Source organism: Vipera berus (assembly GCF_964194415.1).
Source record: "Vipera berus genome assembly, chromosome: 3".
Taxonomy (NCBI): Eukaryota; Metazoa; Chordata; class Lepidosauria; order Squamata; family Viperidae; genus Vipera; species Vipera berus.
The window spans coordinates 160,510,821-160,582,909 of record NC_138204.1 but is presented as its reverse complement, the minus strand read 5'-3'; the positions used below and the strand labels follow the sequence as shown (position 1 = coordinate 160,582,909).

General features: G+C 38.9%; 1 protein-coding gene across 1 annotated transcript; it reads right to left on the bottom strand.

Annotated features, from left to right (window-relative positions):
* Window positions 1-18,394: 18,394 nt before the first annotated feature.
* TMX3 (thioredoxin related transmembrane protein 3) lies at window positions 18,395-46,010 on the bottom strand. Its single transcript, XM_081324043.1, has 16 exons — window positions 45,903-46,010; window positions 44,161-44,218; window positions 42,824-42,863; window positions 42,114-42,237; window positions 41,796-41,841; window positions 41,388-41,468; window positions 38,020-38,119; window positions 37,235-37,312; window positions 33,752-33,818; window positions 32,427-32,525; window positions 30,016-30,073; window positions 27,971-28,024; window positions 25,769-25,825; window positions 24,842-24,971; window positions 22,498-22,566; window positions 18,395-20,972 (listed from the first exon to the last, which is right to left on the bottom strand). The coding sequence occupies exons 1-16, from the start codon at window positions 45,946-45,948 to the stop codon at window positions 20,709-20,711; spliced, it is 1,371 nt and encodes a 456-aa protein (XP_081180169.1). The 5' UTR covers window positions 45,949-46,010; the 3' UTR covers window positions 18,395-20,708.
* Window positions 46,011-72,089: the final 26,079 nt, after the last annotated feature.

Here is a 72,089-nt window from a genome sequence, read left to right as displayed (position 1 = left end):
TGGGCGCCTCCCCAAACCTCCCCAAACGTCGGCAGGTCTCCGTTCCTCCTGCTGACGTTTGGGGAGGTTTGGGCGCCTCCCCAAACCTCCCCAGGTCTCCGTTCCTCCGCGCAGACCTGCCGACGTTTGGGGAGGTTTGGGCGCCTCCCCAAACCTCCCCAAACGTCGGCAGGTCTCCGTTCCTCCTGCTGACGTTTGGGGAGGTTTGGGCACCTCCCCAAACCTCCCCAGGTCTCCGTTCCTCCGCGCAGACCTGCCGACGTTTGGGGAGGTTTGGGCGCCTCCCCAAACCTCCCCAGGTCTCCGTTCCTCCTGCCGACGTTTGGGGAGGTTTGGGCACCTCCCCAAACCTCCCCAAACGTCCCCAGGTCTCCGTTCCTCCGCGCAGACCTGCCGACGTTTGGGGAGGTTTGGGCGCCTCCCCAAACCTCCCCAAACGTCCCCAGGTCTCCGTTCCTCCGCGCAGACCTGCCGACGTTTGGGGAGGTTTGGGCGCCTCCCCAAACCTCCCCAAACGTCGGCAGGTCTCCGTTCCTCCTGCCGACGTTTGGGGAGGTTTGGGCGCCTCCCCAAACCTCCCCAGGTCTCCGTTCCTCCGCGCAGACCTGCCGACGTTTGGGGAGGTTTGGGCGCCTCCCCAAACGTCGGCAGGTCTCCGTTCCTCCTGCCGACGTTTGGGGAGGTTTGGGCACCTCCCCAAACCTACCCAGGTCTCCGTTCCTCCGCGCAGACCTGCCGACGTTTGGGGAGGTTTGGGCGCCTCCCCAAACCTCCCCAGGTCTCCGTTCCTCCGCGCAGACCTGCCGACGTTTGGGGAGGTTTGGGCGCCTCCCCAAACCTCCCCAAACGTCGGCAGGTCTCCGTTCCTCCTGCCGACGTTTGGGGAGGTTTGGGCACCTCCCCAAACCTACCCAGGTCTCCGTTCCTCCGCGCAGACCTGCTGACGTTTGGGGAGGTTTGGGCGCCTCCCCAAACCTCCCCAAACGTCGGCAGGTCTCCATTCCTCCTGCCGACGTTTGGGGAGGTTTGGGCGCCTCCCCAAACCTCCCCAGGTCTCCGTTCCTCCGCGCAGACCTGCCGACGTTTGGGGAGGTTTGGGCGCCTCCCCAAACCTCCCCAGGTCTCCGTTCCTCCGCGCAGACCTGCCGACGTTTGGGGAGGTTTGGGCGCCTCCCCAAACCTCCCCAAACGTCGGCAGGTCTCCGTTCCTCCTGCCGACGTTTGGGGAGGTTTGGGCACCTCCCCAAACCTACCCAGGTCTCCGTTCCTCCGCGCAGACCTGCTGACGTTTGGGGAGGTTTGGGCGCCTCCCCAAACCTCCCCAAACGTCGGCAGGTCTCCGTTCCTCCTGCTGACGTTTGGGGAGGTTTGGGCGCCTCCCCAAACCTCCCCAGGTCTCCGTTCCTCCGCGCAGACCTGCCGACGTTTGGGGAGGTTTGGGCGCCTCCCCAAACCTCCCCAGGTCTCCGTTCCTCCGCGCAGACCTGCCGACGTTTGGGGAGGTTTGGGCGCCTCCCCAAACCTCCCCAAACGTCGGCAGGTCTCCGTTCCTCCTGCCGACGTTTGGGGAGGTTTGGGCACCTCCCCAAACCTACCCAGGTCTCCGTTCCTCCGCGCAGACCTGCCGACGTTTGGGGAGGTTTGGGCGCCTCCCCAAACCTCCCCAAACGTCGGCAGGTCTCCGTTCCTCCTGCTGACGTTTGGGGAGGTTTGGGCGCCTCCCCAAACCTCCCCAGGTCTCCGTTCCTCCGCGCAGACCTGCCGACGTTTGGGGAGGTTTGGGCGCCTCCCCAAACCTCCCCAGGTCTCCGTTCCTCCGCGCAGACCTGCCGACGTTTGGGGAGGTTTGGGCGCCTCCCCAAACCTCCCCAGGTCTCCGTTCCTCCTGCCGACGTTTGGGGAGGTTTGGGCACCTCCCCAAACCTCCCCAGGTCTCCGTTCCTCCGCGCAGACCTGCCGACGTTTGGGGAGGTTTGGGCGCCTCCCCAAACCTCCCCAAACGTCGGCAGGTCTCCGTTCCTCCTGCCGACGTTTGGGGAGGTTTGGGGAGGCGCCCAAACCTCCCCAAACGTCGGCAGGTCTGCGCGGAGGAACAGAGACCTGGGGAGGTTTGGGGAGGCGCCCAAACCTCCCCAAACGTCGGCAGGTCTGCGCGGAGGAACGGAGACCTGGGGAGGTTTGGGGAGGTGCCCAAACCTCCCCAAACGTCAGCAGGAGGAACGGAGACCTGCCGACGTTTGGGGAGGTTTGGGGAGGCGCCCAAACCGCCCCAAACGTCGGCAGTTCTGCGCGGAGGAACGGAGACCTGGGGAGGTTTGGGGAGGCGCCCAAACCTCCCCAAACGTCGGCAGGAGGAACGGAGACCTGGGGAGGTTTGGGGAGGCGCCCAAACCTCCCCAAACGTCGGCAGGTCTCCGTTCCTCCGCGCCCTGCCTGCCTGCTTCTTTCCGCTGCGGAAAGAAGCAGGCAGGCAGGGCGCGGAGGAACGGAGACCTGCCGTTTGGGGAGGTTTGGGGAGGTGCGCGCGCACCTCCCCAAACCTCCCCAAACTTCGGCAGGTCTCGGACGGCGGTGGCTTGGGAGAGGTGCGCGCGATCCCGGAAGCACCAAAGCCTCGGCCGCGCACAAGTCCTCGGTAAGTTTTTTTGTTGACTGGAGTATAAGCCGAAGTGGAATTTTTCAGCCCAAAAAGTGGGCTGAAAAATTCGGCTTATACTCAAGTATATACGGTATTTAAAATGGGTGGCCATATGGAAGGAAGGAAGGAAGGAAGGAAGGAAGGAAGGAAGGAAGGAAGGAAGGAAGGAAGGAAGGAAGGAAGGAAGGAACTTGGCTGAAGCTGGCTAAATAACTAAAAAAATGAAGACTGGAAGTTTGCAAGATGCTACATATCTCAGAAATTGTGTTGCTGGAAGACTTCAGTTCTGACCTGCTGATTTAAGATATTGCTCCCTATAGATGTTATATTTGTTCCAACTCAAAAAGCTTAAGACATTATAGTAGTGACTGGAACAGTTTAGAGATTTCTTAAAGTGGCTAGACAAGACATAGCAAAGTAAAGTATCTTCAGGGAATCCTATAATAAATGGAACAGTCCATTATCACTGCAAACACAGCAAGATTCATATAAAAGCATTCTGTGTGATGAAAAATGCACCACAAATAGAAAAACTAAAAAATACATTATCAGTAATGCCTCCAAGGATCTCTCTGTGTGTGTGTGTGTGTGTTGGGATTATACAGCAGAGAACAGTATGAAAGCAAAATCTTTTAACTAAAGAGTATTTAAAAACTATACATCCCAGAGTGACCTAAAAGGATGACAGTATAGACCTCAAACAAAGGGATTGGATTTTATTGCAGAATAACACAATGAAAGCATATCAGTGGGAAATGGCAAGGAAGGAGAAAGCAGCAATCATTGGAGAAATAAGATTCAGTGGGGAAATAACACTTAAAAAGTACTGAGATAATAACAATGAGCAACCAGATCACTAAGGGATAGTGATAGACCAGCAAATACAATGCAGGGTTTAAAGAACACAGGAAGTCAATACTAGTTCTAAACAAACCCTCTTCTTTGTCTTAAGAGAGATAGAGAATCCTGAAGAACAAGAGAAAGAAAGAAAAGTGGAAATAGAAAGGATATGGAAAAAGAGTTGAGAAGTCAGCCTGTATATAAAGAAGGATAATAGATAAAGCAGGCTGAAAGGAGAGAAGCAGACCTTTCCATAGCACAGTTCTGCTTTAGGGCTTAGTGATAGATACAACCTCCTGAAGTTCATGGAAGAAAAAGGGTTTTTATTAAGAGATGGTCACTGGTGTCTTTTAGGTGGATCAACTCAGCATTTGACCTACTGAACCTGTGACTGCCCTGGACTGCGAATGTAAAGTATGGAGAAAGGCTTAGATGCTCCTAGGGGAAATTCAAAGGGAATTCAAATTTATTGAACCTTTTAAGCATTTTTTGGGACTCAAGGGGAAAATTAGTCTATCCTCCATGTAGAAATATTACCAGTGAACATTCCCATCTTGCAGCAAAAAAAATGGAGAATGCAAAAAATCAATTCCAATTCTAATAGGAATTGGTATTCAACTTAATTGAGTAAATTGTTAGATGGAACAGGTAATATCATTACAGAAGTAATATCAGCAAAGTATTAAATCATCTAAATCTGGTGGTATTTTTATAGATTCTTTCTTTGAATACTATTGAACTCTATACTGTATATTATATATATTATTCTAGAATTGCATGGTTGACCATATACTGTAGATCACAGAGATGCCAAGGAGTAAATGGAATATGTATCCCATGATCAACAAAACCAGATGAATAAGACAATAGTCAAATTACTTCCTGATAACATACCATAGATAAAATGGGCATAACATTTCTCTAAGATCCCCATATTAGAAAAAAAAATTACAATTTCTCTTTTCAAGTAATTCCAGGGTCTGTTAGTCTAAACGTTTTGAGCACAATAGCACTTCTTCATATATGATCCTCTTTTATTTTTTAAAGTGGTTTCAGGAGTAACAGTGAGCAACAAAATCCTTCTATGAAAGTGATTGGAAAATCAAAACTAATTCTTATCTTCAGTCAGGTTTTGGGTTCACCAAATCTACAGTGCCCTTTATTTAGCCATTGCTCTTAAAATTTCATAGATATAGACTTTCACTCAGTACTATCTGCCAGATGAACTTGGGACTTTTCTACTTAAGACTAGAGAACAGGAGCCATAGTGGTTTTTTTCCAATTATGTGATAAGACTCTGGGTATACAATATGTATGTATCTTATTATTGCCCAAACACAAGCAATAAGTATTTGCTTACACATACAGTAGTACTTTATCTAGTGAATGTTTTCTACACAAAGCTGTGTGGTTGCTTTTGTGTTTCAGTTGATGTCTACCTTTCAACAATAAGCATTATTTTCCTTGGATATTATTCTGGTATATCTGTTGTTCAAACTTAGTTTACTGATTCTCATAAGAATAGATATAAGGAAGAATTGCAGATGTTGAGCTAGCAACAATTAGGATGGAGGGAGAGGAGGAGAGGGAGAAGGGAAATTAGAATGGAGGTTTGGCAACAAAAATGTAGTAGAAAGTAGACTGTTAATATTGCTTTTATAAAAAGAACTATCGTATGTGGGCCAGAAAACATTGGACAGTGCTTGCATGCTGAAGAAAGGAGAGAAAGTTGTTGTGTATAATCTGAAAAAGCATGCTGAAGGCCAGAAGAGAAACAAAAAGTGTGGGTCCACAATTACTAATCAATGAAGAGGGTTTGGTGGGATATCAGAAGATATCAGCCCCACTAGATAGACCAGACCAGATCAACTCCTCTGAAGGTAAAAATTAGTTTTATTGAAATTAAATATAATAAAAGAATCCTGTAAGTTTGATTGTGCTTTATCACCTCTTCTTCTTATAGTAATATAGTTCAATAAATTAAAGTGTCAGCCTGAGTCACTTCTTGATGTCATTTCACTGTTTTGGGCTTTAAAATGCTTCAGCCCTTTTGCTTAAATAACAATTCTGACATCTCATATCGAAAATAATCTTTCTTTGTTTCAGAAGAAACTAAGATAAAAAGTTGCACTCACCATCACCAAAGAAAAGGGGGCTGATATCTTGATTGGGAGAGAGAGAGAAAATGCTACTCTTCAATGTAGGTCCTAATTTACAAAGGAGAAATAAAGTAGCATGCACATACAGTGGATATAGAAAGTTTATGTAGCCCTGTTAAAATGCCAGGAGTTCCAAATATATATATATCTAAAATCAGATCTAGACTTCAAAATTATTTCCACCTTTAATATAATATATAAACTGTACAATTCAATTGAAAAACAAACTGAAAACTTTATGGGGAAAAAATAACAATAAAAACTAGAATAATGTGGCTGCAAAGGTGCTCATGCCCTCTTATAAGTAGGGGTGTGGCTGTGTTCAGAATTAACCAATCAATTTCAAACTGAGGGTTTTTTAAAAAAAAGAAAAAATAGCAATCAGTACACACCTGCCATCAATTAAAGTGATTCTGATCAATGAAGGGAGGTAGGTTGGGCTGAAAGAACTAATGAGTGAGTAGCCTAACATTGCCCAATAATGGCTGAGAATAGAACCTGGAATCCTTACAGCTAGCACACCTTAATCATTGTACTATACCAGCTGTCTAATATGAATCACCGTACTTCAGCTTGTCCTTTCTTAATTTAGGGAAAAATCAATCTCTATGTGACTTTCTTTTCTTGACCAGAAATTCCTGGTGGCAGAAATTATGGCTTCTGGTATCTCACACTATTGGGATTTGTGAAGTGTGGCAGGATATGCCGACCCCTTAAAAAGTCTGTGATTAATCCCGTACACTCCAATCCTGTTTCTGAAGGAGGGTAGGAGAGAAAAAAAATACTACAGGTAGTCCTCAACTTACAACAATTCATTTAGTGGGCTATTTGAAGTTACAACCGCACTGAAAAAAGTGACTTACGACCATTTTTCATAGTTACAACCATTGCCACATCCCCATGGTCATGTGATCAAAACTTGAGTACTTGGCAATTGACTCATATTTATAACAAATGTCTTACTTAGCAACAGAAATTTTAGGCTCAGTTGTGGTCATAAGTCAAGGACTATCTGTAAACAATTTACTGTAATGTAATCTATTTCGTTATTACTCTCTCTGTGTGTTTGTGTATGTAATTTTATTTAATGGAAAAGAAAATATTTGAGAATAACACAGATGTTTCAGGGGCCTAGGCAAACAAAGTTATAAAAATGAAATGAAACAAAAAATGCTTGGAATGTGCAAATTTAAATCAAAATAAATCCACACTACTATGCATGTCAAAATAATTTCCTATTTTCTTCATATTTGACCATATTTTGGTTTCACACATCTTACAAGTTTGTTTACTTGTGCTGAAATATATTTTTAGTTGCCAGATGTTTCACTGCATTCTAATTTTCTTGTTTATTATGCCTTGTGCAACATTTACATTGCATTATATGGAAGGTTTATTTTCAGGGTGATTTTTTGCTACAGTTTCTCAATTTATAGACATGATTTTCTCAACTTCCCATTCCAAATATTATTGTAAGCTGCAGTTAGAAATCAGAGAGCATTGCACAAACTAGGTAAAAAACCATACAATTTCCCAGGAGACAATTCTAAATTGCAGGGAATAAGATTGTTCAACTTTCTCTTGCAACCCACAGCTAAAACAAATATTAAGTGGTATTTAGGTCAAGTGACATAGTGTTGAAGAAAATTCCCCACAGCATTCAGAGTTATGTGAATACATGTTGGGGAAGAGGGTTGGGCTCCAAAATGCTTTACAATAAGCATTCTACAAAGAAGTAACCCATTTTGAAAAATCACTGCGTGAAGTTTAAACAAAACTATTGGAATATTGCTTCCTGTCTCTGATGGGAATTTAACAAGAAAGATGTTGAGCTCATAAAGAATACCAAATCTTAGAATAAGATACAGCAAAATTGTGGAAAAAAAACCAATATGTAATGATATAAAGTCAGATTTGTAACTTTCCCTTTGAAAATTTGCTGGAAACAAGTGATATTTTTGGAGGAGGTTTTAAGAGGGTTAAATCTCAGCCTCAGCTCTACTACAAATGCAGTCAAGGGCCAATCTTTTTGCTCTACCAAGTCTGGAAGAATTATAGGTACCCTGAAAGTGAAGTTGGTACTCACCTCCTTCTCATCTCTTGCACCCAACTCCATTTCTCCTGCTGTTTTAATGCCATGATTCCCAAACTTATTACCTCTAGTTATATGTAGAGTTTAATAGTAATGCAATTTTCTCTTGACTAAATCACGATCATTGCTAATGTGTCTCATATAAATATAAGAAAAACTGCTGACATGCTGAAAAGCTAAAAAAAATGCAGGTGTTTCATTCTTTGGTGATGACTTCAATCATTCAAGATTTCATAAGACTTTCCCTTCTGAAATAGAAAATCTGCTACAGATACTTTATGGCTCATCTTGGAAACATATGAAACATTAATCATTTCCTGCAAGAATTCCAAAACTATCCCCTTGTGACTACTTAACATAGCCAGTCCATCAACCTTTATGAAGCAAAGTTGACTCAGTTGTTATTTATTCCGCATTCTCTTCAGCTTTAAATTTTGTTATTGGGGTATGGAAAGACACAACATTTCCTAAGCATACATCTTATTATCTTTTTTTCACTGAGCTGGCAAAAGTGGCCCAGAGGATGACCTGTCCTGTGGTAACCAACCCCTTTCTTATTTAACTTTATGTTCCCCTGAAGCCAGATCAGTCCTCACCCTGCTAACCTAGAAAAGTGATAAACGCTATCCTTTTCCTCTTCCAGCATTTGGGATGAATGACCTTTAAGAATATATAGCACAGAGGTCCCCAAACTCTTCGGTTCATCAACTCCATTGGCCTGGATAAAAGACAAATTCAACATTATGTACAGTTGCTTTCTACAATTCCATACATTAGCTGGATTTTAATTTTGTTTTACAAGTACCACATTAATTTTTAAATTTGCCTTCTGAATAAACATACACAGATTTCCATAACAATTGTGTGAATTCATTCACGTTAATTTTCATATCATATGCTCAAATAGACCAGAGTACCTGATCTGAACTGCCAGAACTACAAACAATAGATGACAGCATCGAGAGAAAATTGCAGCTGTCTATCGATTATTCAGATTTTTGCACCCAGATATGGTACTTCTAAATATGGTTAATAGTTAGGGCTCAAGAACACATGCTGTTGCAGTTTTCCATCTTTCTTACAATGTGGTATTTAGTGATAGGTGGTAGTTTTTGACACTCTGGATGTTTTAATTTTTTAAAAAAATTATTATCTTCAACAGCGCTTAAAATAGTATGCATTACAGAAAGTTAGCTCTATGCAGCAGTTATTTTAATATAGCTGCAGCTTTTGTTCAGTAGAATAAGTCATCTGCCATCAACAAATGATTTTCCCCTTTAATTTAGAGAGATCCAAATATCTTATATTAACTATGCAATTTTGAGGAGGAAAAGTTGAAAACCTTCTTGCTTTTTTTGAAAAAAACAACACCTCCTGTTTAATCCATTTATAGAAATATAAAGATGCAATGTTTTTGTGATTAATATTAATAGCTTTTCAGTTTCTTGCATTCATGAATAGATGGCAACATTGGAAAAGCATAGTTAGCAATGCATTTTAATGATATAGCTTATGTTTTATTCAGGGTGTATAGAAACAGAAATACCCTTTCTTAGCAAATAGAAAACCACTGGATACATTTTTAGCACTAATGGCTAATCAAGATTTTCAACCACAGTAAGAGTTCTATATTTATTGTCATTACAATGCACCACACATCTTTGATGAAAGCCACAGGTGTCAAATCAGAAGTATAGATCATCATCATTTGAGGCTATAAAATGTAGGCCTAATTATCAACTTTGTAGGCAAAACATCAACAACTTTCAGAACTCAAATCAAGGTTTTCAAACAGAACAGTTAAACCAATTTGTCAAAATTTAAAGCTGCCTGGCAGTCTTCTGCTAGATGGTAGATGCACTCTGCAGTCAACTGCTCAAGTTAGCTGTCATGATTTAGGCCACACTGATTTATTTCTGTGATACCTCACATTTCTCATTTAAAGGTTTAAAGATTGTTAAGCTAACTTTAAAAATAGAGCTACTGACTTGGGCTGCAAAAATTTCAAATAACTGCTAAGTGGCTCAAAAGAAGGAGGAATTTTCTGTGACTTTTCCCTTCTACCTAGTGACACTCTAGATATTTGTAACCTAGATAGAATGATTCATTCTTAGCTCTCTGATATGTATGCAGAAGCTGGATCCTTTTCTCTATTATTACAAAAAGGGTGCCAGATTTATTTCCAGATTCTGAATAGTTAATACAATTTAGTTAGCTCCATTATTAAAAGCAAACCTCACCATCATAGACACGAAGATTCAGTGGACCTTTTTTTTCATTCTGAAAAACATATGCCTTGTGTTCCAATTAGAAATCTGGTAATTACTTACATGCATGATCAGTATAGTACTTGCAAAAATGATAACTGAGTGTGTGCAGTGGTTTAATCAGAGAAATTAGCATTTGTCTAATGACAAAATAGTAATTTGCTGGAATATGTTTAACACTGAAGGTCAAGATGAACTATTTACTCATGGTTTATCTGCCCTGATATACAACAAATAAACGTAGCTAGAATTCTTAAAGCCAGATCTACTTTATGTAACTTGAGTGCTTGTCATAACTGAATATTTGTCATAATAAAGCATGGAAATTCATATTTGAGAACTACTCAAGCTCTTGTAAAATCAATAGGTATATACTGAAAAAGTAGGATGTTAAGTTGAAATTAAGTTTGAATAGCACAATTTTCTTTCTTGGTAATTTTTTTTCATTTGACACTCAGAATAATATTTTGCTAAACAATCACATTCCACTCACTTTGACATTTCTGAAAAACAGTATAACTGTCAGACAAATCCTTACAGTTACACATGAACTGAGATATTAACATTTTTTTTAATCCCATTTATATCCCGCCCTTCTCCGAAGACTCAGGGCGGCTTACAATCTAAAGCACAAATCAATGTGCTTAGCAATAGCCTTCATTCTATGTATATGCCTGCTTATTAGGGCTTTCGCCCCCCCCAAGCGGCATTATTACAAAGTCAGCTTATTGCCCCCAACAATCTGGGTCCTCATTTTACCTACCTCGGAAGGATGGAAGGCTGAGTCAACTTTGAAAAAGTCAACTTTTAAAGGAATTCTTTTTGTACCAGTTGGTGAACATATATTATATTTATATTTATTATATTTATTAAATTTTTATACCGCCCTTCTCCCGAAGGACTCAGGGCGGTGTACAGGGCAATAAATATCAAAATACAAAATACAAAAGTTAAAAAAATTAAATAATTATGCCCGATAAAATACAGTAATTAAAAGCTATCTTCAAACCCAAACCCAAACCCCAAACCCATCAGACCAGGCCAGCTTGTTCAAATAAATAGGTTTTTAGATCGTGTCGGAAGAAGCGAAGGTCGGGGTCCTCCGGAGCTCAACCGGCAAGCGGTTCCACAGGTCTGGCGCGCCCACAGAGAACGCCCTCCCCCTGGGGGCCACCAATCGACATTCTCTGATCGGAGGCACCCTGAGGAGGCCCTCTCTGTGGGAGTGCACTGGACGGAGGGAGGTTGACGCCGGCAGCAGGTGCTGCCGTAGGTAATCCGGACCCATGCCATATAGGGCTTTATAGGTCATTACCAGCACCTTGAATCTCACCCGGAGGGCAACTGGAAGCCAATGCAGCTTGCGGAGCAGAGGTGTAACATGGGAGTATCGGGAGACCCCCAACACCACTTGTGCGGCTGCATTCTGCACCAGTTGAAGCCTCCGAGTGGTCCTCAATGGCAGCCCCATGTAGAGAGCATTGCAGTAGTCCAAATGAGAGGTCACGAGTGCATGAGTGACTGTACGCAAGGCATCCTGGCCCAGATAGGGCCGCAACTGGTGCACCAGGCGAACCTGGGCGAAGGCCCCCCTAGTCACAGCTCCTATATGATCTTCTAAGGAGAGCTGTGAATCTAGGAGGACCCCCAAGTTGCGAGCCCTATCTACGGGGGGTAATAACTCACCCCCCATAGTAAGAGATGGAATAATCTGAATTTCCTGAGATGCCGGCACGTACAGCCACTCAGTCTTGTCAGGGTTATGCTGAAGCCTGTTCCTCCCCATCCAGACCCGGACCGCCTCCAGGCAATGGGACATCACATCGAGGGCATCACTGGGGTGGTTTGGGGTTGAAATGAAAAGCTGGGTATCATCAGCATACTGATGATACCCAACTCTAAAACCACGAATGATCTCACCCAGAGGCTTCATATAGATGTTGAACAGGAGGGGCGAGAGGACCGATCCCTGAGGAACTCCACAAACGAGAGGCCTCAAGGTCCTCTGCCCCCCTGCCAACACCGACTGCGAATGTCCCAGAAGGTAGGAGGAGAACCACTGAAGAACTGTGCCTCCCACTCCCAACCCCCTGAGGCGCCGCAGCAAGATACCATGGTCGATGGTATCAAAAGCCGCTGAGAGGTCTAACAGGACTAGGACAGAGGAACAACCCCTGTCCCGAGCTCACCAGAGATCATTCACCAGCGTGACCAATGCCATCTCCGTGCTGTACCTGGGCCTGAAACCCGATTGATACGGGTCCAGATAATCAGCTTCCTCCAAGAACAAAGGGAGCTGATGCGCCACCACGCTCTCAACAACCTTCGCGAGAAAGCAAAGGTTGGAGACCGGACGAAAGTTATTTAATACAGCTGGGTCCAGGGCAGGCTTCTTGAGGAGGGGTCTCACCACCGCCTCCTTCAAGGCGGCGGGAAAGCTACCCTCACTCAAGGAAGCAGTTATCACTGCCTGGAACCAGCCTCGTGTCCCATCCCGGGCTGCATAAACCAGCCAGGAGGGGCACGGGTCCAATAAACACATGGTGGAGCTCAGCTTCCCCATGATCCTGTCCACGTCTTCAGGAGTCACAGGATCAAACTCCTCCCAGATAACATCGACAAGACTGCCCTCGTCCTCATCGTCAGACTCTGCCCAGTCGGAGTCCAAACCGGTCCGAATCCGAGCGATTTTGTCCGACAGATGTTGACCAAACTCCTCGGCACGACCCTGCAAGGGCTCCTCCCTTGAATTCTAATTCATATAAACATGAATTCATATAAAACATGAATTCTAATTCATATAATGCCAAGAAATTCAAAGAAATATTTTGTTTCTTTTCCAGTTTTAAAAAAGATGCAATCAGTATCCTATGTTTGCAAAATCTTAGTCATGAAACAAACTACCAGTAATATCTATTTAAAATATGGAATTTGAAAATTGAATTAGTGAAGACAATGTTGAAGAAACAATTTGCTGGCTTTGAATTTCATCATGGTGAGTAGAGTCTGGATAATCTTCCAAGCACATCCCAAAGATGGTCAGTAAAATGTTTTGCTTCTGGAAAAAATTGGAAGGGAAAAGAAATAAAGCCCCAGTGTAAAGATTGAAAAACAGGTTAAGTGCTTTCTGAATCCTAGAAAGCATTTATTGGACTCAATAACGTGTCATAAATTGTTGAGAGTTGGCCTTCAAAAGAATAGCGGTAGTATTCATGGTCTGGCTCATTAGACAATTAATAATGCATGCTGTCATTTTTAGCACCTAAAGGTTAAATTTTCCTAATTCATACTTAATCCTCTGATTAAAATCAATAGGGCATACAAGGGCCGAAAAATGACTGCACCATGTGTCGGCAACTCAAGGTATTTCAGGAGATTAAATTTAGAAATTCTGAATTGCCATTCACTGTCTCAAAACCCTTTGTTTAAAATCGCAGTGTAGACACCAGAAAACATGGCAGTCCTAAATGATGTTCTGGTATATTCACTTGTCACCTTCAAACTTGCCGATTGCTCCAGGCTGCAGCTGGAATACTTGGTCCCCATTTGGTTGCCAATACAAATCAATACGAGAATATCGAGGAATTGGAAAGAATGCAGAGGAGACTAAGAAAAATTAAGAGTAAGACAACACAAGGGGAATAAAGGGTACCATGTATCTCACAAATGGGAAAGAAACTTGGAAGAATTTCAGAGAGATCAATTTAACTCCTTCCTTCCCCTTCTCTGCTTCCTCCTCAGTTTAAGACAGCAGACCACACCAATATGGGAAGAGGATATTTTCAGCACTTGGATATTGGTATATATGTTGAGAAGGGAGACTGCAGTATATGGGAGAGAGTTGGAGAAGAGGTGTCTCAGGAGACTAAATAATACCCAAGTGAGTTATTTTATACAGATCTAGGCAATTCAAGTCTGCTTATAAAGAAGGAAGGAGAAAAGGAGAAGGAGAATAACCGTACATAAGAATCCTTAAAATCAGACATGTAGCACATATAGGAATGGGTAAATAGATGCAGGTGTGATAATGAAGGCAAGAGACGAAAAGGACAGCCAACAGCAAAAAGGATGAACTCAGTGACAGGGGCAATGAGTACAGTGAGAAAATCAGTGTATATGGTCACTAGGACTTGAAAATGACTTGATAGTCAATCAACGTATAATTAGGGTTAGAATTAAGCAAGAATCATAGATTTTAATTCATTTAAATTATTTAATTTTAATTAAGATTTGTTTTTATTTTCCTATAATAACATTTCTTTTGTAACAGAGGACATTCTTTCCTCTAAAGAGGATCCTCTCTCACACACACGTGTGCAGATACCCCAGTTGGTATATTGCAAGTGTAGCTCTACCAGAATAACAATAACAACAATAACAATAATAAAGTTGGAAAGGACCTTGGAAGTCATCTAGTCCAAATCCCTGCTCAGGCAGGAAACCCTATACCATTTCAGACAAATGGCTGTCCAGTCTCTTCTTAAAATATTCCAGTGTTGGAGCATTCACAACTTCTGGAGGCAGGTTGTTCCACTGGTTAATTGTTCTAACTGTCAGGAAGTTTCTCCTTAGTTCTAGGTTGCTTCTCTCTTTGGTTAGTTTCCATCCATTGCTTCTTGTCCTGCCTTCAGGTGCTTTGGAGAATAGCTTGATTCCCTTTTTTGTGGCAACCCCTGAGATATTGGAACACTATCATGTCACCCATCGTCCTTCTCTTCATTAAACTAGACATACCCAATTCCAGCAACCGTTCCTTATATGTTTTAGCCTCCAGTCCCCTAATCATCTTTGTTGCTCTTCTCTGCACTCTTTCTAGAATCTCAACATCTTTTTTACATCATGGTGACCAAAACTGGATGTAGTATTCTAAGTGTGGCCTTACCACACTTAGTGGTATTAACACTTCATGTGATCTTGATTCTATCCCTCTGTTAATGCAGCCTAGCACTGTGTTGGCTTTTTTTGGCAGCTGCAGCACACTGCTGGCTCATATTTAAGTGATTGTCCACTAGGACTCAAAGATCCCTCTCAGTTACTACTATTGAGCAAGGTACCACCTATACTATACCTGTGCATTTATTTTTTCTTGCCTAAATGTAGAACCTTACTTTTTTCACCATTGAATAGCACCAAATGTTCAGGTTTGTCAAGATCTTCCTGTATCTTAAGCCTATCTTCTGGAGTATTGGCTATTCCTGCCAGCTTGGTGTCATCTGCAAATTTGATGAGTTCCCCATCTATCCCCTCATCCAAATCATTGATGAAGATGTTGAAGAGCACTGGGCCCAGAACAGAGCCCTGGGGCACCCCACTACACACTTCCCTCCATGTACAGTAGATGCAGTTCCATTGAGGACCACATGCTGAGAACGGCCAGTCAGCCAGCTATGAATCCATCTGGTAGTGATGCTGTCTAACCCAAATTTTTCTATCTTATCAAGTAGTAGGTTGTGGTCTGCTTTATCAAATGCCTTACTGAAGTCCAAGTAACTGACCCTCTTCAAAAACAAAACCCATCTTCCTTGATGGTGATTGTTCCTAGAACTACAAATCATAACTGGAACAGGATTTGAAGTTAAGCCACTAGATATCCATCATGGTAGAAGAAAGAGGGGAAAGATCCAGCTCCTATGGCCAGATCCAGATCATTTTACATTACCAAAGAGAAGGATGTTATGCAAAGGTGCACTTTCCTATAACAATTGCATTACCAAAACAGCCCTTGGTTTTCTACCATCCTGAGGCCCCTACTTATTAATGCTTACTGGTTAAATTAAACAGAAAGCTGAAGAATGGGGGTTAGATTTAAGGATTAGGGTTTGGTGAAACTACATATTCATATTAGAACTTAAGGGTCAAGATTATTTTAAAATAACAATCTGAGACAAATTTCAATTGATCTATTTACAGCAAGGTAAACTATGATTGTCCATTTATCACTTCAATCAGGCTACCAGACCAGAAAAGCTGCCTTGAGTTTAAAGTTGGGGGTGAGAATGGGAGGTTGAACTGGTTAACTATTTGTAATAAAATTCCTGCTAGACAAAGGATTAAACCTCTCCTCTTTATCTAGAGTGAAAAGAAATCTCAGGGCAAAAAAATCCTAGTGGTTCTGAAAAGCAAAATAGTCATAGCCGCTAACTGTAACTTAGTTTAATTATTTAGCACCTATTTGACACTCAGATTAACATTAATTACACAGAAATAGAGGTGGGTGTATCAGAGGCAAAGATATATTTTCAATGAGTCACCTATTGTACAAGGTGGGTAAAATCAATTATGTTTTGCCTGGTGTTGAGGATCTCTGTAAAAGAAAGACATAGCACATAGAAATGGCCTGTATACAGAGGTCTTAAGAGTCGGTCTTGCATTTAAATGTAACCATACAAGCAATGGACAATTGTTTTGCCAGCAGGTTTGCTTGTTTCTAGTGAGGATGACAGATGATTATGACCTATTCAAAGGGAATAACATAGTTCTGCTATGCACTGGAGGGAAAAAATACAGATCATGTTTCTAGTTAGCAGCGCTGACAGCTTTTCTCTTGATGTTCTTTAACAAAATGTGCACTGCTGTAAGAAATACACACTGGCCCACATCATATTTAATATGTTTCACTGTTGAAGTGTTTCATCTCCCAGAATACATTACCAAGATTAATAAAATGAAAAGTTAATCAGTCCACATACCATTACGCATGTAGGGCATGCACTCTTGTTACATTATTGTCATTTTAGTAAATTTGCCCTATCTGATGATTTATATATACTTTACGATCTATGTATACTTTCACACAGCTAGTGCATTTCAAAAAAGCTCCACTATAGCCCAGATTATGATTACGTTTGACCATATGCACAGGACTTAGATATCAGTTCTGTGTGACTTTGAAAATGACATTGTAACAGATTATTCTTGGTAAGCAAGCCCCTTTACTTCGTAGTATTTCCCTATCTATATTGTCTGATGCTGAACTCAAAATTATGGAATAGTCTAAGCAAACTGCTTATTCCTGCTTCTGCATCCGTGCAACTGGCACCGTAGTGTTGGAAGGTTAAGTGAAGGCTACCTCTTTATACACGTCAGTTTGATTCTGAGATTGCTTGGCAATCATCATATATTTGAAGGCTACAGAGAAAAATCCAATTGCAGTCTTCCTGTCCACCCTCCAAGTGCAATTATTTCACAATTCTCTTACCCTCCACGTTTGACTCTAATGTTGGAAACAATGTCTTGTTCTCACCAATATTTGACAAGATACTATTTAAATAGAAGGTGTATCGGAAGGCCCTGCAAAATTTGCAGCAACCAACTGAACGAAACCTGAATTACATTCTTAGAGGTGATCTCCATCCCACCCCCCCTTTTGACAGTGTGAACACAGTATTGTTTCCACAAGGACCAATTATTGAGAAACAGAAGATCTGCTCAGGCAAGACTATTTTTAGCACAGAAACAGATGTTAAAAAAAAAAGACAAATCTTGTGATTTTCATCTTTAAGTGCATGCTGAGATAAACGTAACTGTAGGTTAAAGATACATTATTAAAGAGGCAGCAAACAATTTGATTGCATGGCAAAGGAGTCTTAGGATGGAGTAAAAAACTTTGCATTGTCCAGGCAAAAGCTGTGTAGAAATATGAAAAACAACAACTTGTCAGCAGCACCAAGAGACCTGGTTTCACACTGTAATAAAGCTGATGGAGGTCTGCATAGGTATTACCATGGCTATTGCTAAGGTAGACCAGGGGTGTCAAACTTGCAATGTCATGTGACATGTCGTGACGTATCGTGGTTCTGCCACGATGCATCTGGCCCATGGGCCGGGAGTTTGACACCCCTGAAATAGACCAATGGGAAAAGAGTTGGGGACATATGGAGACAGAAGGGTAGCTGAATATTAGTTGCTACAGGTACTCAACCACAATTGAGTCCAAAATCTCTATTGTCAAGCAAGAGTGGTTAAGTGAGATTTGCCCCATTTTATGACCTTTTGTGCCACGGTTGTTAAGTAAATCACTGTAGTTGTTAAGTTAGTACCATGGGTGTTAAGTGAATCTGGTTTCCCCATTGACTGCTTGTCAGAAGGTCACAAAAGGAGATCACATGGCCCTGGGACACTGCAACTGTCATGAGTCAGTTGGCAAGCTTTTGAATTTTGATCACATAATCGTAAGAATGCTGCAACGCTCAGAAGTGTGAAAAAGTCACTTTTTTCAGTGCTGTTGCAACTTCAGTTGCTAAATGAACTGTTGTAAGTCGAGGAGTAGCTGTACCAATTATGGGCCTTGCATTAAGCATCCCCTGGTTTCTCTTGGAAAGATACTACTTTATATGACCCTTTAGTCTGATCCAAAAGGAATCTTATATCCTTTATTAGAAAAATTAGTGCCAAAATACACATAAATGCAGCACCAACCTTTGTTATTATACAGTATACACACACCCCAACACACACAACCAATTTACACTTGATAATGTTTATTTGGGATGTAAGTTATTAGAGCACTTCCGATTCAAGTCATAATAGCTACTGAGTGAAGTACTTCATGTGATCGCTCACTTTGTTTCATACCAGAGGCTTTTCATTCTAATTATTATGTTAAACATTGGAGTGAAAATGGAAATATATTTCAGTTTAGTAAAACTATCTGGAAGTTTAGTCATTCAAAAGAAAAATGATAAACTATACTTTAGTCTTAAATATTATTGTTTGAGACACTGAACATCTGATTAAGAATATCTAATGGGCACAGAAATGGTACCAACAAAAGACAGCTATAATTCCCTTTAAGATGCACCGGGCAGTAGGCATCACGTGCAGAACTACTGACTATCCTTTGGCATTTTGAGCAACTATTTTGCAGCAACTAGAAGTGTTCTCTGCTACGTGGGTCAAAGCTAGATATGAACAGATGTCTGAAACGCCTGAGGGGGGGGGAAATATTTATAAAGCATTTCTACATTCATAGACTAGTTGAAGGTTCAATAAGCTTCAATAAAAATAAACCATTTTATATATAATCCAACAGTAATAGTTAAAACATTTCCATTCACTATACATAGAATAAAACCATTTATTCTTTGGAAAGATAGTAGCTCCTTGTAAAAGTACTTGGTATGAAAACACAAGAAATATAAGTGTTTTTTTAAAAGATCAATATTCATTTTTATCAAGGAAAGGGGTTCTTCTTCTAAAAATGTGTATGATTATTTTTCAAAACAACTGCAATAAGGATAGTATAATTTCCAATTAATAAAATATTGTATGACAAAGAATTAGGCTGGATAGCTTTGTTTAAGAGTTATGAGAGTTTGTTATAGAGAATGAAATTAAATGAAGTAGCAAACAAAAGATTCCTTGGCCTTAAGGTCGTATTTTTTAAAAAAAAATTAAACTTAATATTTGACAAGGTATGTAAGAAACTCTGCTGATTAAAGCCAAATATTCCACTATGACACATAAGCTTACAATTTTTATTTTCAGTTGTTAAACTGAATATTATACAGCCATAGTTTTAAAAACTATTGCTATGGCAATCACCATGGTTTCAATATTCCAAGTATAACCCTATGGCTTATCCCTTGAGATCTCAACCTAGGAAACATGGTCTCTATTCATATCATGGGACAGTACGAGGGATGATATATATATAATTAAAACTTATGACAAAAAGTATTCTTTTTTAAAAAAAATGCTGGCCATATAAAGATGTCAAGTGAATTTTCAATGTAAGTCAATAAAATATTAAGATTTCTTTTCAGCTGCAGAAACCAAAGATGTAGCAAGGGTTTTGTTAGATAGCTTAAATATTGTTTAGTTAAAAAAAGATTTGTCATTAACTATGCAAAGCCATATTCACCAAACTATTATGCTAGTGCAGCAATTAACAAACAGAATCATTAGACTGTCATATGGTTAAAATGTAGGGGAATTTCCTGTACAGGAAAAAGATTTAACACCTTTACTGCAACACATTGGACCAATATAATGTAAATTAGTAACAAATGGACCCAGAGATCAAACAGAAAGTAAATAAATGCTATTTCTATATTTACTAATCATGGTGTTTTTTTTAAAAAAAAGCCAGGGAATTTGTAATACTTCTCTTTAGCTATCCCATTTTCTAAAGAGAAATTCTAAATTATTTCCTTAAAAAATAAGAAATACTGTTTGGAAAGTATAGCTTTTAAAATATGCAATATCTCAAAGCATATTTTCCATGAAAGATTTCTACAGCTCAGTATTTATAGGTTTTATCACAGGCAAAATTAAAGGAGGGAGGGAGGGAGGGAGGAAGGAAGGAAGGAAGGAAGGAAGGAAGGAAGGAAGGAAGGAAGGAAGGAAGGAAGGAAGGAAGGAAGGAAGGAAGGAAGGAAGACTTTGGCCATAATGGGAAAAATATTTTTAATTATACATATCAGTATCCAAAAAAGAAATGATGGGTTTTTATAACCCAACTCAGATTACATTCATTAAAACAACCCATCTACTCTCTCAAATTTTCTTTTTAAGCAGAACAGAGACAATAAGAGACCTCAAAACCCCAACTCCAACCCCATTCTTCTTCACAGCCAAGCAACTTGAATGCATGCACATAACACAAATGAATGAAAAAGTTCTTATCTCTGAAGATCACAGGTGTAATTGAATTCAATAAATAAGTCTCTATTTGGAAATTCTACAGGAAAAAAACAAAACCATTAAACAGTTCAGTCTTTCTTTTTTTCCAATATAGTTTTCTGTTCTTGCTCTTGCTCTGGAAATTCTACAGGACTTTCACTGCTTTCCTCCTCTGGTTCCTCTTCGGTACCTTCATCAGTTAGATCCCTGCTCGGGGTTTCCTTCTTAGATGCCTCACTTTCATCTGATCCACCCGAGTCAGCAGTGCAAATCCCGTAACACATGATGCTGATGACACCCAGTGGTAGACCAAACAGAAAGCAACCAAGAAGTGGTGAACTCTTGAAAACGGACTGTAGGGAAATAATTGGCCATCAGTTATATTTTCATAACGTATTGAATACCTTGGAGAAGATGATTCCCACCACTTCCCCACGCTTATATATTAACATATTTTAAGAAGAATCAAGGTCTGAAGAATGCCATTTGAGTATCTCACGGAAACTTGAATGAAAGAAGTGGGGAGATTGTTGGGCAGTTATTTTTTTGCTGGTATCCTTACAGCCTTTTTTTTTCTTGCCTCATGACTCACCCTTAGAACTAGCAACATGGCCAGAAATAATCCCCAGGAGCTCAAGGAATATGCACACAAATGTTCTAAGAAAGGTTTCAGAGAAAGCCTGGGTGTTACTTCCCATTTTTTCCTTGTTTATACTTGGTCTCATCTACCTTCGGAACTCTTTGTAAAAAGTATATTTCAAATAGGTAAAGGTTCCCCCGCACATGCGTGCTAGTCGTTTCCGACTCTAGGGGCCGGTGCTCATCTCCGTTTCAAAGCCAAAGAGCCAGCGCTTGTCCGAGGACGTCTCCGTGGTCATGTGGCTGGCATGACTAGACGCCAAAGGCGCACGGATCGCTGTTACCTTCCCACCGTAGTGGTCCCTATTTTTCTACTTGCATTTTTACGTGCTTTCGAACTGCTAGGTTGGCAGAAGCTGGGACGAGTAACAGGCGCTCACTCTGCTACGCAGCACTCGGGATTCGACCCACCAAACTGCCAATCTTCTGATCGACAAGCTCAGCGTCCTAACCCACTGAGCCACTGTGTCCCTGACATATTTCAAATAGATCAATTTAATTTTTGTTACGGGAAGAGTGGCTTTTAAGGCACATGCATGCAAATGTTACTCTTTTGCACTTAAAATTGTCAGAATTTATTCCATAGCTGGAGGATGGCCTAGACTTAAGATTATTTAATAGTTTAAACTGCACAGAAGAACACAACAAACATATGAAAAACTGTGTTGACGTCTACACAACATTGGTCCTATGTCAACTGGTGTTCATGGACATCAACTACCAACATGGATGTATTTATGCACACTTATCTGAATCAGAAATGATTTGGCATATCCATAAAAAACAAGCTCAAAGTGTCTGCATGTGTACAAGATAAGAAAGAAATGGAAAGAAAACTATACAACTGAAAGAAAATAATATCCTTCCTTGTCCAATGTAAATATGTAGCAGCACAATTTCCACCAGCACAGCACCCAACTGAACACATTTTAAAAATAATAGAAATGTATATCACTCGAGAAAGAAAGCAAAATTATAGTTAAATGTTATGCTCTTTGTGGGGAGAAACAAAAACAAGACTGATTTATGTACTATGACATATCTATCCAATTACTACCAATGACACATTTTATATGTCAACAGGTTTATTTCAAAAACAAGGTGTATTGTAACCAAGAGAAATCCAACAAACTTAATAATATGATTGAATAAAACCTTTCCGGATTCATTTCTGTGCTTAGCAAGTGGTGCATCTACTTTAACTTGATGGCTATAAATATTTTCTAATACTTTACGTACTCCCACTGTAGACTTGGCATCGTAAATTATTCTCTTGATTCGTTGAAGAATTCCATCTCCACCATATGCCTGAAATTTGAAAGATAAAAGATTAAAGGAGATAAGCATTATTTATTTATTTTTCAGTTTTCAATTACTTTATTTTACAATGTCATATTACCAATACTTACTTACAAAAATATTGTTTCACTGAAGAGAAATTACTTCATGTAGAGTTGGGGATCCTACCTTATTCCTGCAGGGCAACACAGATGGACTCAGTGCAGACTCTTAGAAGAGTATAATAACACTTAACAGAATAATAAGAGTTGGAAGGGACCTTGGAGGTCTTCTAGTCCAACCCCTTGCTCAAACAGGAGATGTATGCCACTTCAGGCAAGTGGTTGTCCAATTTCCTGTTAAAACCTCCAGTGATGGAGAACCCACAATTTCTGAAGGCAAACTATTCCACTGATTAAATGTTTTCATCGTCGGAAAATTTCTAATTTCTAGATTGGTTCTCTCAATTAGCTTCTTGTCCTGCCTTGAGGTGCTTTGGAGAATAGGTTGACCCCCTTTTTCTTTGTGGCATCCCCTAAGATATTAGCTGTAATGGTTCACTCATCAGAAATCTAGTGTCTTCTCTTCACCACAATTTGCTTCTATTGTTGAAGTTCAAGCAAAGCTATGGAACTATAGGGGATCAAAAGTGAGAAAGGGCTGAACATTACTCCTTTAGGACTAAAGGCACACTTCATGCCCACAATACAGTAAAGAAAAGCATACATTAGTTCTGATACATGAAATCCTTGACTTATGATCACAATTGGGACTGGAAAATTCATTGTTAAGTGGTGTAGTTGTTAAGAGAGAGGCATCACATGACCGGGTTTTATGACCTTTTTGGTCCCAGTTGTTAAATGAATTGCCACAGTCATTAAGCGAGACATCATGTGACTGCAATTTGTAGCCTTCCCTGCTGGCTTTCCCAGTGACTTTGCTTATGGGAAGCCGTCTGGGAAAGTTGCAAATGGTGATCATGTGACCCAGAGAGGTTTCAACCATCGTAAATGTGCAAAAATTGCCAAGCACCAGAAGCATAATCATGTGGCTATGGGGACAGTCATTAGTGCAAGACTGGTCTTAAGTCACTTTTTTTAGTGCTGTCATAACTTCAAATGGTCACTAAATGAACAGTCGAAAATTGAGGACTACCTGTAGTTTTATTTTTATTTTATTTTTTTAATTTTAATTCCATTTATATCCCGCCCTTCTCCGAAGACTCAGGGCGGCTTACAAGCTTAGCAGTAGCCTTCATTCTATGTATATGCCTGCTTATTAGGGCTTTTGCCCCCCCCCCCAGCGGCATTATTACAAAGTCAGCTTATTGCCCCCAACAATCTGGGTCCTCATTTTACCTACCTCGGAAGGATGGAAGGCTGAGTCAACCTTGAGCCTGGTGGGATGCGAACCTGCACTAATTGCAGGCAGCTGGTGTTACTTAAGGAGGCATTAGCCCACTGCTCCACCAAGGCTCAAGCCTATGGAACCTCATTAGAGGTTTTTAAGAAAAGCCTGGACAATCACCTATTTGAAATGGTATAGGGTCTCCTGCTTGAGCAGGGGGTTGGACTAGAAGACCTCCAAGGTCCCTTCCAAGCTCTATTCTGATTGATTGACCAAGCCAGATTAACTCCACAGTGGATTTCATTCACACCATGTATAAATAACAAGTTCTAGATCATTTATAATATTTATGAAGTCAATTGTAATGCTATAACAAGCCATTCATTTCAAGTGTTTGGATGGCCACATATAAACTACGGATCAGTCCTGTGGAATAACCCATAAAGAAAAGAAAAGAATGTAGTTTTTTTTTCCCCTTCTACTCTTAAAAAGTTGTGCCGGTTGCTGATATGGTGGAACAGGAAGAAGGCAGGAGCTAGCTCTGCGGCAGGAGAGAATCAAATGGAGAGACCACCAGTCGTCTCTCCTCTTGTCCTGCTAGTTTCATAACCCATGTTTAAACTATTTATATGAGCCGTTAATTTTTTCCCTTTAAAGGTTATACGTAAACATACATTTGGAACCTAAACATAAGAGAAGATAGTTGTCTGACGTACGAGGAAAGAACCAAGAGGATGACTGAAGCCAAACTGGAGCGGACCTGCGATAGTCACCACAGACACATTTCAAATAATGAGGTTAGCAACACTCCAAAGATTCTGCTTTGATTTCCAAATAAATATATGCAAAGATACTTCAAGCAAGACAGTGCAAACGAAGTGGGATAATTAATGAACTGCTCTCATATTTTGGTAATTTGAAAAACTGTTGAGATTTTAAACAAATGTGCAATACTTACTTCAGTGGCACCTTCCAAAATATCGTTAATGAACTGGACCAGATCTTCAGTGCTCTCTATTTGTTTATGCGGTAGGAAATATTGTTGATTGGATGTATTCAGGACAGCAATAGTGGGGATTACCAAATCACTGAAACAGTAAAACCAAACAATTCAGAAACTGAACTATAACTAGTTCATTAATAAAGCCTTGAAGAATGATCACACTCTTACCAAAATAACTGGGAAGAGAAGGGTTTTTCAATCATATTACTTACCACTAAATCTTTGTGGAATAACACTAGGGACTGATAGGTTGGTTTAATTTACTTCTTATATAAATATAATAATTATGGCTAATTAATCATCCATTTCAAAGGCTCTAAAGTATTCACAGTTCTGTCTAGTGTTTCATTCTATTCAACATCTGTACTAGCCTGTTGGACCAAATGAATCAGGCATTAATTATGCTACAAACTGACAGTACTGCAGTTTTGCAAGTTTTAATATTTACCCAATGAATGCAACTGATTAGAAATTAAAGGCACTATAACTGAATTCAGAGAACATTAATGCAATAGTGAAAACAGTACAGACTACTTAAAAGACAAAAGCAGCAGTAAGCACTGATAAGGTAATCTTCCCTTTACAAGCTGTCATTACAACTTATTACTAATTCAGAGATAGGTCTATGTCTTTAGTTGTCAATCACAGAAGAACCTCATGTAGCCTTCTGAAGGACATACATGATTGGATGTTACCGCAGGTAGGCACAGTACAAACTCCATAAGCCAAATCTTTTCAGCTCCTGAAAATTAGTTATTTAATGCTGCCATCTAGTGGAAACACATTTGAATATTTCATCTTTCGGTTATCTTTGTTTAAAGAGTTTAATTGAAAGAAACAAATAACTTTATTCTCCATATGAAAAAAAATGGTTTTACTTACTCCATTAGTAAACTATTAATATATTCATTTCCATCCATATAGCCAAACTGGAAGTTTCTATTAAAAGGCAATTCACAATATTATCCGTTAGACTGATTTGAAATGAATAATGATCTTAATAAACAAACAAAAAACATGATATCAACCAATACATTTGCTGAAAGGAAAATTCAAAGAGGAAAAGGAAGGAGATTCAATCTTTAGGATAGCAGGAACAGATACAGAAAACTGATTATCCAACACTATTTACTCAAAATACCCTATGCAATCATGAATAACAAAAACTTGGCTAAGGAAAAAAGCAACTAAGGATTTGGAAGGGAAAGAGCTGCAAATGTAGTATTTTATCCTTTTACCTATATGAAAGTTTTGTTCTAAAATTTGCTTTACGTGCACCTGGAAGAGTCTTGGAAGCAGACAGGATTTGATCCTGAGCTTCAGAAACCAACTAGGGCAAGTAAAGCTATGGAATACCTCTAAGGTCTTGTTCATTTGTCTCATAATTAATTATGAAACTAGAATGAGGCAATCTTACAGAACAATGTATAGGTAACAGCAACTTAGAACTCTGTTATACTTTGCATGTAGGTCTCTCCAAATTGCCAAACTATTCTTGAAAGAGCAGTGCAAACTTTTACTATTGCACTAGGGATCTGACAGACAGATCCAAAAACTAAAACAAGTAAAAGAATCTTATTACTCATGATCTTATGATGATGATGATGACGACGATTTATATGGCCATCCACACCAGATAAACAACTCTGGGTGTCTAACACAATAAAAGCATCAATACTATAAAGGATGCAGTAACTAAAACACATAAAAGACAAATGGCCGTCAAGGATAAACCAATTAATAACAGATACATTCCCTTCATTTCTCCTCCACCTAAGAGAAAACAGATTTATGAGCGTCACAAGAGGCCAGCAGGATTAGAGTAACCTAATGGGTCCTGGTTCCTGAGAGATGGCAAGAACTCTTTAATTTAAGGAACTGAGAACACCCCTTTTTCTAGATCTGATGGAATAGGTCAAACAATTGGAGAGAGACAGTCCTCAAATAACCTGGCCCCATGCTATGAAGGACTTCATAGCTGATAATCAACACCTTGAATTGCACCCAAAAAACTACTGACAGCCAGATGCAACTCATGACACAAATGGGACTAACAGTGTAAATGGGCGTACTGACCTCCCGATTACTGTTAATTACCAGCCATATGAAAATACAGAAAAATTACATGAAATTAAACCCATTGGTAATACAAAGAGCTTTTTTCCTACTGCTTTGATTACTAATTCTATAGCTCTTTATAGGATCTTAGCAGATAGCAGTACTGAGCCTCAAGAAAATAATTAACTTATCATAGCTCCTTACTACATATGTACAAGAAGCAAAGGGGAACTTTTGTTTCATGCCCTCTCAAGCAAACTACCATGTCCCAGGTCAGCACCCCTCTTTCTCTTCCACAGCTTTCTTTGCAACATACTCCACTGGTTCACCATTTTCCTAACTTCTATTCCTTTCCTCTTCTTAATTGCTGCTGTGTAAGTTTCATCTTGGCATATCCCATTGACCAGCCATTTCCCATGCTTTCCCACCATATGCCCTTCTTCTCCTAAGCCACCAATAAACTCAAAACATAATAGAGCTACTGACCCACCTATCTCTGTTTTTATTAGGATCTTCTTTTAGTTAGCACCACTAATGGCTCAACGTGGCATACCTCAATGATAGATGATAGATAAAGTAAGTATTGTATAACAAAGTGTTTAGATTGTTGAGCTGAGTTGTAATTATATGCTGCTGCTGCTGCTGTTTTATGCTCTTCATTTTTTTAACCGGTTTGTTTAATAGACTATTGCATTTTTACATTGTGTATTATTAGTTGAGCTACATTGTAAACATGATGTAAAAAACAGAATACATTTTGTAATACCATATGTACATAATTTTAAATTGCAAAAAACTGCAAATGGTTTAAACTGCAATCCAATCCCTATTTATCTAAATGAAACCACTATATTCACTGGACATTTATTTTTTAACATTAGGATTCCCAAACAAAAATATATTACCTATTAAAAGATCACAGATTTCTGAGAAGCACAGTAAAATCTACCAGAATTGGATATACTGTATATGCATGTAACAAAAGATAGAGCTAGATTATAAACATAAAAAATCTAACTTAATTACCTATGAAACTGGTCTCTGTAATTTTTAGCCACATCTTGAACAATAGATTTCAATCTGCAAGAAAAAAAAAATTCATTGGCTTTCCGTATCTTTTTAACTGGTCAAAATATACAAAGGAAATAAAGAATACAAGCATGAAGCCAGCTAATGAGGAATGAACTATACGGCATCTGAATTCCTCTGCAAATCTTTGTTTTTTATTAAATCCATTTTATACCTTAATTTCAAATTATAAAGGGAAAAAACTCCGCTATTATGAAATATTAGGAAATATGTGCCAAAGACAAACTTAGTATATCATTTTTTAATTTGAACTGCCTATTCAAGAAAAGAATACATAAATAGATTTTGAATCCAATCCTTAATAAACATCACGTTCCCAATGTTTCAGGATGCATTTACATAGAGGTTTTAAGTGGCAGGGGTAATATTACAAATGGCAATATTACAGCTAATAATAATTTTATTAGAAATATGTGATTTATGCAAGAGTTAAATAGTGGTATTTGGTTTTGCAGCCAACGGTACAAACTGGTATGCAAGTATGGCAAAATTCAAGAAGTCAGTTGCTAATGAGACAGAGTCCTACAATACCTTTTGTTTGAATTTATTTAGTAGCTGTATGGTAATCTGTAATAAATTATTCCTTGTGAAACTTTTCAATTTGGAAAATAAATAATCCATTTGGCCAATTCTTCTATTGTTTGGTTCTTCACCATAGAATACCACTAAATATACTTCTGGGACTCTGGTATAAAAAATCAAAGGAACATGAGATCTGCTTTCTTACGCTCTATTTTACTGGAGCACAGGCTGCTTTGACTATTCCAGCATGGAATTTCAGATAGGATTTTGAGCCAACAGTCACCCTGTTGCTCTGATTAAAATGCTCTGTAAAATTCGCTCAGAATTGGATTGAATCCAATCTTTCTGAATGCAGGAATTCGAATTAAAGTATCCCGGGAAATCCTGATAGCCACTGAAGGAAACCTCTTTGTATATCGTCTACACTTGAACTCAAATTCTCTTGTGGGTCAGAAAGTATTTTCTCCTAATATTCAATGAAAAGTTGCTTTCCTGCAAATTAAAACTATTATTCTTTGATCTGCATTCTGCAATGATAGGAAACATTACTGGGTCTTTCTTTTGGGTGGCAGCTTTTCAAATATTTGAAGAGTGCTGTCATTATCTTCTCTCCAGCTTCTAAACACTAAATATTTTTTCTTCCTTCCACCTCCCTTCTTAGGACTTCATTTTAAGTCCTATCATTATCTTCTTAGACTTAGAATAACAATAGGATTTGGAGTGTGTGTGTGTGTGTGTGTGTGTGTGTGTGTGTGTGTGTGCTCTTTTTATCCTGGAAAAACCCAAAAGGCAAATGAGGGTTGGAAAGAGAGGCAAGGAGGCACAGGGTGGCAAAGTGAGAGCTATGTTTGGCTCACTTCCATTGAACCCTTTCTTTGAAAAGGGCAGAGGTTGATAGGTGGGTGGGGAGATTTGCAGCACCCCTGTGGTCTTAAATTAGGACAGGTTGCCCCAAGTGCCCAAATTTTGATGTGAAAATGCAACACCTGTAACTTCAGGAATGGGTTGTAAATCCCTTCGCTTAGCACTGCCATAAGTTCAAACGGTTGGTGAACAAATGGTTTTAAGGCAAGAACTACCTATTTTGTTATTTAGATTTTAAAGTATTCTTATTATGATAGTTAAATTATGAATATTATATTCCAGGAACCCAAGTGGCACAGTGATTAGAATGCGGTATGAATAGGCTAACTCTGCCCACAGCCTGGAGTTCAATCCTGATGGGGCTCAAAATTGATCCACATCCTTCCAAAACCAGTAACATGCAGACCCAGATTGTTGGGGACAATATGCTGATATTTGTAAACCGCCCAGAGTGTTATAAAACACTATGGAGCAGCATATACCGGTAAGTCTAAGTGCTATTGCTATTGCTACACAAAGTCAATTATTTTTTTGAAGAGTTCAACATCAGTTTTAAAATAATAATTCATATTTTAAGACCAAACCCCTGGACCTACCTTACATGATCTGCAGAAGCGTTTTTATCATCAATAACTGCAATAGCCACAAGTTTTCCTAAAATAAAGTGAGATGCATAATGCATATTTGTTTTGATTTATATTCTATCATTATTTTCTACATTGGCAATCAAGATAGTCAATAAAAAAAATTTTAAAAAGCAAAATGTAAAATTACAGATTAGAATTAACAATAAAATAAATCCAAACTTTATTTATGACTGCACTGCTAGTGGCATGGTTTCTGGTCCCAATTACCATTGGTACGACCACATAGAAAAATATTTCTTAGATTTAAGGGGGAAAAAACAGACCCAGGAAATTACAGGCCAATCAGTCTAACATCATAATCTGGGAAGATCCTGGAAAAGATAATCAAAAACAGATCTGAGAACAAGAAGCATAGTTATAACTATTAGCCAGCACGGGTTTGTTAAAAACAGATCATGCCAAACCAACCTTATTTCATTCTTTGACAAAGTGACTAAATTAGTAGACCAGCGAAACACTGTGGACATAGTATGCTTAGATTTCAGTAAGGCATTTGACAAAGCAGACTACAACCTGCTGCTTAGTATGCTAGAAAAAGGTGGGATAGACAACATCACCACCAGATGGATCTGTAGCTAGCTGACAAACCATACTCAGCAAGTAGTCCTCAATGGTATGACATCCACATGGAGAGAAGCAAGCAGTGGGGTGCCACAAGACTCCGTCTTAGGCCCAGTACTCTTCAATACCTTCACAAATGACTTAGATGAGGGAATAGAAGGGGAACTCATCAAATTTGCAGATGACACTAAACTGGCAGGAATAGCCAACACCCCAGAAAACAAGCTCAGGATCCAGAAATATTTTGACAAACTTGAAAAACAAAATGAGTTTTAATGTGGAGAAAATCAAAGTTTTACATTTAGGCAGGAAAAATCAAAGGTAGAAGTACAGATTAGGCGACACCTGGCTCAAAAACAGTAACTGTGAGAGGGACCTTGGATCACTTTATGAGCCAGCAGTGTGCAACAGCAGCCAAAACAGCTAATACAATCCTGGGTTGTATAAACAGAGGCATAGAATCAAGATCACGCAAAGTATTAGTACCGCTTTATAAAACCCTAACACCACACCTGGTCACCATACTACAAAAAAGATGTTGAGACTTTGGAAAAAGTTTAGAGAAGAGCAACTAAGATGATCCAAGGCCTGGAGTCTAAAATATATGAAGAACGGCTGCAGGACTTGGGTTTGGCTAGTCTAAAGAAAAGAAGAAACAGGGGTGACATGATAGCAGTATTCCAGTATATGAGGGGCTGCCACAAAGAAGAGGGCATCAAACTATTCTCCAAAGCACCAGAGGACAGGACAAGAAATAATGGTTGGAAACTAACCAAAGATAGAAGCAACCTGGAATTAAGGAGAAACCTCCTAACAGTGAGGACAATTAACCAGTGGAACAGCTTGCCTTCAGAAATTGTGGGCGCTCCATCACTGGAGGTTTTTAAGAAGAGACTAGAGAGTCACTTGTCTGAAATGGTATAAATTCTCCTGCTTGAGCAGTGGGCTGGACTAGAAGACCTCCAAGGTCTCTTCCAGCTCTATTCTATTCTATAATTCTAATCTTAATTCCCCAGATAAAGAACACCACATAATTTAATTATATAAACAGAAATAGTGGGGAACTTCTTTTCCTTTCTTTTCTTTTTCTCTAATCACCCACACTTTTACATCCCCCAAGTATGCTCTGAAGAGGTAGACAACCAGATATTCTAGCAGCAATGAATCACAATCCAATCACAGATCTTCACAGCAACACTGGTCTTTTCTCTCCATATCAAATTTAGAACGGCTCCCACAATATGCCAATCTCTATTTAAATGCCTACTGCTTCAAAATCCACATTCTTCAGATCACTCTACTCTGACTAAACCCAGATGCTTCTAATGGTCCACACAGGAAATAGTATAAGCAAGACAACACTAAGTCACATTGCCTAAAGTGCAATTTTGAATATTACAGAATATTCACAACAGCAGCATGGTGCTTTCTTCCACACTCAGGATAATACATTCAAAAACCAGTGCTTTTTTCCATGCCCAGAAAAGTTGAAATCTCTATTTCAAACTCAAAACAGTTCACACCCTATGGGTAAAGAATCTGGAGGCAATCGAAGTTATTCTGGATACTAAGAAAAATTGTAGGTATTTAGCATCACGATCCAAAATAAAATGCATACTTAACACACATTTAGCTACATAGTTCTTTCAGGCACAGCATGCAGAAATTAATAATTATTTCCTCAGGGAATAGGGCGGTATATAAATATAACTAAATAAATAAATAAATAAATAAATAAATAAATTGAAGTTGACATTATAAAGATCTATGTGGTAAGATGGGAAGGATTCTCATCTTACCTGTGTCTCCAAGCTCATAGAGTGTAAATCCATCTATATTAAGGTATCCTTGAAACCTTTCCCTATTTATCCAGGCTGACAAATCACCATCTACATACTCTTTATGGGGAAAAAGGGAGAAAGTAAGAAAAATGAAAAGATGTACTTAATCAAGAGTTACCTCTTAAGTTCAACTGTATACATTAGAAGCACATAAAGGCCATATACAACAATTCAAAGCTTTGTGCTCCACCGATGAAAATGAGATATGGACTGGCTTACTGGAAATTGCTGATGCTCTCAAAGTTTGCACCATTTCAAACTGTTACTAATCATTTAGGAGGCAAGAATGTAAAGCAAATAATGCAAATGTAGCCTGCAGGTCAACCCCTCATTCCAAACTGTCAGTCCTCATTCCTATCGGGAAGAGCAGCCCCCTTCCCCCATGCCAGACTACACATTCCCATAAAGAAGAGATACACTTGGTCACATACAGAATAAAATATCCTAGTTTTTCCTGCCCGCCCCCCAAGACTCTAATAAATGGCTGAAATATACCAAGAATCTGAAGGAGACACCTTTTTTGTGTGTGTGTGGTGATCATTAAGGAATCTGGTGATCATTAAGCAAATACCACGGTCATTAAGTGAACTTTTTTTAAAGGAACCAAACCGGTCAATATGCACCAAACCAGGCACATTGTTCTACTGCAGCAATTCAAGATTTTGTTTTTTTTAATTTCTCAGCATGGCATACATTTCCTGGTGTCTATTCAAGTAACAACCTCACCTGACTTGCTTAGCGCACACCAGCCTGCTGCAACCTACAGACACATACATTAGCAATTCTCAGGTAGTCCACAAATAATCTAACCTAACACTGCACTGCTTCTCAATCTTTTTAAATATGAAAGGACAGTGTAATGGCAAAGAGCCTTGGTGGAGCAGTGGGCTAATGCCTCCTTAAGTAACACCAGCTGCCTGCAATTAGTGCAGGTTCGCATCCCACCAGGCTCAAGGTTGACTCAGCCGTCCATCCTTCCGAGGTAGGTAAAATGAAGACCCAGATTGTTGGGGGCAATTAAGCTGACTTTGTAATAATGCCGCTTGGGGGTGTGTGTGAAAGCCCTAATAAGCAGGCATATACATAGAATGAAGGCTACTGCTAAGTTTGTAAGCCGCCCTGAGTCTTCGGAGAAGGGCGGGATATAAATGGAAATTAAAATAAATAAAAATAAAAAATAAATAATAAATAAACAAGCTCGTTTTTGAAAAAGAAAAGAAAAATAACTGTAGATAAAAAAGTTAAGATCCATAAACACCTATGATAAGAGCCGATGAACTTACCATCATACACAAAGTAAGTTCCATCTTTTAAGACTAGAACAGCTGGCATCTCAGGGAGTGTCATATGCTGAAAAAAGTGGTTAAAAAAACAGAACAGTTTAATGACAAGTCGTCTTTACACATTCAGAGTCTGCATTTTTCCTATAAGTAACTATACTTATTGATTTTTAACTTCATTCCCATTATGAATACTGTAGTAAAGAAAAGTGGCAAAAGAAGTAGTCTCTCTGAAGTCTTTGTCAGCTAAAGTTTTTTTTTTTAAGAAACCCTGAGTTGACTTCATGTAGGGACAGTGTGAAAGAACCATTGTTATTTCGAAGAGTTAGACATGTTTTTATTTCTCCATCATATTATGAAAAGTCTAGAAGTTTAAAAATTCCTTCTGAGTTAGCCTGCTTGTTTCTCTCTCTCGCTTGCTGAAAGAGAAGAGTGAGGAATCTTCGCATAGTTTCCACGCTTTGCCCTCTCAGACTTTCAATTCCCATCCCAGAGTCATGAGACATCCAGTCAAGGTCAGATCTGACAGTCCCCTGACCATAGCAGAGCCATGAGGTTATGGTGCCGGTTTTGATAAAAACTATGGGATTATTAGGGACGCAGTGGCTCAGTGAGTTAGGACGCTGAGCTTGTCGATCAGAAGGTCGGCAGTCTGGCGGGTCGAATCCCGAGTGCTGCGTAACAGAGTGAGCACCTGTTACTCATCCCAGCTTCTGCCAACCTAGCAGTTCGAAAGCACGTAAAAATACAAGTAGAAAAGTAGGGACCACTACGGTGGGAAGGTAACAGCGTTCCGTGTGCCTTTGGCGTCTAGTCATGCCAGCCACATAACCACAGAGACGTCCTCGGACAAGCACTGGCTCTTCGGCTTTGAAATGGAGATGAGCACCGGCCCCTAGAGTCGGAAACGACTAGCACGCATGTGCGGGGGAACCTTTACCTTTATGGGATTATTGTTATGGGAGAGCTTCTGCAAAGGAACCTATTTCTGGGTACTGTTGACAAATTTACCCCCCCCCCTTTGGGATATCTCTGCTGTCATTATTAAGGAGCTCCCGGCAGCTTTTAAGGTATTTGGTTATTATCTTGCTTGGTATGCAAGCTTTTATGTTATTCTTTTAATTCTGTTTGCTTGAGCTACTAATCAAGCTTAAAATGCCTTTATTTAGTGGTGTGCCTATTGTCTCCCGAAGAACCAACTGCCTGAGCACCTGATCATTTCCTTGATGCCTGGCAAAATACTTTATTTTTAATTATGAATTAATAGTTGTAGTAGATTTTAAAACGCGTATTAAACACGAACCTGTTTTTTTCTGACAGTTGTTTTTGTTCCCTTATTAATCTTTTTAAAGTATTCTTAGTTAAATTATGGATATTATATACATAGTCACAACTTTTTTTAAAAAAAATCAAGGAATTAATGATAAAAATTAGGTTATTGTCTGTGTCCCTCCTTTTCCTACTTCCTCTCTTGGATTAAGGAAAAACTAGGCTGATTTTATAACAGAGGAAAAGGAAATTTTAAAAAAATATTTGCAGATGTACCATGAAGGAAGACCCAGATGTGCCTTTTAAAAAGACAATTCAATTCATAAATATTTTGCTCACATTTTCTCAGTACTAAATTAAGAAACTAGTTTATGCATAACTATTTAAAAAGATGTTTAAATGTCAAGTTGGTGTATGCATGTTTAATAAGTTGCTCTTAACAGAAAGAAATTCCGAAGAAAAGTACATTTGGATCTTTTATCGAATTTGGAAATTTGCACCTCAATTCTTTTTCTTATCCCAATTTTTCATTTTCAAACTTTGAAGTTAACAAAAACTACCAGGACCCAAGGCAGAATGATCTCTTGAGCAATGAAGAGCTACGATGATCCCTTGAGTCTGAATCAGGTTTCATAACTTCTCCTCATATAATAAAGCCTCAGGGTATACTAAAGTCACTATAAATACTTTTAACAGAAACAATTCAGTTGTGCTTTCAAACAAAACAATAACTGTTCTTTGCTGCTTATATTAATCAGCTTTGTGACAGGATGTCCTTTTTAGTTTGCCACATCAAAATATAAGTAGAGAAAATGCTTTTAATGAAGATGTACCATGTCTTTATATAATCTGTAATATCAAGTATATGTGAAGGGGCTATAATTTAACTTGCACTAATAAAAGAATATTGTCCTGTCCTTACTAAGGTCACGATTAAAGGTAAAGTGCTTGCATTCACATAAATTAACAATGTAAAATATAAGATTCCCCCCCCCCCCCAGTTTGCAAGAAAAAACATAAAAAGCAGAAAGCAAGTCAGGGATACTTAAGTTGGATTGTAAAATATTTCTTTGGGGAGGTGGTAATAAAGATGAATTGTTTTCCAGGCTCAATTTAAGCTGTTCTTCACCTTTAAAATAATGAACTGCTGAAAGCCTGGCTCAGAAATGACTTGTCTCGTGAGCCTACATAGTTAGTAAGATCTGCAGGAAGGCCCTTTGAGGATATTCATTTTTCACAGAGAGCTATTTGTCTAATTCAGACAAAAGGTCATTTGCCTACATTACTTCCAAACGGAGGAAAGTTCTCCTTCAAGGATTAAGATTAGTCTGCCAGTTTTTCAACTTTCCAAAAAAAAATAAATGGCACCTTTAATTTGGTATTTTAAATTTTGAGTAGTTTTTTTTCCAGTGAAAGTTCTGTTTTTCTGTATTGTATTGTTCTGTGAAATGTCCATCTATTGAATAAAATAAGGCTACTATTTTAAAACTAAACTGATCTTGCAGGCAATGTTGGTTGGACTATTCACTTACATTCAGACATAAACATAAAATATTGGGTTGCCAGTTAGCAACAAGGATATAAATTCCCAATACTTTCGTAATAACCCTATGTGCAAAGACAAAGCTCATTTGCACTCCTCATCCTTTACTGTTCTAAGAAAAAGAGAGACCTAAGTTTTAAATGTATAATTAAACTCTCTAATTGTAATGTGCTAGTCGTTTCCAACTCTAGGGGCCGGTGCTCATCTCCATTTCAAAGCCGAAGACCCAGCGCTTGTCCGAGGACATCTCCGTGGTCATGTGGCGGGGGAACCTTTACCTTTACCTAATTGTAATATTTTCATTTACCTAATTTGGATTCACAGGTTGCACTAATCATGAATGCGATTTGACTAAGAGCAATATAAACCAATCACTGTGGCTGAGTGTTGCATAACCACCATCAATACCACAATTAGAACAAACCAATGTAAAAATAAATTAGAATTTAACATAATATGTAAACTCAACAGCCAGTGAAGAAAGTTTAGGTTCTATCATGAAAAACAGACAATCAATGGTTGAGTTAATAGTGGGAGGTTTAAATGCTTACTCTACCTGGCATTCATTAAAACTACTATCAATAGTAAGGGGTATATTGTCAATGGATAAGAGGTATTTCTCAACACAAGTAAGTATTCAATCAGGTACATTATCATAATTGTTATTATTTTACCTTGGGCAGTATCTCTTCTGAGGCAGAAAAAAAGTATGTATAAACAATTAGTTCGGAAGCAACTTCTATGTATCTTTCCTGTGAAAATACAAATGGGTAGTTTTAATGCATTTCTTGGTCTTCATAAGCTTCTTTTGGTAACAGAGCAAGATACTATTTTAGTTTAATTTCATGTTTCAACTAATGCAGGTCTTTTGCCACTCCAACTACAGAATTATTTGCAAGCAATAACAGATAAATATAACTTTTATATACCTCCCCATTCTTTTGCTATATCAAAAGACAAATCCTTTTTTTATCCAACTTTTTGGTATGTTAAGCAAAAACAATCTTATGTTAATTCCTTCATCTTGTATTATTGACATTTATTGTATCTCAGTATAGCAATAAGATAGCTCCATTTCCCCATTTCAATATTATCATAAATACTGCAGGAAACTACAGCATTTCCTTTTTTTCTTGTATTTTCATAGCGTGAATTGCATATCACAAACTGCCAGCCCATTTTAATTTTTCCAAGTCATTAACTATAGTGGTCTTTTTTCCAGAAGTGAAAAGAAAAAAAATGTGGAATTCTAAATGTGGCTGTTCAAGTATTACCGCAGTTTCATGATTTCTATCCAGTAAAATGGAACATAGTTCCTTTGACATTGCTGTTTTAAGTAAATTTCTACCAGTTTGCAAAATTCTGCAATACAGAACTTTATTAGGAGATAGATATTAAAGCCCATAAACTACATGTAAAAATGAACAAAACAAATATTGTGGTTATTAGTGTTTCAGACCTTTAATGGAGATTCCCCACCAATGTACAGAAAAAATATGCGATGTCTTTTTTGAACATGCTCAAACATATGTTGGCTAGGGAGATTTCGAATAATAGGCCTGCAGATTAAAGATAGGGAAAACAACAAAAGATCAACATCAATAGCAAAAGGCAATGAACTGCTTCTTAAATGCTATTCCAGGGGGTCTTCAAATTTGGCCCTTTTATGACTTGTGGATTTCAACTCCCAGAATTCCTCAGCCAGCGAGAGTTGAAATCCACAAGTCACAAAAGGGCCACGTCTGAAGCCCCCTATACTATTCCTAGAGTTCTTTCAGAGGATAAGGATTCCCAGCAACCCCACTTTGAATAACATAATTAGCCTAAAACTGGTAAGGTTTTAATTTTTTAAAAACTGCATTATTTAAAGCTGGATGAAGAGTCCCATGACAATTAAAATGCATGTAAATATGAAGGTGGGGGGGGCAGAGAAAGACAGTGTTAACTTCATATGCTTAAAGATGCTGTTAGTATTTACATTTAAAAGCCAAAAATTTTCATTATCAAGGGACAATGCTCAGCAGTTATCAGCACTTATAGTGCACTTTGTGAAAACTATCAAACTATCAAAACTATCAAACTGGTTACGGAACCAAAAGACTAGCTTTGAAAATAAAATCTTACCAGAATTCATTGCAGTTCAGAATCTAGAAGTTATTAGCAAATATTTCATCGTCTTATTTTACCACAGTAACTATCTTTTACAATTGCATCATCATTAAAGGCAACATAAAAACATTTGAAGATTTAGTAATGCAATTTCATCACACTATTGCCCATTAGAATATTTTTTTAAAGAAAAAGGCAAGTTTTTAAAGTTTGCTTTCAACTATGTTAAAACAGTAACTGCTACAATCATTTTAAAAGTTCCATGTAAGCACAAGAGTAAACACATCGTTACAGAGGTAATGGAAATGGAGTCAGATACATTAATATTGAATATAGCATATTTGAAAGCTTTAAACTAATATTCTGCTTGTCATACTCATTGGATTATTTTTTTCTTTAAATCTTATTTTTTAAATCTTTCATATCCCAAGGAGGTTAATTAAACTATTCTAAATGGCAACAATAACCTTTCCATTTTCATTTATAACAGCAAACAGTCGTTGGAATAACTAATGTGGTGAGGGAAAGAGGAGAGGAAGAAGAGGGAAGTAGGAAAGAAAGGAGAAAGGGAGAAAGAAAGTAGAGAAGAGGGAAGAGAGAGAAGGAGGGTGGATACAGTGAAAGGGGAAATGGACGAGCAGCACCCAAACTTACGTGTATGTATTTATGTATGGCGATATATTTGTTGACTTGTTTGTGGAAGAAATGGGAAAATAAAATTGAATATTAAAAAAAAAAGTTGCTTTAAGTTCTCTATATGGCTTAGGCCCGGGGTACTTGCGAGACCACCTGCTGCCATTATCAACCTCCCATCGCCCGGTTGGCTCCCACAGAGTCAGCCTCCTCAGGGTGCCGTCGGCCAGGCAATGTGGGCTGGCAACTGCCAGGGGGAGAGCCTTCTCTGTGGGCGCGCCGACCCTCTGGAATGAACTGCCTCTGGAGCTGCGGACGGCCCCTGACCTTCGGTCTTTCCACCATGACCTGAAGACTTGGTTATTCCAACAAGCGGGTCTGGACTGACTATGTTTTTTAAATTTGGCTTTTATTGAGTTAAATTGTCATGTATCTATTACATTTATTGTTTAATTCTTTTTTTAAAATTTTGTATTCCATGTTTCTTAATTTTTTTGTTGTGAGCCGCCCTGAGTCCTTAGGGAGAAGGGCGGCATATAAATTCAATAAATCTAATCTAATCTAATCTAAATCCTTATGTTTAATCTCAGTTACAATTATATAAAAAGAATTGGCTTCCACCATGAGCAGTTTGTACTCCAGAACAGGGGTTCCCAACCACCGGGCTGCGGCCATTTAGGAACCAGGCTGCACAGCTGGAGGCACGCGGCGAGTCTGCAGGGGTCTGGGCAGGGGTGGGAGATTGGCAGGGCAGAAGCCGGCTTGCTCAGGGCAAAGGTTCTTCAGCGGCTGCGCTTGCAACTGGCTTGCAAAATCTGAGCTCAAAGTCCTTTCTCCTCTTCCTCCTCCTGCTTCCTGTGCTCTCTCTTCTTCTGCCTCCTCTCCTCCCCTTCCTGCTTTCTCTCCCTCCTGCTCCCTTTTTCTTCCTCTTCCTCTTCTTCCTCACTTTCCTCCTCTCCCCTTCCCAGCACCCCAGCTGGGCTCGTGCTCCCTTCACGCAAGTCTCCAAGTTTGCAAGGCAAGTGCGCGCCCGCCCAGCTTGCAACGGGGGATTCCCCAAGACCTCGTTGGAGGGGGTTTCTCCGCCCCGCCCCTCCCCAAGGTGTCTGTGAGGGTGCTTTCTCAGGGTGCAAATAGGGGCAAGGAGAAGCTACCTTTCCCTTTAAGCACTGCGTCTTCAAGGGAATCTCTCACTTGCACGTTTTCTAAGACCGCTGAGTTTTTTTGCTTTTGTTTTGATGGTGCTGCAGGTGCCTCAGGTTTTGGCAATTTCCTGCCTGCTTTTCGTGGTTTGATTTGGTGTGTGCGTTTATGCTCCTTTCTTCCTGCAACTCTCATGTTTGCAAGCCAAGCACGCTCCTACCCGGCTTGCAATGAGGAAGTGGGGAGGGGAGAAGCTACATTTCCCCTTAAGCACTGTGGGAATACCTCTTTCATCTGCACTTTTTCCAAAGCTGCTGGGCTTGCACAGTGCTCTTGCACTCTCTCTCTCTCCCTCCCTCCCTCCCTCCCTCTCTCTGAATAGTTTTTTCAGCACTTCAACATGCTGGGGCTTTGGTTTGTTTTGCTGGAAGGCTGAGTTTAGGATTGTCTCTTTTCCTTCCCACTTTATTAGAAGCAGAAAGTCACCGGTCTAATCTAATACAATGCAATAATAATAAAGTGCACTTATTTATTTGATTATTTAGAAAATTTAGAATAAATATAATGAATCATCCTGAAACCACCCCCCCACCACCACCACCACCGGAGTCCATGGAAAAATTGTCTTCCATGAAACTGGTCTCTGGTGCCAAAAAGGTTGGGGAACTCTGCTCCAGAACATTAAGAGCTATACAAGAAAATGAATGCAAAGGCTATTAAATAAAACTAGGGAAATGTGGGATTGCAGTGGAGAAAACTACTCTTCCAAATGCCCAAGGAATCATACAAATGTGAAAAATTAAAAAGGTTGCCTTTTAATTATAATACTGAGCCAGTTTGGTTGCATGATCTGACATACTCCCAATGTTCCCCCCCCCCAGTATTTTCCAATGCAGCTCTTTATTTTACATGCTAGACAGGACTAAGCCCATAAATACTTACCCTGCAACTCTATTTGCAAACTCAATAATATCATCTTTGGTTCTTGGTCCTCTATAATTGTATGCCAAGTCACCCTTCAAGCTAAATAAATAGACATGAAACCAGTGAATACATTTAATGCTAGATTTTTTAGGCTTAATAATAACCAATAAAAACATTGCACATGGAATTCAATTATAAGGGATAACCTTAGTGTAGCAATACTATTTAAAAACATACTTTAGGAACAGTAAAGAGAAATGACTCTTCACAAAGTTTCAGTTGCCTTTTAGCTAATGCAAAAAAAACCCTGAAAGAAAAGATTGGCTTAAGTTTTATTACAAATTTGCAAAGCTTTTTTCTGAGAAACAAAGTGAGACATTATTAAGCACACATATTGTAATACAGAAAACACAATATTCAACTTACAGTTTAATTGTTGGATAGCCTCGAACTCCAAATTCAGAGGCAATGCCTACCAAAGGAAGCAAAATAAAACAGGAAAAAAATGAAAAATTTTAGCATGTGATTTTTCTTTGACAAATTCATATACTACAAACTATGCTAGTAAGCAACAGGAATTATAAACTTAAAAAGTATTCTTTTACTGAGTAACTAATTTAGACTATTAATATGCTGCACTGAGTTTTTAATTGCCAATATTTTGGAGCGATAGCTAATTGAGCTTTTGTTAGTTTCCAAAATTATAAATTATATAACATGGGAATACATTGGCAGTAAACTTACTAGAATAAGAAGTTGCATCCATCTTGCCAACCTTTACTGGAGACCCAATACTTCCCATCTCTTTACCAACTTCATTCCACACTGGCTCCAATTTCTTGCAATGGCCGCACCAAGGTGCATAGAACTATGAACAAACCATAACCATTCAGAATTTAACCTACAAATAAAGAATGGCAGTTTCCTATTTGTTCCTTTAAAAATGCTTGTTAGGAGGACACTACTAATACTTTTTTTCTTGAAATGCAGTAGCAAGATATTTGATCTTACTATGCAAGATAATACATATGCTAAGTAAAGTTGTAAATGTAAACATAGACAATCAGTAGATCATCTCAGTATGGAAAGTATACAATAAATAATTAACAATAGCATATCAGATCTTCCAACAATGACTTTTAAACCACTGCTTCACATGTAACACCACAGTTCTAATCTATATCAGATTCTCTTGATTTATAAAATCAACTCTTAATCAGAATAATTGTACTGCATTTATAAGATTAATAAAGCAACAGCCAATCACTTCCATATTTGCCAAATAAAACTACAGGAACATGACTATGAGCCACTAAGAGTTGAGTTTCATTGAAAGAAGTTTTTATTGTTAATTGAATGTTCTGCTTTTGCAAAAGGATAGGCTAATCACAGAACTGTAAAAAAATAAAATAAAGCAAATTATATTTAAAAGATTTAACAACTCTGTTACTCACATCAACAAGCCAAATGTCATCTTTACGTTTCTCTTTAAACCTACAAAAGATGCATAACCAATAAACATTCTTACTAAATTTAGGTATTTGTCTACACTCTAGATATTTACATTAGGTCATAACAAAATGATGAGTGAGAAATCACTTTAAACAGAAAGATTTCACAGAATTTGGTATTGATTAGAATGTCATTTTGTGTACTTTAAAGCTATGAACATTTTTCTGGAAAATTTGATGGGCAAAGCATCTCTCGGCAAAATAATTAAAGCAGCAATGTCTTTTTCAGGCTTGCATGGCTGCTTTCAAAGTTTTCAGTAGGCCTCACAACCATTTCACTTTGCTTTTTTTTTTCATTTCTGTGCATTGAAAATGATCTCTTTCAAATGACTTACACAAATTTACTGTGTAATATGGATTATAATCCTAATATATAACAATTCAGTAGGCACTATGCAACAATATAAATAACATAAAATGAACAGATTGTTTACAAATCGTATTATTCCTAAAGAGTTAGACATATCATAGAACTTGGTTTTTCCTCACTATTGTGAATGTAAAACAGAAAAAGATAATCTTAAAAATAAAACGGGTAGCACTTCCCACATCTAGTTTTAGGAATAGGCTATCCACCAAGAGAAACAAACAATCACAGTGCCACATCCTGGGTCAATAATAGAAATATAGAATAACATGGTCCAATGGGACCTTATAGAATATTTATTCAAATTCTCTACCCAATACAGGAATGATATTATTTTTGAGATCTTGTTTATAGAGCTGCAACTAAAATAAAATCTGTCAAGTCTCATGTGTTGGAATTTTTAGATTTCTGACTAAAACTGTGACTCCTGCAAAGTCTTAAGCTTCTGATTTAAAACTTTTGAAATTTGTTTATAGACCAAAAGGAAGGGTTGGTTTTTTTTTCTTTTGAAGCAAATAACTAATTGCACTAATTCCATTGTATTTGTTTCAAAAGAGCCACAATGACCATAACTTGTAACGAAACAGGAAAAAATGTGAATAGTTATATATAACAAAGATTACTGGTATCATCATATATAAATTAAAGGTTTTAAGATTTTTTTGTAGTTAAGAATAGTTACGTAATATGATCAACTAATTTACGCACTACAGAAAAGTACATTTGTAAGCAAACCCTTAAGCAAAAAAAGGCCATTTAAAAAAAAATGATGTGGTCTCTTCTGTATTTGTAATCTACAATGTACTAATGTACAAGAAGAAAAGGATGCTTAATGGGATATTTGTCATTCCATAAAGGTACAGTAAAACATAAATCTCTAAATTCGTAATTTGTGTAAATGCTACATACTTACGATTCATCTAAGTCTTCCACAAACAATGCATCTATGGCAAGTATACAGGTAGTAAATGCTGGAAGAAAAAGTTGGCAGAAGAAAAAAGTAGAATGTGTCTTATTTCATATACACTAAAGCCTACACATTCATTTTCTACCGAAGCCATCTCTACTCCAAAATACTACAGGACCAATTTTCCTCCAATTCCCTTAACTTCTCATAAGGTAGTCCTCGACTTACAACAGTTCATTTAGTGACCGTTCAATGTTACAAGGGCACTGAAAAAAGTAACTATGACCATTTTTCACACTTACCACCTTTGTAGCAGTCTCATGATCACATGATCAAAATTCAAATGCTTAGCAACTGGTTCATACTTATGACCACTGCTGTGTCCCAAGGTCACGTGATTCCCCTTTTGCGACCTTTCGACAAGCAAAATCAACAGGGAAGCCAGATTCTCTTTACCAACCGTGTTACTAAGTTATCAACTGCAGGGATTCACTTAACAACGGTGGCAAGAAAGATCGTAAAAACGGGGCAGAGCTGACTTAACCAATGCCTCACTTTAACCACAGAAATTTTGGGTTCAATTGTGGTCGCAAGTCAAGGACTACCTGTACATTTCAAGGCAGCCTTCTTTTAATTTAGGATTTTTAGGGAGAAAGTTGGCTCCCTGCTTCTTAGAACAAGCAGCAAGATGCAAGCGGCCGGAGCCTCAATCCCTCTCCATCTCTCTCAACCCAAATGGCAAAGACAGCTGCCTGTCCCCCAAGAAAGGGATAAGATAGTTTGCCTAAAAAGTAATCCATTCGAGAGGGAGAGAGAAGAAAGTTATGTCCAGGGCTTTGAACAAGCCGGCCTGGTCTGATGGGTTTAGGGGTATTTTAACGTTTTGTAATTTATAAAATTGGGCTATTGTATTTAATATTTTTTTTAAAATTTTTATATATTGTATTTTATTGTATTGCCCTGTACACCGCCCTGAGTCCTTCGGGAGAAGGGCGGTATAAAAATTAAAATAAATAAATAGATAGATAGATAGATAGATAGATAGATAGATAGATAGATAGATAGATAGAAAGATAGATAGATAGATAAATAAAATTTACAACCACCCACGGGGAACCCTTCGGATATCTATTATTTGAAAGGGGGGGAGTCCTATACCCAAAAGGGGGCCAATCCACCCATCTCCCTGGACCCTGTTCTGACTTCCACTTAAGGCTACGTACTTCCAGGGCAGTTCTGTATTATTCAGAGTTGTACTCAGGGCTTTTTTTTTTGTCACAGAACGCTCAGAACGGAATTCCGGCACCTTTTTTGGATGGAACCTTGTAGGGTAGGCAAGGCGGGTTGTATGACATGTGTGAGTTCCGGCACCTTTTTCTTTTACAAAAAAAGCACTGGTTGTACTCGTTTCTCCCCTCCACCCCCGCCTTCAATCCGCTTCCTGCAGCGTCAATCGATGCTCGGGGCCATTTCCTTGTCCCTTTGCCTCCTTTCCAAAGAGGTGACGGAAGGGAGCGGAGGGACATGGAGGAGGGAGGGGGGCTTTCTTCCTCCCATTCCTCTCCGCAACTCCCTCCCCCCTCGCCTTTCCCGGCGTCTCCGCCCAGTTCTCCCCCCCTCTCCCCAATACAAATCACCATCACCCCAACCCTCTTTTAGCAGCTTTAGAGACTTCCTGCGCTCCGGCCAACTCTTCACCGCCCGGGACGCTGCCCTCGCCTTCTCAAGCTCATCCGCTGCAATTGTACCTGTTGCCCACAACAAGCGCAACCGCTCTTTCCTCACTGCCCCCATCCTGACAGGAGCCGGTAGACAGAAGGAACCATCAGCCGGAAGGGGAAACGGGATTTCTCTCACCCCGGGTTTTGCCTTTCGGAGCATGCGCACGGTCGCCGCGGCGGCGGCGGCGGCGGCCGCAGCGGTTTCCACGATTGTTTCGTTGTTTGAAAGAGGGCGGGGCAGTTGCTAGGCGACGCCCCGACAATAGCTCAGAGTTATGCCTTATTGTTGTTGAGGGGCGGGGTGGGGAGAGAGGGGGGTGTCTTCTGGTGCGCCGCTCTGCTTCTGGCTCTTCTGGCAGTTTAGTGCAGTATTAGGGGAATTATTTCAGGCACCATGGAAAAGAAAAGCTCTTGTCGGCCATTATCATTTTCCTGAAAGCTGCAGTGGCAAAAAAGTTACGAGTTCCCTCTTTTCTACCCTAGTTGCAAGTTCTGATCTGATGAACAGGGCCGATGACAAATGTATCTGAACGTCAAAATTTCTGGCCGATTGGAAATGCTGGGATGAAGTTAGTTGTTGCAACATCTTGGTTTCTGGAAAAAAAAAACACGTTATCCCTTTCTTGAATAAAATCACGTTGGGAAAAATAAGGGACAAATTCCATCTTCAAGCCGAAATACGTATTTTTTATGCCGATTGCTTAATTAGGTGAGGATCAACAGTGTTTTATTTGGTTCCCCACATTATTGGGTAAGAAGGATCAATGGTGTAGACGACAGAATTCCAGTTTTGTTTTACAAATAGAATAAAGACTAGCTGAAACAGTTTCAAGTCCAGACTTTAAATTATCTTTATGTCACTATTTCTGTCACTATTTCTGACATACTTAATCTACCTTTTGTTTCCATTCTGGTGTGACACAATTAGAAAAATGATCAACCAATTATTGTATAGCAAGATGATTTTTGTCATTTTTCACCCCCAACTCAAATGTGGTTCTAGATGCCAAAATAGTTTTCTGTGTGCACACAACTTTTTTTTTACATAAAGGTGATTTTCCCAATCACATTTTGGGAGTTTTAATACAGTCTTTGGAAAGATACAGTCATGCATAAAATTTCAGCTTAGTAATTTAAAGTTGGATGATGGAATTTTCATAAATTAATAGGGTAGCACAGTACTACCCATTTTTTATTTCAGAAATCATTAGACATAAATTTTTAAACTCTTCACATTCCATAACTTTTTATTAGATACATGCCCCACCTTTTCTTAAAGAATATACACAGCCTTCTGTTTTTCCTCTCAAAATTGCATACTTGTTATATGTATATTTTAAATATTACAATTTTTGTTTAATACTTAGGAAAAACTTGCTAGGAATCTTTAAATTTTCCTTGTGTTTTTTAAATGTTCTTTACTGTTGTATTCATAATACTGTCCCACAGTCTAACAAGAAATAGTTATAACATATTACAAATTTGTTTGCTACTCAGTATTATACAAATGATTATAAAATATATTTTTCTGGAAAAAATCCACATTATATATACTTAGAATAAAATAGAGCTGAAAGGGACTTTGGAGGTCTTCTAATCCAGCCCCACTGCTCAAGCAGAAGAACCTATACCATTTCAGACAAGTGACTGTCAAGTCTCTACTTAAAAACTTTCACTGATGGGAGTACCCACGATTTCTGAAGGCAAACTGTTCCATTGGTTAATTGTCCTCACTGTTAATTCCAGGTTGCTTCTATCTTTGGTCAGTTTCCAACCATTGTTTCTTGTCCTGCCCTCTTGTACTTTGGAGAATAATTTGACCCCCTCTTCTTTGTGGCAGCCCCTCAAATACTGGAATACTGCTATCAGGTCACCCCTGTATCTTCTTTTCTTTAGACTAGCCAAACCCAAGTCCTGCAACCATTCTTCATATGTTCTAGTCTCTCTAGGCCTTTGATCATTTTAGTTGATCTCTGAACTTTTTCCAAAGTCTCAACATCTTTTTTGTAGTATGGTGACCAAAATTGATTGCAATATTCCAGGTGTGGTCTTAGTAGGGTTTTATAAAGCAGTACTAATACTTTGTATGATCTTGATTCTATGCCTCTGTTTATACAACCCAGGACTGTATTAGCTTTTTTCGCTGCTGCTGCTGCATATTGCTGGCTCATGTTCAAGTGATCATCCACTAGGACTCCTAGGTCCATTTCACAGTTACTGTTTTTGAGCCAAGTCTCACCTAGAATAAAACCATATTCATAGAACACCCCACCATCACCATATGAGTGCTTCATTCCCCAGCTGAGGCTGTCAAAGTATTGTTTCCTGTTGCAGGGGTCCCCAATCCCCGGTCCATGGACTAGTACTGGGCCACACAAACAAGGAAAGCCCCATCCACAGGATGCAGGCAGCACACAATACCACAACCTCTCCAGTCCACGCAAAAATCCCCCTCCACGTAACCGGTCCCTGGTGCCCAAAAGGTTGGGGACCTCTCAGTGGCGTAGCGTGGGGGGTGCAGGGGGGGCCGGCCACACCGGGCGCAACATCTGGGGGGGCACGACCGGCGGGCTAGGGCAAGGCTGCTCGCGAGCGAGGGGTATCTGTGCCTGCGCCGACACAGAAACGCTTCTCTCTCCGGGTGGGGGAAGGCTCGGCAGCTCCCTGGGTCTATATACGCCTCTGTATGCGCACGCCGCCGCGCGCTCCCGCGAACGAGAAAGAAAGAACGGCAGCGGCGGCGTCTGCGAGCCTCGCCAGCGGCGGCATTCCTCGGTGTGGGCGTGCCTGCGTCTTTGGGTGTGAGGCTTTCGGAGAGGCTGCCTTTGGCTCCTGGTACTTGCAGCCGGTGTAAAAGAACAAGTCTGTGAAAGCGGGCGAGAATTTCAGGGGGGTGGGGGGGGACGGAGATCGCGGGAGGCTCGATTCTTCTTACGCCAGGGGGGTGCCAGGCGTGCGGTGCGAGAGCGAGGGGGCGCAAATTACTTGCCTTGCCCCAGGTGCTGACAACCCACGCTACGCCACTGGGACCTCTGTCCTTTTATGCATATAGTAGCTCAACTTTGTATCAATACTCTTAAACATTTATGTTTCTCTGATTATATCTTTCTTTCCATTCTTTCCTAATCACACTAAGCAATCATACATTGCTTAAATTGATGGTAATCAAGATACATACAACCTGAAATATTCTAAAGCAAATTACTGTTTTAAAATGTCTTGTATTTTATTCCTCTAGCTCTATCACCAGGACTTTTATTTCTCTATTCTTTATGTTAGGGTGACATCTTGTGGTAATAATTGCATTATTGTTAAAAAGAAATCATCTACTGTAATTGTTTCATACTTTGTCACTGATAATTGCTCTTGTGATTATCAATTGTCAATTATCAATCAACTAACCACAGACTATGCCTTTTGTTTTGTGCTTCATCTCAACAAACTACACAGCAGAAGAGTTTGTGGAAATCAGACAAATAGACACTACAGTGGTCTTTGAGTTATAACCATAATTGAGCCAGAAATTACACTTGTAAGCTATGCCGGTCATTAAGCAGATCATCATGTGACTGACCCAATTTTTCAACACATTTTGTAACAGTTGTTAAGTGAATCGCCATGGTCAATAAGTGAATCATCATGGTCATTAAGTGCATCCACAGTCATTAAGCAAATGGGTGTTTTTGCCAGAAATCTGGAGTAAACACAGATTTCTGGTAAAAAAAAACATTGTAAATTGTGGTCATGTGACTGCAGGATGCTGCAGAAGGTCATAAATATAGGCTGGTTGCTGATGCTCAAAATGTGATCACTTGAACCTAGGGGTAGCAGCCACTAGAACTTTGAATCTGGGTCATAAGTACCTTTTTGCCTCCATTGTAACTTCAAATGGTCACTAAGCAACCAGTCGTAAATTGTGAGCTACATATAATTTGCACACAATTATATTTTAATGTTTGTGAAATCCCTTCTTCCTCTTCCCTTCTGCCCCAGTATGTTATATTTTTGCCTACTGATTACACCATTATAGTTTAAGGGAAAATAATTTTACAAATGTGTTTAATGATGAATTAAAGTGATTTATGTACCAATAGCAATTGTGGCACTTTAGCTAAATGGATTTGCTAATTTCTGATCTCTGTTTAATGGAATAGCTATCAGCACACTGTGCTATCAAACTTAATCTGCAAGAGATGTGTTCTAAAGAACATAAATTCTATGTCTTGACAATGGTGATGGTGTTTTTTAATGTATTTTCAGGGATATACTTCGAATTATATACTAGTTCATTATGTTATAGTTTTCAGTAATATTATAATGGCAAGCAAATTTGGCAGGCAGTTTTCCTCTTAAAGCAACATTAAACTAATGTTTTATTTATTCATTATGTAGTTATTCATTGGAATGATGAACCCATTTTTACATACGTCTTCATTTTTATATATTTCTGTATATAGAAGACATGTCATAGCCCATAGTAGCATAAATCAGTAGACGTAAATAAGTTTTATGTAAAGTGATTAGAACTGATGTGCTTCATGCCACCATTAGGTAATTTCAGAGTCTGCATTTAATGGTCCTAAAGGGGAAGAAGTTATGTTTAGATAACAAATGTACACACATACAATAAGCTCATACAGGTCTGGCTACATTCAAGCATAAGAACCAGCTTAGGATTTAATTCTAATGAAATTGGCTTATTTCAAAAGATATACATTCATTTCAGCCAATTTTAAATTAGTTGAATTAAGACAAAATGTGTAATGTATTGGGATTTTTACTTGTACTGATTCACGTGTCTGTTTGAATGCTGCTTAAAGGTTGCTCAATGGTGTGTCTGTGTAATGATCACTGACTAAGCCAGACTTGTTGTCTCCAAGAAGATCATTGGATGATTTGGGGTGGGAATGGGTTCCTTTAAACCCATTGGCCACCACCTAGTGGCCAACCGTATAAGTAGCTGTGCAGCAGCCACTGTTTCAGTTCTGTTCCTGTTTGCCTCAATAAAGCATGTTCCTGTTTGCAACCTTCCATCTCGCTTATTACCTGCAAAGAACCGGCTACAAAACAAAATGGATACATAGAGACAATATAACTAGAGTTCAGGTTAATTATGGATAACTGATTTACCTATGGTTCACCAAGGAGTAACCTTCATGTTCTTTCTCCAGGCTGTAGCTACAAAGATCCCTGTGGGGGTGGAAGGCACTTTCACTATACAAATGCATATCTGCATTTAAAAACAAACAAACAGAAACATAGCGGACCAATTAGGCCTGAAACAATTATTTGCAGAGAGGCTAATTTTTTGTTTGGCTCAGTTTATAATTGTACATGCCAACATATTATTAAGGAATCCAGCCAAGATGGATATAGCAGAGATTTACAGCAAAAATGCATCTCTAGTTTGCAATAATTCTCGTATGCATTCTATGTTTAGAATCCAAGGAGGAAATTACTGTTTAATTTCCCTTCTGAGGGCTCTTCTTCATGATCATGTTAATACGTGTTCCTTAAATTCTTGAGCTGGGTAGAAGGCTGTTTCCTTAACTTGTACTTCCCAAATGTGTCTCTTTCAAGCACTTGTCCTTACAGCTTTACTGCAGGATAATTTAAGGGCAACTATGAGTAGATTCTCCTGGTTTTGTTTTTCCTCCTGTCCAACATTTATTTTAATCCCATTTATATCCCGCCCTTCTCCGAAGACTCAGGGCGGCTTACAATTTAAGCACAAATCAATGTGCTTAGCAATAGCCTTCATTCTATGTATATGCCTGCTTATTAGGGCTTTCGCCCCCCCCAAAGCGGCATTATTACAAAGTCAGCTTATTGCCCCCAACAATCTGGGTCCTCATTTTACCTACCTCGGAAGGATGGAAGGCTGAGTCAACCTTGAGCCTGGTGGGATGCGAACCTGCACTAATTACAGGCAGCTGGTGTTACTTAAGGAGGCATTAGCCCACTGCTCCACCAAGGCTCAATAGCTAGTATGAAAACCATCTTAAAATGCAGAAAAGCAGGCCTGAACAAGTGTGGGTGGGTGCTAGAGGTAGAAGCTTTATTTACTTTTCAAGTTACCAGACTGACCAGTAACTTGAAATGGTTCCCAAGTATCTCACGTGATTTCTGAGCACAGGTATACCAGTCTAAGACCAGTAGACTAGTAGGCCAGATGACAGGCTACTTCATAGAGAAGGGAAATAATATAAATTATGGAGAACCTCAATTAGCACATCAGGTCAGCTCCATCTTCTGTCCAACCTTTATCCTACAGGCTTATCCACTGGGCTATTTTGGAACTGGTGTCAATTTGTAGACCATGTATACAAGGAGTCCATGTATAGCCTAAATGTCACTCATACATTACATGGGAATATGCCTCTTAACTCTCCGATTGCTAAAGTTAAACTGAATTATGAAACTTATTGAGCAAATGAAATGGGAGCCAAGCGCATCCCAGCCTCTGACTGCACCATTAACAATGCCCACAATGACGGAAACATCATAGAATGTTTATATGGTAAGATTTGTGTTGGATCTAAAAACAGTGATCAAACTTCTTTGTCTCTTAACTAGTAGGACATGAAAATAAATCCTGAGTTTAGATGGAGGCATGCCTGGGGCAAATAACCATGGATCTAGATTGTGGTTAAAGTACTACAAACACCGGAATAGCGCACAAAGAAATAGATCTATATGTCATTGTTCCAGAGTAAATTTGTAACTGAGGATAAAGGAATATTATATATCAATATAGCAGTGTAAGTTGTTTATATTTATTAATGCTCTTCTGTTAAGAGATATTTTAGCACTCATTAATGAATAGGTAGTGATTGAGATCTTAAATTGTTGATAAAACACATTTCAAAATCAGTTAGTGTTAACCATGCTATAAGTCACTGTTGCCCATAATAGAGAATTTTGTTTACATGGAAATATGCACAGTTTTTACACACTCTGGAGAAAACAGCGTCAATATGAGATGTGAACGTGATTTGTGAAGATTTTCTCTGGAAACTCAGGGAGTGAATCTGAAGCTTTAAGGCAACAGGGTTTTATCTTCCAAAACTCCTATGGCTTTATAAAATTCAGCACTATTTCTTCCAGCTTTTAGCTATAAAACAAAATAATGTTTTCTTGGCTTAGAAACAAAGTTGCCACTGTCTTGTACCTTTAAACTAAAATATGTTTAGTATAGTCATGTTGACATTATCCAAAGTATTTGCAGAAATATCCTGCTGTTAACAAAACATATTAATTACATGGAAAAAAGTTTTGATAAAACACTTCACTGCATCTGCCAGAAATAGTAAAAGTAGAAATAAATAATACATTTCAGGGCCTTCTCTTAGTATTATATCTTTTCTAAAATGTGAGGTGTTTTTTTATTGTATTAGCCCTTTTATAGCACCAAAAAGAGGAATGAGTGGTGGTTTTTATTAACATCATGAACCTAATTAAAAGCAAATAAAATTAAAGTAAAATCATACAGAAGTCTAAGACCTAAAATATTTTGCTTTAAAAGTAGTAACCAGAGTATCACAAATTGTAATTTTTTCAACACATATCTTATATAGACTTTTTTACTTCTCTGGATTATTTTTTTCAGATAAAACACAAAAGAAATTCCATATAAAGCCCATCTTAATAGTAAAGCATGGAGTTTACAATTTTAAGATTATTTTCTTTGGAAAAAGAGAGAGAGAAGAAAATAGATTCTTAAATTAAAATTTCAATCTGGGCAGCTCTTTATCTATTGCTAAATGTTGATCTGAACATTAGGTAGGTAGTCAGATTGAAGAAACTGTATTGGGCATCATGGCTGGAAAATGCTGATAGACAAAATTGTACTCTTTGACCGGCATGCTAAGTCAAAATGTGATTACCCCTCCATTAATTTAAAAATAAATTATCTTGGTTTAGTAAACTTTTCCTTCACATAGGCACATTTAGGAAAAATGTTTTAAAGGTCCAGACAATACAATAGTTATATTTGCATGACATACTTATCTATGCATAGCTGAATTATTGTACTTAACCTAATCTTCTGAGGTTATACAAGATACTGAATCATAAGGTAAACAGATACACTGAATTTGCACAAAATGGCAGGATCAAAATAGTGGGTTAGTTTGTAGTTCAGGGGATTATCCAAATATGACTAACTGTATGGTAGGCTAGGAAGGTGAAAGATGACCAGCTAACAGTACATTGAAAATTTGATTACCCAAAGGGAAAATCATACTAGATCATACATGAATCAATATCAAATTACATAATATATGAAGCAACATACAATATTTCTTTCTTTTCTTCCCTCAAAGAAATAGCTTCTAGCTCAGACATGTCAAACACAAGGCCCGGGGGCCAGATCCGGCCCCCAAAACCATCCTGGAAACAGTGAGGGAATGGCCCCCACTGCCTTGGCCCTGGCCCAGAGACCCTCCTTCTGCCAGAGACCCTCAGATCTGTCCCACTCCTGCCCAGGCCCCCATAGGCACCCTTGATGCGAACGATGTAGGCCATACGCACCCAGTAGGCCATACGCACTCTAGCCACACCTACCCAGTAGGCCACACCCACCCTGGCCATACCCACCCGGCCCCTTGAGGGCAACTGCAATGCTGATGCGGCCCTCAATGAAATTGAGTTTGACACCCCTGTTCTAGCTATTTGACTGCTGTTGACATTCCTTCCTCAGTCTGGCTAAGAAGGTACTATCCACAATAGTATTTGGTGTGTTAAAACAAAAACTAGTTGTTGATATTAAAAGTCTGTTTGGGAAAGTCTGGTTTCATGCATAACAAAGGACGTAATAGCACTCATTTTTATGTTCCCCCAAATTGCTTAAACGTTCTGTTCTGCATAAAGGAATATGCCACAGATAACAGCAAAACGTTCTTAATATTTCAAGTCTGTGGCCTGACCTTTACACAGCATGTATGACTGGTGTGTTCTGCAGAATAAGAAAGTACTTTTCAAAACAAAAAGTTTTGGACATAAGAAATGTCTATAATACTAGATGTTCTCAAGCATGTTCTAAATAACAGACATTTAGTTAAGGCTTAGGGACGTGGTGGCTCAGTGGGTTAGGACGCTGAACTTGTTGATCAGAAGGTCGGCAGTTTGGCGGGTCGAATCCCGAGTGCCGCGTAACAGAGTGAGCGCCTGTTACTCGTCCCAGCTTCTGCCAACCTAGCAGTTCGAAAGCACGTAAAAATGCAAGTAGAAAAATAGGGACAACTACGGTGGGAAGGTAACAGCATTCCGTGCACCTTTGGCGTCTAGTCATGCCGGCCACATGACCACGGAGACGTCCTCGGACAAGTGCTGGCTCTTCGGCTTTGAAACAGAGATGAGCACCGGCCCCTAGAGTCGGAAACGACTAGCACGCATGTGCGGGGGAACCTTTACCTTTTTAGTTAAGGCTTGACAACAGAATAGCTAACCTTTATTATGTTATATGATCATACATACTTTTTAAAAACTATTGCAACTGTTGAATTCCTGTCCTCAAAATGGTCAGTAGCATTCTTGTTTATCTGGCACAAAATCAACAGATCTAATTTTCGAGATGAATAAAAAAAATGCCCCCTTGATTTTAATTTGCAAGGGTAGAAAATATTGGATTTCCACCATAAAATGATTATTTCTGGGGGGAAAAATCTGTCTGTATTTCCAATAATAATCTCAGCTTTTTCTTTCTGTTGTTCATAACACTTTTAGGAAACTTACACTAGCATGATAGTTGTTGAACTTCAATAATATTGCAAATGAGCATTGTGGAATGATTTTATTCATGAAGTTCTCAGAATGTAAGTATGTGTTGTACAGAATGTTCCTGGAAGAACAAAACTGATGACAGGATTAGCATCCAATCTTTAGTATTTTAATGCCTTTGTGTCACAACAGAGGAATGTTTTGGGGAAAAATTGAATACAACTTAAAAAATTTCTTCAAAAGCCAAACAATTAAGAGTGCAATGCTGAGTTTGTTTGGCAATTAACCCAATTGATGGATTTACTTTTGAGTAACTTAGATTGCATGTTTTATTACTCTGTCAGGATGTCATTGTTTTTTTTTTATTATTATATTATTTTCATATTGCCTGTTGTGTTGTTGTACACTTCCCAGAGCAACTATGGAGTTGCATAGTCATATAAATTTGATAAATAAGTAACCTGTAGAATTGCACTGAATGTGACTTACAAATCTTTTGCATAAACAACATAAATTAATATGATTCCAATATTCACCCACCACTCATCCCTGTTACTGTAGTGCATTTATAAAGAGTTTTATTGTATTAAAACATATACTGGAATTCAGAGAAGAAACACTCTATCTTGTATTTGTAAATCACAAAAATGGAATGCTAGATTGAATTAAAGACAAATCCAACACTCAGTTTACACTGCAACCAACTAGCTCAGAACCGGAGAGTACTAATATCCACCATCTGTCTTTCTTGGCAAAACTAGGTAATAGGTTTTGGTAATAAAATTATCTTATGGCCATCATACCATCATCTATAAATCTGGCTGACTGTGCGATCAACCATAATAATTGTGGTGGCCCAGTGGTTAGAATACAACATTACAGGATAACTCTTCCCCCTGCCAGGAGTTCGATCCTGAGTGGCTCAAAATTGATTTATCCTTCCATCCTTCCAAGGTCAGTAAAATGAGAACTCAGGTTGTTTTTTGGGGCAATATGCTGACAATGTAAACCACACAGAGAAAGCTGTAAAGCATTGTGGAGCGGTATATAGGTCTAAGTGCTATTGCTGGAAGAAACAATGGATCACCTAGTTAGCTGCTGCAAGAAAATCACACAAACATAACTGCATGACAAAGGAGCAAAAATGATTCATTGGAAGTTCTGCAAGAAACTACCTGCCTGCAAGAAACAACTGGTAGGACCACAAAATGGAAAAAGTAATAGAAAATGAAGGCATCAAACTGCTCTAGGACTTTAGAATTCAAACAGACGAGCATCGGCTATATAACACCATAGATTTAACAATTGTCAATAAGAAAGAAAAAAAGGCTGGATAGTGGATGTGGAGACAGCAGAGTAGAAGGAGAAGAACTGGAGAAGATTACAAAATGCAAATAGAAGTAAAAGGACTGTGGCAAAAGAAAGCAAAAATGTACAATGGATACAATTCAAAACAATTGGAGCCACACTTGAACATGATTGGCATTGACAAAATCACCAGTCAATAGCAAAAGGCCATTGGAACAGCTTACATCTTGTGACAATATCTTTAAAACCATCATAAATAATAACCATTAAAACTCAAATACTTTGGCCACCTAATGAGAAGGAAGGACTCACTGGAGAAGAGCCTAATGCTGGGAAAGATCGAGGGCAAGAGAAGAAGGGGACGACAGAGAATGAGGTGGCTGGATGTAGTCACTGAAGCAGTAGGCGTGAGCTTAAATGGACTCCAGAAGATGGTAGAGGACAGGAAGGCCTGGAGGAACATTGTCCATAGGGTCGCGATGGGTCGGACATGACTTCGCAACTAACAACAACAATTCTGAAGGGTTTTGATTATATTGTAAATTTTATTGTAAATTCCACATTAGTTGGTGAAAATAAAACATGATATTGTTCCATGTTTAATTTTCTTTTTCTTCTACAAACTGAGCTGTCTGAGTCTTTTATTTTTTAACATCTCAGTTTGTCATACATTTCTGCATTTTTCTGGAACTTGGAAAGAGAAAATTTGATATGGAGAAATCATATATTAACAACTCTTTCCTGGCATGGACATCTGTTTCCAGTATCTTATTAATTCTGCAGATCAATGCTGTTAGGAGCAAAACAATCATATAAATTCACATATTAATTCAGAATTATTAGTATACAATGAACTAAAGCTATAGCTGATATCTCTAAAGTAAGATACTGATTATGATTGTAAGGTTTAAATTTCTGATTCAAGTATCTTATACCTTAGACCAGACATGTCAAACACAAGGCCCGGGGGCAGGATCCGGCCCGCAAAGTGATTTCATGTGGCCCGCGAAGTCATCCTGGAAACAGTGAGGGAACAGCCCCCACTGCCTTGGCCCTGGCCCAGAGACCCTCCTTCTGCCAGAGACCCTCAGATCTGTCCCACTCCTGCCCAGGCCCCCATAGGCCCCCTTGATGCGAACGATGTAGAGCTGGCCACGTCCACCCAGTAGGCCACGCCCACCCTGCCCATACCCACCCAGCCCCTTGAGGGCAACCGCAATGCTGATGCGGCCCTCAATGAAATTGAGTTTGACACCCCTGCCTTAGACAATCAGAAAGAATATAAATAATGGAAAAAGACTTGGGGAAAAATATGGAACTTTGATGTTATATACGTTGAAGGCAGCAAGAATGCACAAAAATGCACACTTAGATCCTCACAATGGATGAATGGCTGCAAAAGTTGATGGAGTTAGCAGAGACGGCTAAATTGACTGCTTTGCTAAAAGAAAAAAAACATAATTACTTTTGTTTCTACTTTGTGCTTGAGATGGAAAAAAATTAAACTTTGATTTTGGGTTTTACTCATTAGATAGATTTATTGTTATAAAAATGACTAGTTTATTTTACTATTATGTAAAAGTAAAAAGATGAGGTTTGATGTTACTATTTTATTCTCCTGCACCAAAGGGAGCCGGGAGTCAATGCCTCCTATTTCTTTTCCCCTTCCTTTCTACAATTATTTGTTTTTGTATTTGTGTATTTTATATTATAAACTAATAAAAAGGACAACTTTTAATATCACTTTAATTATTTTTAGCAACACTTACAAAAATTAAGTTGACATGATCCAGAGCATTTTTCTAGAAGATATCTAGTGTTTTTTTCCTTCTCCAGAGGTTCCATTGTTTATTGCAAGTAATTTTAAATTAAGTCTGACTCCACCATTTTTTTTCAGTTTGAAAGCATGAAATATTAAGATTTGTTACAACAGCATGAAAATGTTTAGTGTCACATGTTCCGATGAACAGTTTTTTTCAGAATATATATATATATGTGTGTGTGTGTGTGTGTGTGTGTGTGTGTGTAAATTTTTTTTGATTGCTAACAAAGAATTAAAGGGAGACTGATATGCATTTCAAACTTATTTGTTCTCATCAGTCAGCCATACCCTTCTGAGATTCAAACCTGGGCTGATTGCACATTAGGCAATTGTTTTAACCCCTAGGCCACAGGCTCTCTCTCTCTCTCTTTGTTAGCTGAGAAGCAAGGTAATCTAAATACTTAACAAACATTTAACATATACATATACATACATATATATATATACATACACACACACACACACACACACACACACACACACACACATATATATATATATATATATATATATATATATATATATATATATATATATATATATATATATATATACACACACACACACACACACACACACACACACACCTTGCCAGGTTTTGACTGCACCTAATATGAAAGCTGAATTTGGATAAGATGTACATTGCAGCTGTTTCTATAGCAAATTGATCTCCCTCCAAACTGCACAGCTGTTGTGCCATATTGGTTCAACTTTTAAGACACTACATTGCTGCAATAAACACCTTCATCTTCAAGGAAAGCTACCTTTTTTGGAATTATATTGCTGGGGAAAAAATGGCAGCATGGCTCCCAAAGGTGTTTGGAAGATAACTTATTGCTTCCATGTGTTTCTACTGTTAGAAATTGCTTTGCTTTAAATTGCTTATAGTGCAGATTTTTTCCCCCCTGTGTACTGCCTTGCTTAAAGAGATGGCTTCCTTTGCAGGCTCAGTGGTTTTCAAATTGAAATATTGTGAACTGTGGAAGCAATTGCCAACTGGTGAGAATAATATTTTAAAAGGCTCTATATTCTTTGCCAGTTCCTGAATTGGAAGGTGAGCCAGGAGGTTGTGCCACCCTCCAGAGCTGATCTCCAAAAGTTTCTTTAGAAGTCTAGACAGTTGCTATGTTTGTCCCTCTGCACTCTGAAGAATCTTTTGGAGGCCAACTCTGAAAGACTGCACAGCCCTATTGTAGATTTGTTATTTCTTAAATATTTATAATAACAATAACGATAACAATAATGACAATGACAATAGTAATAGTAATAGTAATAATAAAGATGGAAGGTACCTTGAAGGTCATCTAGTCCAACCCCCTGCTCAGGCAGGAAACCCTAGGGCCTATACCATTTCAGACAAATGGCTGTCCAGTCTCTTCTTAAAAGCTTCCAGTGTTGGAGCATTCACAGCTTCTGGAGGCAGGTTGTTCCACTGATTAATTGATGAAGATATTGAAGAAAACTGGGCCCTATCTTATCAAGTAGTAAGTTGTGGTCTACTTTTCAAATGCCTTACTGAAGTCTGAGTAAATTATATCCACAGCATTCCTCTGGTCCACTAATTTTGTCACCTGGTCAAAGAATGCAATAAGATTTGTCTGGCATGATCTGTTTTTGACAAACCCGTGTTGGCTTTTAGTAATGACTTTGTTTGCCTCTAGGTGCTTGCTGATTCGTTGTTTGATTATCTTTTTCAGAATCTTCCCAGGTATTGAGGTCAGGCTGATAGGTCTGTAGTTTCCTGATCCATTTTTTCTCTTTTTTGAAGATGGGAACTACATCAGCTCTTTTCCAGTCCTCTGGTAGTTCCCCAGTCCTCCAGGATCCTCTAAAGTTATAGTTCAGTGGTTCTGAGATCAGAATTGCCAGTTCATTGGTGAAATTCAAATATGTGAACAACCATTTCTCTCTATGTATGCCGCTTCCGGAAGTCCATTCTGGGCCTGGGCAACAAAAAATTAGCTACCGGTTCTACCGAACCAGAATGAACCGGCTGAATCCCACCACTGTGCCAGTTCCTTCAGAACTTTGGGGCGTAATCCATCTGGTCCTGGTGATTTGAACTCATCTAGGGTGGACAGGTGCTCACTTACCATTTTCTTGCCTATCATAACTTGTAAGATAACCTTTATTGTCATTTTTTTTACTGTGGGCACAACGACACACATCAAAAATGAAATTTAGTGGAATGCATACACGACACACACCTAACCATACTATATACACATATGTATAGACCCACACCCCTACATATACATAACAAATAAATATTAAATACTGTACATCTTGAATATATAACAGAAGGAGGAAGCTTGAGAGTTCAGAAAGTTAATGCTGCATGGAATGAAACTATGGCTGAATCTGGATGTTCTGCTATGGATACCACGGAACCTCCACCCAGAAGGTAACAAGGAAAAGAGGTCATGAAGAGGATGTGTAGTTTCCCAGACAATCTTACGGACCCTGCTCAAGCAACGCTTCTGTGCTATGTCCTGGATGGAGGGGAGGGAACTGCCAATGATCTTTTCGGCCATCCTCACCACTCTCTGCACCACCTTCCTGTCTGAAGCAGTGATGCTTCCAAACCAGACTGTGATGCTGTATGACAGAATGTGTTTCTAATCTGTTTTTATAGCTCTCTTGGGAATCACATAGCGAGTTACAATCCACTAAAAATAAGATTAAAACAGTAAAACAAAGTTGAGGCAAGGAGAATAACAGACTTTTTGTCACTGTTTTCATTTAAATTTAGCTGGATTATCTTACGAAAGGTGTGGAACACTTGGCTTCAGTATTAGAAGAAACCTGGGAGCAGTGGCCAAGCAGTTCTCCAAGCATATGAACTCACTTTAAGAATGGAATGTTTCATTGGCTATTAGAATCAACAGCAACACAGAGTTAAAATGTAGACATTTCATTTAAATGCTGCCTTCATTGAAAGGACAGTATGAGAGCAGCGAAGAAAAGGCTTTCCTGGCAGCTGATACTTCAGTGAAAATTAATTCTTGTATACTAATATTTCCCACCACCACCACCAAGCACATATGAACTGATGAGAAAGTAAAGGACTGTGTTATGAAGGGAAACAATTCAATAAAAATGTAGGCATTGATTAAACATCACAAATGCAATGAAGGATGTAATTATAGGTCTCATATCAAAATGTGCATTTTTCCACATTTGCATAGTATTACCCAAAAGCATAAGCTTGGTACGATAAAGAATGCCTTCATATTCAGCTCCTAGAAACCATAATGTTATATCCATGCAGTTTTCAGAATAATGCCATAAAGGTTTACTAATGTCTTATTCTCAGTTCAGTAGAAGAATAGAACATTCAGCTATCCTGTAAATGCTGACTGTAGGAAATAACAACTGTATAACAAAATAATCCGTACAGCTGCAGTCTGCATTTTGTTTCTGCTTTATAATGCAAATAAAATATTCTCTCTCTAAAGGCATGTACTTTGCTAGAGAATGTAATCAACTGTTCTTGTAAAAGGATTTATGTTTAGTGATAGTCATAGTTCATCAGTTGAATAAATTCCAATTTTGAATTCCTCTTAAACTAGTTATTGCCATGAAGAATTGAATGGAAATCATCTGGAACCATTTAAAAAATAATCACATCTTATATGCTAAAAACCTTATTTGATTTAGCCACACCGTATTTTCATTGGGAATTGTTTTTATTTTTTAAGGTTATCTGTCAGTATGGGGACTTTAAATATAAGATTTACAAGGAATATTTGAAGGGATATTACATGAATGCATTACTGTCAATGAATCTCCTCTCTGAGCAGACTGTACAACTGTACAACTCACAACCTTCAAAACAAATAGGCTAAGAAAGCAATTTAATCCAATTTCAGCATTGCTACAGAGGAATCCACTTCCAGCTCAGTCTATTATTTAATCTTCTAAGCTGATTTGGAAATAAAATTATGTAGACAAATATTTAGGTTTTCGTATCATAATAAGCCATAATGTAGTATGCTTGCATTCGGCTTTTCTTCTTGTGTAAATTCAATCATTGTGTTTTATAAACCACAATAGTAGTCTTCGACTCACAATTGAGCCCAAAATTTATGTGAATAAGCAGGATATGTGTTAAGTGAATTTTGCTCCATTTTACAATCTTTCCACATTTGTTAAGTGAATCACTGCAGTTGTTAAATTAGTAACGCAATTGTTAAGTGAATCTGGTTTTCCCATTGACTTTGCTTGTCAGAAGGTTGCAAAAGATAATTACATGACCCCAGGACACTGCAACTGTCATAAATATGAGTCAGTTGTCAAATGTCTGAATTTTGATCACATGACCATGGGAATGCTACAACGGTTGTGTGGAAAATGATCATAAATATTTTTTCCAGTGTCACAACTTTGATTGGTCCCTAAACAGACTGTTGTATGTTGAGGACTACCTGTATATGATAGCATGTTGTGTAAAGCAAACTAATTGTTTATTATCATGAGTGAATCTGATCAGTTGCGGCAGCAAGAATTTTTGACAAATTAGTCAGTGTGACCATTAAGAGAATATTTTCATAAGCAAAAATGTAAAGTTGAATAACAACCGAATATCATTCACCAAATACAGCATCCAAAATTTGGACTACAGATTTCTGAAAGGTGCTTAAGCATAACATTGTATAGTACAAAAACTCCCACTAAAGTAAGTAGGTTACTACAAGGTTGATAAACATTTGTAATATAAAATTCTTGTGCAGTGCCACTATATCTTGTCTCTGTGCAGTTGTAATATCTTGATATGTTTTTAAAAATATCAATCCTAGGTTTAGGAAGTAAGTTGTTGACTCACTGTAAATTTGAAACTGGGGTCCTGATTTGTTAGTTCCAAATAAATAAAAATTTCTAACTTAAGAAAAAAACTTCTGTTTTGTGCCAATAACTCTTGATTCCATTAATTATGATGAGCACACTGATGAGATTCACTTTGTATGTGAGAAACCTCTTTCCATAGGACAATAAACTGTTCCCCAGCATTGCCATACAACCCTATCATTTTTTTCTTTCAAATTTCCTAAAAGAAAATCTCACTTTATTATATCATTATAATACATCTGGTAATTTGATGGCAATACAAATGTCCTGCCAAATGTTAAATAATACCTAACTTTTAGCAGGGCACAGTATTGCCATAAAATGATAACAGAGAGTTGATGCTTAAAAAATGACTTTGCAAAGCAAAGATAACCCTATCCATATTGTTTTATTGCACACATCGCCTTCTGCTAATACAGCTGATACCATTAGCCTATTATTTTAGGTGATTCATTTCCAATAGGCTTTAGTATTTTATTGCCAAGCTTGAATATAGATAATTTGCAGAGTAAATTAATATGATAACTGCAATAAGTACATGTTCAAACTGCAAGCTTAAAAAATCCAAATATTTTGGATCTAAGAACGTAATTCAGATCTAAGCAACAGTTTTCTTACTGTTAAAATGTTTTCTAAGCAAAGCCCGTTGCCAAGTATAGTTACTAGAACTGTGGGATATTATGTACTACTTTGATATATTTTAATTAAAGGCTTTTTAGTCATCCACACATAAAGCATAAATACAATGAACCTTTTTAAGCAACTTTGTATAACTTCTCACGTTTCAGACTCCACTAAAGAGGTATTCACAAAGTATGAATAAGTGATGAAGTATGAGTCTTGTCACAATGCAAACCTATGACTCACAGCATTGCTTCAGAGACTGGGATGTAAATCCATAAGAGGTTGTTTAATTATGCCCACCGTCATTGAGACTTGCTGTAGATGCCTATGTAAAACAGTCTATTTTAGAACAGATCAAAACAGAATTCACTAGAAATGTCCTTTTTGCTCAGTGAGCCCTTTTTACAGTCACATTTACTTATGTCTTGCTAACTTCATTTAAGACCATTTTGTTTTAGAGATAGTTAGGAAATCATTTTAGAGTTCTTAAGTATTGGATACTTCTAATTTTGGCATAATTTTATGCGCTGTGGTGGTATTGGTGTTATTTATTGTTTTTATTTCTTTATCATTTATGTATGGTGAATGAGTTCATAGATGGAGAGGGGAGAAGTCAAGTGGTAGATGATGTCTTCTCCCCATTAGGTGCCTATTATTGTGAACTGCAGCTTAACGTATGAACCACCATGACATAATAATGAAGTTGGAACTCACTGTTTGATTACAGCCATCATTTGGTCCAGATTTGGCACCACACAACATCTACCTTTTCTCAAAATTGAAGGGACACTTTTTTTATTTAAAAAGTTTTACAGTACATTTTAACTTTATCAATCCCCCCTCCCCCACCCCTATCTACCCCTCCCTATCCCTCTCCCCCATTCCCCCCTCCCCCCCAACTTCCCAGAGCTAAATACAGGGTATAAAAACAAAAAACAAACATAAGCATCCATATACTATCTACAATAAACTATTAATTCTATCACCCTCTAGCTCATATAAAATGATTACAAACAATATTAATATTACAGATAAAAAAAGAAGAAAAACAGAAAAAGGAGCTTTACTCAAATGCTAAATAAAATTTCTTAGTCCCATATTATCATATTAATTTTTTTTAAAAAAAACTTTCATCTACTATTTACCTCTAATTTCTAAACAAATTCTCAATTACGCGCCAAAAGCGCCTATCTCTATTAACCATATTAATCTCCCACCAAACTGAACTATGATCAAAAATAGTTCTTGCATATATCACACCAAATGTCTCACAATTCCAGATCATCCTTGAGTTCAAATAAAAAGAAAATTTAGGCAATCTAGCATGACTCATGACACACTTAAAAAAAAAATTAAAATTTTTATAATCCAATTAGGTACCCTTTATGTGTAGTAAGTTAAGAAAAGTCAACTTGTTGTTAATTAGGAGCTTGCGTACCCAATCTTAAATTCAGTAAATACTTTTGATCCATAACCCTAATATACGTTTCTTGCAACCAAAAACATCAGTCTTAAATTGTTTTAAATATTGAAAGACTTTCTTTCTCCTCTATGATGAATTTAATCCACTGACATTAAATTAGAGATTTAGTCACCAATCTTGACGCCCCAAAGCTTTTGGAGCATGTCTGAAATGGCCCCCGTAACTTCTTTGGACCGCGCCCCTCCCACAGCTTTACTGTAAGTACGCTTTGGAGGTTCCATAACATTCTGCTGGTCTTGCTCTTGCTCTCGTCTCGCTCGTCTTAGGGCGGCACGCGACATCCTCTGCTCTGTAGAGCTGCACACATTCAGCTACACTTTCAATTATAGACAACATGTCTACCCTCATTGCTCTAAACTTCTCTTCCATCTTCTTCTCCAATTTCTCCTCCAGCTTTTTCAACTTTTCATCCATCATATCAGACATTAATTGTGAATGCTTTTCAAAGGCATCTTGTAAATCCTTAAGCGTCAATGCCGGAGGAGGTGCAGAAGAATGCAAAGCTTGCAACGAGGTCTGCTGCACCGGGGAAGACCCTGCACTCCGAAGAGCTTTAGAAGTTTTGGCCGCCATCTTTCCCCACTTTCACATGTTGCGCACTTTCACTTTAAAGCTATAAAATCCATTGAACTAGAGAGTAAAAATAAAAGTCCACTTCACCATGACCTCCTGTACCGCTCTGCCTGCATCTTGATACTCAAGAGTATTTCCTTCTGGCAGGGGTGGTTGCTAACGCCTGGCTCTGCTCCAAAAATCACGGAGCAGAGACGCTGCGCAGCTCGGAGCAACCCAGGCTTCGGGGGGGCTCGATCCTTCAGCCGCCCAAACTCTCAGCTCAGGCGGCCCCGGAGAGCTCAACCCCTACCTGGGGCCTCACCCCCTCCTCTTCTCCCGAGGAGGGGGCTTCAAATCCATCTAAACAGCTGATCGGCGCTGTTTACGATGGATAAACATAGCTGCGGAGCGGACAGCCCAGAGACGGCTGTCTTCGGCGCCGCGTCGCCACCGGAAGTAAAATTGAAGGGACACTTTTATGGACATGAAGAAGTGAGTCTCTCAGTGTAGAGTTCTTTCATAAAAGCATCCTCTTATCTGGTAGTAAATTCTTTTCCCAAATTTCTACCTGCAAAATGATGTAAATAATAGGTTAAGAAGAAGAAGGAATAACCAAGTGGTGATTTATGGGCATTTCTTTGTCACAAAATTTGCCAAATCCAACTTTTTATATATGCAATCCATATATAAGTAAATTGGATCCAACATATATAAGTAATCCATAGTAAAAATAAGAATAAGAACATAATGCAACTATGTGCTGGTAGATGGAATTTTATTGGCTTATCCTCTGAGCAGATTTAAGAATGTAAATAAATGCTTTTGAAGTCGTGTGATTTATATTAAATAAATTGTCTCCAGATTTGTCTTTCTCTGTAGTCAATTTGGCTTTTATGTGTGTTGCCAATAGCATTACTTTCTTTTTCTAGGCTAGATGTATAAGCTATTACAGCCCATACCAGACAATTGACTTACTGCAACATTTTTCAGAAGTTCTCTGCAGGTTGTTCTTAAGTATATAGCCTTTGCTAAAACATAGTGTTGGTCCTAAATTCAAAAGTTGATTCTCCAGGGTTTTTCAAACAGGTTCCTTTTCAGCTCTGGTTTTAAGCAAACTTGCAGCGAACTCAGCCACCAGTAAGGATGCTCTAAGGGTAGATTTTCCTTTTGTCTGAGGGATTCAACAACAACAACAAAGTCCCACCTGTAATAGTGAACATTTTACTACTTTACTTTCATCATTAGGAAATAGCTTACAGGCACAGGTGAAATAGAAATTTTACTGCTGACCTCATTAAGTGAATCTCCTTTTCCCTCTCACAATAAATGGTATAGTTTCCTTAAAGGTGCAGGACATTCTAAATTAATTGGGCTTTCTAAGCTAGATCACCAATCCTTTTCTTAAAGCTTTCAGCAGGAGAAAAATGGCACTATAGAAAAAAAAAGCATTCTGATACTGATTTATCTGTCTATTCCCATTCACAGTTCATGGCTAAATGGCAGTGTCTGCAGCAAATCACGATGATACCACGTTGACAGTGTGTGCGTGGTAATGATAACACACACCAGATTTATGTAGTAGCATCCTGATGTCTGACTCAGGCAAATACATCAAAGCATTTGTGTGACAATATTATACACCTTACATTATGTTCTTCACCTTTCTCTTCCCACTTTAACTGCCCATGTGTTTTCAAATCAGCATCAGTATCAATGTTTTTTTATTGAAAAGTTTTAACATACAATTTTTCCCTTAAAAAATCCCCCCTCCCCCACCCTTCTCCCACCCCCCTTCCTCTCCCCCCTCCCCCCCTCCCCCCCCGACTTCCCAGAGCTAAATACAAGGTATATATATATAAAAAAAAACAATCATAAACAACCATATACTAACAACCATAAACTCTAAAATCTATCACTCTCTAGCTTATATAGGATAAAACAAACCTTAATAATATTAAATATATATAAAAAAAACTAATATAGAAAAAGAAACAAAGAAAGAAGACTTATTCAAATATAAAACTTCTTAACCCTATACTTATTCTAGATAAACTCAAGCCATTTTCTCCCTTCCATAATATAGCGTTCCTGCAAGTAATCTTTCAAATAGACTGAAATCTTTGCCATTTCAACCAGGTCAGAAACCTTTAAAGTCCACTCTTCTATGGTCGGCAGTTCCTCTTTCCAGTACTAACCTATCAAAAGTCTTGCTGCCGTAATTAAATTCAACATCAACTTAGTATGTTCCACCAGACTTTTATCCAAAAAGCCTTAACCTTTTTACAAGTCCAGCATATATGAAAATATATTACGTCTTCATCACCGCACCTCCAACATTTAGGCTAATAATTCAGATACATACTTAGCTTTTTAAAATCTAAATACCATCTATAAAACATTTTGTAAAAATTCTCTCTTAGATTTCAAACTTGTATAAATTTTACATTCCTCACCCAAATCTTTTCCCACCTCCCACTACTTGACTGTAAGTACGTTGTGAAAGTTCCATAGACTTCTGCTGATCTTGTTCTTTTATCTTTTTTGATCGTTTTAAAGCAGCACGCGTCACCCTCTGTTCTCTGGGATCATCCAAAGGTGTTATAACTTGATCTCCTCCAGCACCATTCTCCTCTGTCTGTCCATCTTCAGCCTCTTGATGTTCACCTTCTCCAGATCCCTTTGCAGCTTCCAGAAGTGTTAATGGGGTTGCTTTTAAAACATTATTGTAGAAATCACGCGCTTGCATCACAGTAACCAGACGGTACCTTTTACCTTCATGCATCACCATCAACCCAGCTGGGATCTCCCATCTGAACCTTATATCTCGTTGCTTGAGCTCTTGCACAAGAAATGTAAAATCCTTCCTTCTCCTTAAAATTTTTGGAGGAATTTCTTTTAGAACCAGAACTTCTTGATCAGCAATCACGACTTTAGTATCATAGGCAGCTTGTATAACTTCATCTCTAATTTCCCTTTTTACAAAATAAACCACCACATCTCTAGGCAACTTTCTCTGTCTAGCAATCCATGAGTTCACACGAAACACTTTATCCATGCCTCCTTTTATTTCAGATGCTGGCTGATTCAATACCACTTCGAGAGCCTCAGAAACCAGCTGCTTTAGATCTTCCTTAATATTCTCCTTTAGACCTCTGATTCTAATGGCAAACTGCATCTGGAAATATTGAGCAAGACTCAATTCTCTATCCATTTTGTCTCTTAAATCTTCATTCTCCAATACTTTTGCTTCTAATATGGCATTCTTTTGAGTCAAATCTTCCACTTTTTCATCCAAATCTTCCACACATTCAGCCACTTTATACACTGAAGACAAAATGTCTACCTTCATCACACTGAACTTCTGTTCCATCCTCTCCTCCATCCTCTCCTCCAACTTCTTCAATTTCTCCTCCATCTGTGCAAATTTATCACCCATTGATTTCAAAATTACCTGGGTATGTTTTTCAAGAGCATCTTGTAAGTCCTTCGATGTCAATACATCAGGAGGATGCAATGCCTGCAATGATGATTGTTGCACCGGAGAAGTTCCAGCACTCCGAAGAGTTTTAGGGGGAGGTTTAGCCGCCATCTTTTACTTTCAATTGTGACGCACTTTCACTTTAAGTCCATCAAGCTCGAGAGTAAAATAAAATAATCCTCTTCACCTTTTCCTCTTGTACTGCTCTGCCTGCTCTTTTTATTCCATAGTCCTTCCTTCAGGCAGGGGTGGTCGCAGACGCCTGGCTCTGCTCCATGAAATCAGGAGCAGAGGCGCTGGCCAGCTGGGAGCAACCCAGGCTACGGGGGAGTTCAATCCTTCGGCCGCCCAAGCTGCAAGCTCAGGCGGCCCCGGAGAACTCGACCCCTACCTGGGGCCTCACCCCCTCCTCTTCTCCCGAGGAGGGGGCTTCAAATTCGCCCGAACAGCTGATCGGCGCTGTTTCGGGTGAAAATCACTCAGCTGAGCCGCGGGCAGCCCGGGAAGGCTGTCTCCGGCGCCGCGCAGCCACCGGAAGTCAGCATCAGTATCAATGTTGATCAGGAACCACTGCCAAATTTATGATGGGGCATATTTTTATCACTGTATTCTATAATGTATGTTATAGAGGACTTCCGGTGGCGACGCGATGCCGAAGACAGCCGTTTTCGGGCTGCCCGCTCCGCAGCTGTGTTTTTCCATCGTAAACAGCGCCGATCAGCTGTTTAGATGGATTTGAAGCCCCCTCCTTGGGAGAAGAGGAGGGGGTGAGGCCCCAGGTAGGGGTTGAGCTCTCCGGGGCCGCCTGAGCTGAGAGTTTGGGCGGCTGAAGGATTGAGCCCCCCCGAAGCCTGGGTTGCTCCGAGCTGCGCAGCGCCCCTGCTCCGGGATTTATGGAGCAGAGCCAGGCGTTAGCAACCACCCCTGCCAAAAGGAAATACTTTTGATTGTTAAGATGCAGGCAGAGCGGTACAGGAGGTCAAGGTGATGTGGACTCTTATCTTTACTCTCTAGCTCAATGGATTTTATAGCTTTAAAGTGAAAGTGCGCAATAAGTGAAAGTGGGGGAAGATGGCGGCTAAAACTTCTAAAGCTCTTCGGAGTGCGGAGTCTTCCCTGGTGCAACAGACCTCATTGCAAGCTTTGCTTCCTCCTGCACCTCCTCCGGCATTGACGCTTAAGGATTTACAAGATGCTCTTGGAAAGCATTCACAATTGATGTTTGACATGATGGATGAAAAGTTGAAAAAGCTGGAGGAGAAAATGGAGGAGAAAATGGAGAAATTGGAGAAGAAGATGGAAGAGAAGTTTAGAGCAATGAGGGTGGACATGTTGTCTATGATTGAATCTGTAGCTGAATGTGTGCAACAGCTGGATGTAAAAGTGAAGGATCTCAGTCAAAAGAACTCTATATTAGAAGCAAAGGTATTAGAAAATGAAAATATAAGGGATAAAATGGACGGAGAATTGAGCCTTGTTCAGTATCATCAGATGCAGTATGCTATTAGAATCAGGGGTTTAAAGGAGAATTGTAAAGAAGATTTAAAGCAGCTGATTTCTGAGGCTCTGGAAGGGGTATTGGGCCAGCCAGCATCTGAAATTGAGGGAAATATGGACAAAATTTTTCGTGTAAATTCATGGATTGCAAGACAGAGGAAGTTACCCAGAGATGTGGTGGTCTATTTTACAAAGAGAGTAATTAGAGATGAAGTCATTCAAGCTGCTTATGATATTAAATTGGTAGTGGCTGAGCAAGAAGTCTTGGTTTTAAAAGAGATTCCTCCGAAGATTTTAAAGAGAAGGAAAGATTTTGCATTTCTTGTACAGGAACTTAAGAAATGTGATATTAAGTTTAGATGGGAGATTCCAGTTGGACTGGTGGTGACGCATGAAGGTAAAAGACATCGTCTGGTTACTGTGGCCCAGGCACGTGATTTTTATAGCAATGTGTTAAAAGCAACCCCCCTATCATTTTTGGAAGCTGTAAAGGGATACGGCGAGGGAAAGCTTCAAGATGTTGCAGATAGACAGATAGAGGGCAATGGTGTTGGAGGGGATCAAGATACAGTTTCATCGGATGTTGCAGGAGGCCAGAGGATGACGCGTGCCGCCCTAAGAAGAGCGAGACGAGAGCAAGAGCAAGACCAGCAGAAAGTTATGGAATCTCCAGAGTGTACTTACAGTGAAGCTGTGGGAGGGGCGCGGTCCAAAGAAGTTTTGGGGGTCATGACAGACGTGCTCCAAAAGCTTTGGGGCGTTAAGGTTGGTGATTAAATTTTTAAATTAGAATGTCAATGGATTAAATTTATCATAGAGGAGAAAGAAAGTTTTTTTTTAATATTTAACACAATTTAAGATTGATGTTATTTGCTTGTT

What these genes read in the sequence shown, in the direction of transcription:
- TMX3 (XM_081324043.1), bottom strand. Translation starts at nt 45,948, where the DNA reads ATGGGGGCAGTGAGGAAAGAGCGGTTGCGCTTGTTGTGGGCAACAG. An exon ending in GGCTATCCAACAATTAAACT is followed by an intron (nt 41,469 to 41,795) that starts GTAAGTTGAATA and finishes CTATTTATTTAG; the next exon opens with CTTGAAGGGTGACTTGGCAT. An exon ending in GCTTCTGCAGATCATGTAAG is followed by an intron (nt 28,025 to 30,015) that starts GTAGGTCCAGGG and finishes TTTTTCTTGCAG; the next exon opens with ATTGAAATCTATTGTTCAAG.